We start from the raw sequence: 72,089 nt of genomic DNA on the forward strand, positions 1-72,089 counted from the left end.
TCCTATTTGCCTTATTTCGTCAACAGATCACTGTAAGCAGCGATTTTCCATTTTTCTTATATTCTTAGTCAAAACATTGATCTAAAATAGGTTAAGCAAGAAGAAGTTCTGTATAAGTATTTATTTTTATGATATCTATACAATGAACACGTGATATTGATACATTGAATCTGTGATATATTCAAGGTGTCATAAAAGTAAGTTAAAGGCGATGCTGCTTCTATGGTGGTGACAGTGTCGACGTTCATTACCATCAGGGGCTTAGTCACCTCCACCACCTTCACCTCAATCATTACCAGCTGCAGGGCTGGTGCCGTCACCGTCTGGACTGTGACGGAGGTCACGGGAACATCACTGACTTGGAACACGGTGTTGAGGAGGATCTGGTTGATGGGAAACACCACGATCTCTGTGACATTCTGCCACTCGTCCTGATACTGCACAGTCTGGAAGACGGGACAGAGCAGCGGCCGTGGCTTGCAGTAAAGGATAGCGGATAGAGGCACAAGCACCGCAAGGTAGATCATAACCTCAGACTTGGAGTATGAGGCTAATATTTGCCTGGATCTTTCACGTTTTCTTTACCTTTGTACTGTGAAACAAAGTTTAGTATGAACTTTGTCATACACTGAATTTTCCACAGCCTTTTCGGCAAGCTTGTAATGACGGTACTCGGGCTTGAGTTCCCACATATTCTTGTGAGGATTCTTAACATTATAGTTACATAGGTCTTTCAGGATCTCCTTTAGATTTATTCCTCCAAGGAGTGCCGGACCAACCGGGCTGTGGTGGGTATGTGGGCCTGCGGGCCGCTCCAAGCAACAGCCTGGTGGACCAAACTCTCACAAGTCGAGCCTGGCCTCGGGCCGGGCTTGGGGAGTAGAAGAACTCCCAGAACCCCATCAACCAGGTATCAACCAGATATGTGATTGGTTGTCGGGTAATCTTGTGGAGATCCTTAATATTGTAATACTGATGCTTTTCAAATGCAGCAAACAACAACTCCATGACCTTATCTTTATCATCACGAATCGTCTTGCCTTCTGCCTTCTTCTTCTGCTCTAAATAAACATTATGTTTATGGTGTGAAATAGGCATATAGCCGTTGAGGGGTCTGTCAATAAGCTTTACCGTATGAAGAGACTGGGCAGCTTTCTTCACAGCTTCCCTTTTCTGATTGATATAGTAGTCGTCCACTACAGGCTGACATTCTAGTTTGTGGATGACTTGTCCCTCAAAGGACAATTGCTGTGTCTCGGAAACTGCAGCATCCGAGCTGCTGCTGCCGAGATCTGGTTCAGAAAGAACTCCGAGTGTCATTTCTTTTAAACTATGAGAAATTACCTTGTGCTCCCGAGGAATTTTCCCGTCCTTCAAGGTGTGTTCACTAGATTTAAAGGTTATTGTCGGAGGTTTACCAGGCACCTTGGTAATCTTAAGCTTTCCAACGTCATGGCCAGCACAGTCTGCCCATTTGTCCCCCAAATATTTAGGTACCTTGACCAGCCACAGCCCACGGCTGCAATTCGTAATATCCAAGTCCATCTTAGACTGTTGGCTCATGATATATGGATATCATAGCAATATGGAAGTTGTAGTGAAGGACCTGGTGACTCTAGTGGGAGCCCTGAGGACAGAGTTGGACTCTCTGCGGGAGGAGGTGCGTCAGCTTAAAAAACAACGAGAAGTAACGAAGGAGGAGACCAGCAGTAAAGGGACCTCGTCTTGGAGAGTTGCGAAAGACAGGGGCCTTAAGAAGACTTTGATAAAGCCGCCTTCAAACGCCATAGCAACTTCAAATTCATTTGACGTTTTGGAGGACGAGTGCTGTGGAGAGACTGTGGATCGCGCAAAAGGGAAAGCAACGAAGAGAAAGGAAGCGCAGGCCCCTCAGAAAGTAAAGGAAGTACCTAAGCAAACATTAGTTGTGGGAGATTCCCAGATAAGGTATTTGGATAGAACGTTTTGTGCTAGAGATAGGGGGAACAGGTTAAGGGTTTGCTATCCCGGAGCTGGCATTGGTGATATTATAAACAACATGAATGATATTATGGCTGGTAATGGGAACAATCCCATTATTTGCATTAGCGTGGGAGGAAATGATGTTGGTCGAGTCAGGAGTGAGGAACTGATTCAGAGGTATAAAACAGCCATAGAGTTAGTTAGGAGCAAGGGAGGAATCCCGATCATATGTGGCATTCTTCCAAGAAAGGGAGTGGGAAATGAATGGATATCGAGGGCACTTGGTGTCAATTGCCGGCTGGAAAGATATTGCAAATCAAATGCAATATCTTTCATAGACAACTGGGAACACTTCTATGGAAGAAATGAAATGTATGCTCGAGATGGGGTGCATCTATCGAGAGCTGGGGTTGTTGCTGTTGCGAACTCGCTAGAAGAAGTGGTTAGAGGTGTTTGTTTGGGTTTAAACTGTTAGTAGATAGAGGTATGGGAATTGATTTGGAGGAAGGAGGTAATAAAAGTATGTGTTTGTGGGAGAAAGGAATTGGCAAAACGATCAGGGAAAGAGAAGGTCCGCAAAATAACAATTCACTTAGGGTATATTACACTAACAGTAGAAGTCTAAGAAATAAAATTAACGAATTAAATGCTCTTGTCTGCACAGAAAAAATAGATATTATTGCACTTACCGAAACGTGGATGAATGTAGAAAATAGAGAACTATTAGCTGAATATCAAATATATGGATTTAAACTATTTCACACAGATAGATATATTAGACGAGGAGGTGGAGTAGCCATATATGTTAGGGACAATTTGAAATGTAGTCTCAAAGAGGGAATCAAAACTGAGCCACACACAGAAACTATTTGGATTGAATTAAACGAAAAAGCTAATAATATTATAATAGGAGTAATATATAGGCCACCAAATTTAGACAGAATGGAAGCAAAGCATCTATGGGATGAAATATCTAGAGCATCTAGATCTAACAGTATTTATGTCATGGGTGACTTTAATTTTAGCGGAATAAACTGGTTGAACAAAACAGGGAATAGTGAAGCAGAAGATTTTCTAGAATTAATTGACGATTGCTTTCTTACGCAACACATTAAGGAACCAACACGGGAAAATAATATTTTAGATTTAGTGTTAACTAACAGGGAAACGCAAATTAATGACACCGAAATAGGGAGTGAGCTAGGGAGCAGTGATCACAAAGAAATCAGATTTAGCATAGAATGGAATAGACCAGTAGGAGAAAATTCTGTTAAAGTGCCAGATTTTCGAAAAGCTGATTTTAATAGCCTAAGAAATTTTTTGGGTCAAATTGATTGGAAAGGCTTGGGTATGGGGTGTGGGCCGGTCTTGGAGCGAGACATGAACCCAGCGATAGGTGACTTAAATGGGGATTTCGATGTGGATTCAATATATAACTTATTTAAGAATATTCTAAACAAAGCACAGGAACGTAGTATACCATACAAATTGAATAGATCGTATACTAATGACCCAAAGTGGATAACAAAGAATTTGAAGAACCTTATAGGTAAAAAGAGAGCTTGGTACAAAAAGATTAAAAATGGGGAGGTCACTTTAGAACAGGAATTCGTACAACTGGTTAGAAATGTTAAAAAAGAGATAAGGAAAGCAAAAAGAAACTATGAAGTTCGCATAGCAGGGCAAGCAAAGACAAATCCTAAAGGGTTTTTTCAGTTATATCGTACTAAGACTAGGGAAAGGATAGGTCCATTAAAAACTGAGACAGGTCAAATAACAGATAGTGATGAAGAGATGAGTAGTATTTTTAATAAATATTTTGTATCTGTATTTACTAAAGAGGAACTTAACAATATGCCTTCAGCCGAACAAGTCTATGTGGGTGGGGACGAGGACAGGTTGACGAGTTTAGCAGTTACCAGGGAGGATGTTCTTAAACAAATAGTAAAACTCAAACCAAACAAATCCCCAGGGCCGGATGAAGTGTTTGCTAGGGTGCTTAAAGAATGCAAAGAGGAGCTTTGTGACCCACTGTCAACCATATTTTATAAATCAATAGAGTCAGGCAGAGTGCCAGAGTTTTGGAAAGTTGCTAATGTGATACCAGTTTTTAAGAAAGGAGATAGATCACTTGCGTCTAACTATCGACCAATTAGCCTAACGTCTATTGTGGGAAAGTTACTCGAATCTATAATAGCAAATAAAATTCGTCTTCATCTTGAAAAACATAAATTAATAATTGAGTCGCAACATGGTTTTATAAATGGCCGTTCATGTTTAACAAATTTGTTATCTTTTTATTCTAGCATTGTTGAGGCAGTTGATAGTGGTAAGGATTGCGATGTTGTATACCTTGACTTTAGCAAAGCTTTTGATACAGTGCCACATGAAAGACTGATTAAAAAAATAGAGTCTCATGGTATTGGGGGTGCTATATTAAGCTGGATTAGGGCATGGCTATACCAAAGGAAACAGAGAGTTAGTATAAATGGAATCAAGTCAGAGTGGGAAAATGTTGTAAGTGGAGTGCCTCAAGGCTCTGTCCTGGGACCTCTGTTGTTTATAATATATATAAATGATTTAGATTCAGGTTTGAGTAGCAACATTTGCAAATTTGCCGATGATACGAAAATCGGTAGGGAAATTAATTCGGAGGAGGACTCACTATCACTTCAAGTTGATCTAGATAGGGTTTTGAAATGGTCAAAGGATTGGCAGATGCAGTTTAATGCTGATAAATGTAAAGTTCTGAGGTTAGGTAATGATGATAGAGTTACAAGATACGAGCTAGATGGTGTTGTGATTGCGAAGTCGGATTGCGAAAGGGATCTGGGAGTTATGATTAGTAAGAATTTAGAACAAAAGGATCAATGCATAAATGTTCGTAATAAGGCAAATCGGACACTTGGATTTATTAATCGCAGCGTTAGTAACAAGACACCTGGTGTGGTTCTCAAGCTATATCTTGCTCTAGTTAGGCCCCATTTAGATTATGCAGTTCAGTTTTGGTCGCCATATTATAGAATGGATATAAATTCACTTGAACGTGTCCAGCGTAGGATGACTAAGTTAATTCCCCAAATTAGAAATCTTTCATATGAAGAAAGATTAACAAAGCTTAAGTTGCATTCACTGGAAAGGCGAAGAGTTAGGGGTGACATGATAGAGGTTTACAAGTGGATGAATGGACATAACCGGGGGGATATTAATAGGGTATTAAAAGTATCAACACAGGACAGAACACGAAACAATGGATATAAATTGGATAAGTTTAGATTTAGGAAAGACTTGGGTAAATACTGGTTCAGTAACAGGGTTGTTGATTTGTGGAACCAATTGCCGCGTAACATTGTGGAGGTGGGGTCCCTCGATTGTTTCAAGCACGGGTTGGACAAGTATATGAGTGGGATTGGGTGGTTATAGAATAGGAGCTGCCTCGTATGGGCCAATAGGCCTTCTGCAGTTACCTTTGTTCTTATGTTCTTATGATGGAAAACACGAGAATATATAGTTACTTGACCTCTTTATTAAACGTCTTTCCGACACGTGCTAGTGTTTCAGAAAATATCTCTAATAGGGCTGGTGAAGTTTGTCGATGTGGTGGTTGTTGTTGAATACACCTGGTGATTGGTGGTTGGGAGTGGTGTTGGTAAGGGAACACAGGTGATGGAGAGAGTGACTGCAGTGGTGGTACTGCTTGTGACCAACCTTGTAGTCTGTGAGCTAAATGAGTAATGAGCTAACCCGTTGTGGCCACCGGGGGGTTATGTAGCAGCTATCTCAGGTGACTGATGTTGCTGGATGATGGAACTTGTTTATTTGGTCATTTCTCGATGCCGATAAATATTCAAATTGCTAAGAACATTAGAATAAAGTTAAACTGACAATACGAGGCATGTATGTTTATACATGTGCATGAGTAGACTGTTTATGAATATGAATCAAAATATTTTTAACAAGTTAAAATATACGTTTTCTGATATAAATTCACTAGAACACGCCCAGCGTAGGATAACAAAGTTAATCCTGCAAATTAGAAACTTGTCATATGAAGAAAGATTAACTAAGTAGTACAAATTTGCATTCTCTAGAACGGCCAAGAATTCGGAGTGACTTAGTAGAGGTGTGCAAGTGGATGGATGGACACATCAAACGGGATATTAATAGGGAATTAGGAACAAGAATGAAGGTAACTGCAGAAAGCCTATTGGCCCATACGAGGCAGCACCTATTTATATCTTCCCAATCCCATTAATATATAAGTCCAACGCATACTTGAAACAATCAAGGGATCCTACTTCTATCAAGATATGCGATAATTGGTTCCACAAATCAACAACCATGTTACCGAACCACTATTTTCTTAGGTATTTCCTAAATCTAAACGTAGGAAAATAAGAATAAACGTAACTGCAGATGTCCTACTGGCCCCACACAAGAAAGCTGCTATTTATAACCACCTAATCTCATTCATATATGTCTAAGAACATAAGAATAAAGGTAAGTGTTGAGATTGCGAAGTCGGATTGCGAAAGGGATCTGGGAGTTATGATTAGTAAGAATTTAAAACAAAAAGATCAATGCCTGAATGTTCGTAATAAGGCAAATAGGACACTAGGGTTTATTAATCGAAGCGTAATTAACAAGACACCTGGTGTGGTTCCTCAGCTATATCTTGCTCTGGTTAGGCCCCATTTAGATTATACAGTTGAGTTTTGGTCGCCATACTATAGAATGGATATAAATTCACTTGAACGTGTCCAGCATAGAATGACTAAGTTAATTCCCCAAATTAGAAATCTTTCATATGAAGAAAGATTAACAAAGCTTAACTTGCATCACTGGAAAGGCGAAGAGTTAGGTGTGACATGATAGAGGTTTAAAAGTGGGTGAATAGACAAAACAAAGGGGATATTAATAGGGTATTAAAAGTATCAACACAAGACAGAACACGAAACAATGGTTATAAATTGGATAAGATTAGATTTAGGAAAGACTTGGGTAAATACTGGTTCAGTAACAGGGTTGTTGATTTGTGAAACCAATTGCCGCGTAACGTTGTGGAGGTGGGGTCCCTCGATTGTTTCAAGCGTGGGTTGGACATGTATATGAGTGGGATTGGGTGGTTATAAATAGGAGCTGCCTCGTATGGGCCAACAGGCCTTCTGCAGTTGCCTTTGTTCTTATGTTCTTATGTTCCTATCCTTAGTGGCTTAGCACAAATCAATAGATTAGGCTAGATTGAGCAACATTTAGTTGGGCTCCTGCCGAACTACAGTTAAGGTTTGGCAATAAATTTATATACCATAATAATGAGGAGTAATGGAATAGTGCTATGTATTTTGTTTGGTTTTATATAAAAGACTCTTATTTTGAGTGATGTATATATAATTAGTATGGGGTAATCTCTTCAACTCTTGTATTTGATGAGTATTTATTAATATGTTATTGACCCTAACACGAAAATAATCCACACAATTAATGGATAAATTTACATGAGTGCTTAGTCTTATGGTTGGATATTAATGTGCGCGTCAACTCCGCGGATTTAAAACCACTATTTTCCATGGATTTAAACACAAAATGACGCACTTAATTAATTTAGAGGTGCATAGCTATACTATGCATTATATTTATTGATAATTTTTATTTATTTCCTTACCTGTATTCAGGTTTGAAACCATTTTTGCTTTTTATTCCCCTTCCCTCGCCGTTTGAAACTCATAATCACAACTGTTAAATAATTTGTTAAAAAAAAGCAGTCATCGCACGTGGTAACTGACGCAATTGCGCGGTTATGGATTTCTAGAAAACTTCTGACATTCACCTACTTGAAATTAATGGTTAGTAAAATTAGTTTCTGGTCACAACCAATTTATGTTGTGGTGACGGGTTAATAATTTGGGTGTCAGGATTCCCAACATATAACACGGCAATCGAAACTAAACTGCATGATGTAAATGGGGCCTAACCAGAGCAGGATATAACTGAAGAATAACACAAGGTGTTTTATTACTAATGCTTTGATAAATAAATCCCAGTGTCCTATTTGCCTTATTTCGTCAACAGATCACTGTAAGCAGCGATTTTCCATTTTTCTTATATTCTTAGTCAAAACATTGATCTAAAATAGGTTAAGCAAGAAGAAGTTCTGTATAAGTATTTATTTTTATGATATCTATACAATGAACACGTGATATTGATACATTGAATCTGTGATATATTCAAGGTGTCATAAAAGTAAGTTAAAGGCGATGCTGCTTCTATGGTGGTGACAGTGTCGACGTTCATCACCATCAGGGGCTTAGTCACCTCCACCACCTTCACCTCAATCATTACCAGCTGCAGGGCTGGTGCCGTCACCGTCTGGACTGTGACGGAGGTCACGGGAACATCACTGACTTGGAACACGGTGTTGAGGAGGATCTGGTTGATGGGAAACACCACGATCTCTGTGACATTCTGCCACTCGTCCTGATACTGCACAGTCTGGAAGACGGGACAGAGCAGCGGCCGTGGCTTGCAGTAAAGGGTAGCGGATAGAGGCACAAGCACCGCAAGGTAGATCATAACCTCAGACTTGGAGTATGAGGCTAATATTTGCCTGGATCTTTCACGTTTTCTTTACCTTTGTACTGTGAAACAAAGTTTAGTATGAACCTAATCATACATTGAATTTTCCACAGCCTTTTCGGCAAGCTTGTAATGACGGTACTCGGGCTTGAGTTCCCACATATTCTTGTGAGGATTCTTAACATTATAGTTACATAGGTCTTTTAGGATCTCCTTTAGATATGTGATTGGTTGTCGGGTAATCTTGTGGAGATCCTTAATATTGTAATACTGATGCTTTTCAAATGCAGCAAACAACAACTCCATGACCTTATCTTTATCATCACGAATCGTCTTGCCTTCTGCCTTCTTCTTCTGCTCTAAATCAACATTATGTTTATGGTGTGAAATAGGCTTATAGCCGTTGAGGGGTCTGTCAATAAGCTTTACCGTATGAAGAGACTGGGCAGCTTTCTTCACAGCTTCCCTTTTCTGATTGATATAGTAGTCGTCCACTACAGGCTGACATTCTAGTTTGTGGATGACTTGTCCCTCAAAGGACAATTGCTGTGTCTCGGAAACTGCAGCATCCGAGCTGCTGCTGCCGAGATCTGGTTCAGAAAGAACTCCGAGTGTCATTTCTTTTAAACTATGAGAAATTACCTTGTGCTCCCGAGGAATTTTCCCGTCCTTCAAGGTGAGTTCACTAGATTTAAAGGTTATTGTCGGAGGTTTACCAGGCACCTTGGTAATCTTAAGCTTTCCAAAGTCATGGCCAGCACAGTCTGCCCATTTGTCCCCCAAATATTTAGGTACCTTGACCAGCCACAGCCCACGGCTGCAATTCGTAATATCCAAGTCCATCTGAGACTGTTGGCTCATGATGGAAAACACGAGAATATATAGTTACTTGACCTCTTTATTAAACGTCTTTCCGACACGTGCTAGTGTTTCAGAAAATATCTCTAATAGGGCTGGTGAAGTTTGTCGATGTGGTGGTTGTTGTTGAATACACCTGGTGATTGGTGGTTGGGAGTGGTGTTGGCAAGGGAACACAGGTGATGGAGAGAGTGACTGCAGTGGTGGTACTGCTTGTGACCAACCTTGTAGTCTGTGAGCTAAATGAGTAATGAGCTAACCCGTTGTGGCCACCGGGGGGTTATGTAGCAGCTATCTCAGGTGACTGATGTTGCTGGATGATGGAACTTGTTTATTTGGTCATTTCTCGATGCCGATAAATATTCAAATTGCTAAGAACATTAGAATAAAGTTAAACTGACAATACGAGGCATGTATGTTTATACATGTGCATGAGTAGACTGTTTATGAATATGAATCAAAATATTTTTAACAAGTTAAAATATACGTTTTCTGATATAAATTCACTAGAACACGCCCAGCGTAGGATAACAAAGTTAATCCTGCAAATTAGAAACTTGTCATATGAAGAAAGATTAACTAAGTAGTACAAATTTGCATTCTCTAGAACGGCCAAGAATTCGGAGTGACTTAGTAGAGGTGTGCAAGTGGATGGATGGACACATCAAACGGGATATTAATAGGGAATTAGGAACAAGAATGAAGGTAACTGCAGAAAGCCTATTGGCCCATACGAGGCAGCACCTATTTATATCTTCCCAATCCCATTAATATATAAGTCCAACGCATACTTGAAACAATCAAGGGATCCTACTTCTATCAAGATATGCGATAATTGGTTCCACAAATCAACAACCATGTTACCGAACCACTATTTTCTTAGGTATTTCCTAAATCTAAACGTAGGAAAATAAGAATAAACGTAACTGCAGATGTCCTACTGGCCCCACACAAGAAAGCTGCTATTTATAACCACCTAATCTCATTCATATATGTCTAAGAACATAAGAATAAAGGTAAGTGTTGAGATTGCGAAGTCGGATTGCGAAAGGGATCTGGGAGTTATGATTAGTAAGAATTTAAAACAAAAAGATCAATGCCTGAATGTTCGTAATAAGGCAAATAGGACACTAGGGTTTATTAATCGAAGCGTAATTAACAAGACACCTGGTGTGGTTCCTCAGCTATATCTTGCTCTGGTTAGGCCCCATTTAGATTATACAGTTGAGTTTTGGTCGCCATACTATAGAATGGATATAAATTCACTTGAACGTGTCCAGCATAGAATGACTAAGTTAATTCCCCAAATTAGAAATCTTTCATATGAAGAAAGATTAACAAAGCTTAACTTGCATCACTGGAAAGGCGAAGAGTTAGGTGTGACATGATAGAGGTTTACAAGTGGGTGAATGGACAAAACAAAGGGGATATTAATAGGGTATTAAAAGTATCAACACAAGACAGAACACGAAACAATGGTTATAAATTGGATAAGATTAGATTTAGGAAAGACTTGGGTAAATACTGGTTCAGTAACAGGGTTGTTGATTTGTGAAACCAATTGCCGCGTAACATTGTGGAGGTGGGGTCCCTCGATTGTTTCAGGCGTGGGTTGGACATGTATATGAGTGGGATTGGGTGGTTATAAATAGGAGCTGCCTCGTATGGGCCAACAGGCCTTCTGCAGTTGCCTTTGTTCTTATGTTCTTATGTTCCTATCCTTAGTGGCTTAGCACAAATCAATAGATTAGGCTAGATTGAGCAACATTTAGTTGGGCTCCTGCCGAACTACAGTTAAGGTTTGGCAATAAATTTATATACCATAATAATGAGGAGTAATGGAATAGTGCTATGTATTTTGTTTGGTTTTATATAAAAGACTCTTATTTTGAGTGATGTATATATAATTAGTATGGGGTAATCTCTTCAACTCTGGTATTTGATGAGTATTTATTAATATGTTATTGACCCTAACACGAAAATAATCCACACAATTAATGGATAAATTTACGTGAGTGCTTAGTCTTATGGTTGGATATTAATGTGCGCGTCAACTCCGCGGATTTAAAACCACTATTTTCCATGGATTTAAACACAAAATGACGCACTTAATTAATTTAGAGGTGCATAGCTATACTATGCATTATATTTATTGATAATTTTTATTTATTTCCTTACCTGTATTCAGGTTTGAAACCATTTTTGCTTTTTATTCCCCTTCCCTCGCCGTTTGAAACTCATAATCACAACTGTTAAATAATTTGTTAAAAAAAAGCAGTCATCGCACGTGGTAACTGACGCAATTGCGCGGTTATGGATTTCTAGAAAACTTCTGACATTCACCTACTTGAAATTAATGGTTAGTAAAATTAGTTTCTGGTCACAACCAATTTATGTTGTGGTGACGGGTTAATAATTTGGGTGTCAGGATTCCCAACATATAACACGGCAATCGAAACTAAACTGCATGATGTAAATGGGGCCTAACCAGAGCAGGATATAACTGAAGAATAACACAAGGTGTTTTATTACTAATGCTTTGATAAATAAATCCCAGTGTCCTATTTGCCTTATTTCGTCAACAGATCACTGTAAGCAGCGATTTTCCATTTTTCTTATATTCTTAGTCAAAACATAAGAACATAAGAACATAAGAACATAAGAACAAAGGCAACTGCAGAAGGCCTATTGGCCCATACGAGGCAGCTCCTATTCTATAACCACCCAATCCCACTCATATACTTGTCCAACCCGTGCTTGAAACAATCGAGGGACCCCACCTCCACAATGTTACGCGGCAATTGGTTCCACAAATCAACAACCCTGTTACTGAACCAGTATTTACCCAAGTCTTTCCTAAATCTAAACTTATCCAATTTATACCCATTGTTTCGTGTTCTGTCCTGTGTTGATATTTTTAATACCCTATTAATATTCCCCCTGTTATGTCCATTCATCCACTTGTAAACCTCTATCATGTCACCCCTAACTCTTCGCCTTTCCAGTGAATGCAACTTAAGCTTTGTTAATCTTTCTTCATATGAAAGATTTCTAATTTGGGGAATTAACTTAGTCATCCTACGCTGGACACGTTCAAGTGAATTTATATCCATTCTATAATATGGCGACCAAAACTGGACTGCATAATCTAAATGGGGCCTAACTAGAGCAAGATATAGCTTGAGAACCACACCAGGTGTCTTGTTACTAACGCTGCGATTAATAAATCCAAGTGTCCGATTTGCCTTGTTACGAACATTTATGCATTGATCCTTTTGTTTTAAATTCTTACTAATCATAACTCCCAGATCCCTTTCGCAATCCGACTTCGCAATCACAACACCATCTAGCTCGTATCTTGTAACTCTATCATCATTACCTAACCTCAGAACTTTACATTTATCAGCATTAAACTGCATCTGCCAATCCTTTGACCATTTCAAAACCCTATCTAGATCAACTTGAAGTGATAGTGAGTCCTCCTCCGAATTAATTTCCCTACCGATTTTCGTATCATCGGCAAATTTGCAAATGTTGCTACTCAAACCTGAATCTAAATCATTTATATATATTATAAACAACAGAGGTCCCAGGACAGAGCCTTGAGGCACTCCACTTACAACATTTTCCCACTCTGACTTGATTCCATTTATACTAACTCTCTGTTTCCTTTGGTATAGCCATGCCCTAATCCAGCTTAATATAGCACCCCCAATACCATGAGACTCTATTTTTTTAATCAGTCTTTCATGTGGCACTGTATCAAAAGCTTTGCTAAAGTCAAGGTATACAACATCGCAATCCTTACCACTATCAACTGCCTCAACAATGCTAGAATAAAAAGATAACAAATTTGTTAAACATGAACGGCCATTTATAAAACCATGTTGCGACTCAATTATTAATTTATGTTTTTCAAGATGAAGACGAATTTTATTTGCTATTATAGATTCGAGTAACTTTCCCACAATAGACGTTAGGCTAATTGGTCGATAGTTAGACGCAAGTGATCTATCTCCTTTCTTAAAAACTGGTATCACATTAGCAACTTTCCAAAACTCTGGCACTCTGCCTGACTCTATTGATTTATTAAATATGGTTGACAGTGGGTCACAAAGCTCCTCTTTGCATTCTTTAAGCACCCTAGCAAACACTTCATCCGGCCCTGGGGATTTGTTTGGTTTGAGTTTTACTATTTGTTTAAGAACATCCTCCCTGGTAACTGCTAAACTCGTCAACCTGTCCTCGTCCCCACCCACATAGACTTGTTCGGCTGAAGGCATATTGTTAAGTTCCTCTTTAGTAAATACAGATACAAAATATTTATTAAAAATACTACTCATCTCTTCATCACTATCTGTTATTTGACCTGTCTCAGTTTTTAATGGACCTATCCTTTCCCTAGTCTTAGTACGATATAACTGAAAAAACCCTTTAGGATTTGTCTTTGCTTGCCCTGCTATGCGAACTTCATAGTTTCTTTTTGCTTTCCTTATCTCTTTTTTAACATTTCTAACCAGTTGTACGAATTCCTGTTCTAAAGTGACCTCCCCATTTTTAATCCTTTTGTACCAAGCTCTCTTTTTACCTATAAGGTTCTTCAAATTCTTTGTTATCCACTTTGGGTCATTAGTATACGATCTATTCAATTTGTATGGTATACTACGTTCCTGTGCTTTGTTTAGAATTCCATTTTACTACATTTCTGTGCAATGTTTAGAAAAACATTGATCTAAAATAGGTTAAGCAAGAAGAAGTTCTGTATAAGTATTTATTTTTATGATATCTATACAATGAACACGTGATATTGATACATTGAATCTGTGATATATTCAAGGTGTCATAAAAGTAAGTTAAAGGCGATGCTGCTTCTATGGTGGTGACAGTGTCGACGTTCATCACCATCAGGGGCTTAGTCACCTCCACCACCTTCACCTCAATCATTACCAGCTGCAGGGCTGGTGCCGTCACCGTCTGCACTGTGACGGAGGTCACGGGAACATCACTGACTTGGAACACGGTGTTGAGGAGGTTGGTTGATCTGGTTGATGGGAAACACCACGATCTCTGTGACATTCTGCCACTCGTCCTGATACTGCACAGTCTGGAAGACGGGACAGAGCAGCGGCCGTGGCTTGCAGTAAAGGGTAGCGGATAGAGGCACAAGCACCGCAAGGTAGATCATAACCTCAGACTTGGAGTATGAGGCTAATATTTGCCTGGATCTTTCACGTTTTCTTTACCTTTGTACTGTGAAACAAAGTTTAGTATGAACTTTGTCATACACTGAATTTTCCACAGCCTTTTCGGCAAGCTTGTAATGACGGTACTCGGGCTTGAGTTCCCACATATTCTTGTGAGGATTCTTAACATTATAGTTACATAGGTCTTTCAGGATCTCCTTTAGATATGTGATTGGTTGTCGGGTAATCTTGTGGAGATCCTTAATATTGTAATACTGATGCTTTTCAAATGCAGCAAACAACAACTCCATGACCTTATCTTTATCATCACGAATCGTCTTGCCTTCTGCCTTCTTCTTCTGCTCTAAATAAACATTATGTTTATGGTGTGAAATAGGCATATAGCCGTTGAGGGGTCTGTCAATAAGCTTTACCGTATGAAGAGACTGGGCAGCTTTCTTCACAGCTTCCCTTTTCTGATTGATATAGTAGTCGTCCACTACAGGCTGACATTCTAGTTTGTGGATGACTTGTCCCTCAAAGGACAATTGCTGTGTCTCGGAAACTGCAGCATCCGAGCTGCTGCTGCCGAGATCTGGTTCAGAAAGAACTCCGAGTGTCATTTCTTTTAAACTATGAGAAATTACCTTGTGCTCCCGATGAATTTTCCCGTCCTTCAAGGTGTGTTCACTAGATTTAAAGGTTATTGTCAGAGGTTTACCAGGCACCTTGGTAATCTTAAGCTTTCCAACGTCATGGCCAGCACAGTCTGCCCATTTGTCCCCCAAATATTTAGGTACCTTGACCAGCCACAGCCCACGGCTGCAATTCGTAATATCCAAGTCCATCTGAGACTGTTGGCTCATGATGGAAAACACGAGAATATATAGTTACTTGACCTCTTTATTAAACGTCTTTCCGACACGTGCTAGTGTTTCAGAAAATATCTCTAATAGGGCTGGTGAAGTTTGTCGATGTGGTGGTTGTTGTTGAATACACCTGGTGATTGGTGGTTGGGAGTGGTGTTGGTAAGGGAACACAGGTGATGGAGAGAGTGACTGCAGTGGTGGTACTGCTTGTGACCAACCTTGTAGTCTGTGAGCTAAATGAGTAATGAGCTAACCCGTTGTGGCCACCGGGGGGTTATGTAGCAGCTATCTCAGGTGACTGATGTTGCTGGATGATGGAACTTGTTTATTTGGTCATTTCTCGATGCCGATAAATATTCAAATTGCTAAGAACATTAGAATAAAGTTAAACTGACAATACGAGGCATGTATGTTTATACATGTGCATGAGTAGACTGTTTATGAATATGAATCATAATATTTTTAACTAGTTAAAATATACGTTTTCTGATATAAATTCACTAGAACACGCCCAGCGTAGGATAACAAAGTTAATCCTGCAAATTAGAAACTTGTCATATGAAGAAAAATTAACTAAGTAGTACAAATTTGCATTCTCTAGAACGGCCAAGAATTCGGAGTGACTTAGTAGAGGTGTGCAAGTGGATGGATGGACACATCAAACGGGATATTAATAGGGAATTAGGAACAAGAATGAAGGTAACTGCAGAAAGCCTATTGGCCCATACGAGGCAGCACCTATTTATATCTTCCCAATCCCATTAATATATAAGTCCAACGCATACTTGAAACAATCAAGGGATCCTACTTCTATCAAGTTATAAGATAATTGGTTCCACAAATCAACAACCATGTTACCGAACCACTATTTTCTTAGGTATTTCCTAAATCTAAACGTAGGAAAATAAGAATAAACGTAACTGCAGATGTCCTACTGACCCCACACAAGAAAGCTGCTATTTATAACCACCTAATCTCATTCATATATGTCTAAGAACATAAGAATAAAGGTAAGTGTTGAGATTGCGAAGTCGGATTGCGAAAGGGATCTGGGAGTTATGATTAGTAAGAATTTAAAACAAAAAGATCAATGCCTGAATGTTCGTAATAAGTCAAATAGGACACTAGGGTTTATTAATCGAAGCGTAATTAACAAGACACCTGGTGTGGTTCCTCAGCTATCCCATTTAGATTATACAGTTGAGTTTTTGTCGCCATACTATAGAATGGATATAAATTCACTTGAACGTGTCCAGCATAGAATGACTAAGTTAATTCCCCAAATTAGAAATCTTTCATATGAAGAAAGATTAACAAAGCTTAACTTGCATCACTGGAAAGGCGAAGAGTTAGGTGTGACATGATAGAGGTTTACAAGTGGGTGAATGGACAAAACAAAGGGGATATTAATAGGGTATTAAAAGTATCAACACAAGACAGAACACGAAACAATGGTTATAAATTGGATAAGATTAGATTTAGGAAAGACTTGGGTAAATACTGGTTCAGTAACAGGGTTGTTGATTTGTGAAACCAATTGCCGAGTAACATTGTGGAGGTGGGGTCCCTCGATTGTTTCAAGCGTGGGTTGGACATGTATATAAGTGGGATTGGGTGGTTATAAATAGGAGCTGCCTCGTATGGGCCAACAGGCCTTCTGCAGTTGCCTTTGTTCTTATGTTCTTATGTTCCTATCCTTAGTGGCTTAGCACAAATCAATAGATTAGGCTAGATTGAGCAACATTTAGTTGGGCTCCTGCCGAACTACAGTTAAGGTTTGGCAATAAATTTATATACCATAATAATGAGGAGTAATGGAATAGTGCTATGTATTTTGTTTGGTTTTATATAAAAGACTCTTTTTTTGAGTGATGTATATATAATTAGTATGGGGTAATCTCTTCAACTCTGGTATTTGATGAGTATTTATTAATATGTTATTGACCCTAACACGAAAATAATCCACACAATTAATGGATAAATTTACGTGAGTCCTTAGTCTTATGGTTGGATATTAATGTGCGCGTCAACTCCGCGGATTTAAAACCACTATTTTCCATGGATTTAAACACAAAATGACGCACTTAATTAATTTAGAGGTGCATAGCTACACTATGCATTATATTTATTGATAATTTTTATTTATTTCCTTACCTGTATTGAGGTTTGAAACCATTTTTGTTTTTTATTCCCCTTCCCTCGCCGTTTGAAACTCATAATCACAACTGTTAAATAATTTGTTAAAAAAAAAGCAGTCATCGCACGTGGTAACTGACACAATTGCGCGGTTATGGATTTCTAGAAAACTTCTGACATTCACCTACTTGAAATTAATGGTTAGTAAAATTAGTTTCTGGTCACAACCAATTTATGTTGTGGTGACGGGTTAATAATTTGGGTGTCAGGATTCCCAACATATAACACGGCAATCGAAACTAAACTGCATGATGTAAATGGGGCCTAACCAGAGCAGGATATAACTGAAGAATAACACAAGGTGTTTTATTACTAATGCTTTGATAAATAAATCCCAGTGTCCTATTTGCCTTATTTCGTCAACAGATCACTGTAAGCAGCGATTTTCCATTTTTCTTATATTCTTAGTCAAAACATTGATCTAAAATAGGTTAAGCAAGAAGAAATTCTGTATAAGTATTTATTTTTATGATATCTATACAATGAACACGTGATATTGATACATTGAATCTGTGATATATTCAAGGTGTCATAAAAGTAAGTTAAAGGCGATGCTGCTTCTATGGTGGTGACAGTGTCGACGTTCATCACCATCAGGGGCTTAGTCACCTCCACCACCTTCACCTCAATCATTACCAGCTGCAGGGCTGGTGCCGTCACCGTCTGGACTGTGACGGAGGTCACGGGAACATCACTGACTTGGAACACGGTGTTGAGGAGGATCTGGTTGATGGGAAACACCACGATCTCTGTGACATTCTGCCACTCGTCCTGATACTGCACAGTCTGGAAGACGGGACAGAGCAGCGGCCGTGGCTTGCAGTAAAGGATAGCGGATAGAGGCACAAGCACCGCAAGGTAGATCATAACCTCAGACTTGGAGTATGAGGCTAATATTTGCCTGGATCTTTCACGTTTTCTTTACCTTTGTACTGTGAAACAAAGTTTAGTATGAACCTAATCATACATTGAATTTTCCACAGCCATTTCGGCAAGCTTGTAATGACGGTACTCGGGCTTGAGTTCCCACATATTCTTGTGAGGATTCTTAACATTATAGTTACATAGGTCTTTCAGGATCTCCTTTAGATATGTGATTGGTTGTCGGGTAATCTTGTGGAGATCCTTAATATTGTAATACTGATGCTTTTCAAATGCAGCAAACAACAACTCCATGACCTTATCTTTATCATCACGAATCGTCTTGCCTTCTGCCTTCTTCTTCTGCTCTAAATCAACATTATGTTTATGGTGTGAAATAGGCTTATAGCCGTTGAGGGGTCTGTCAATAAGCTTTACCGTATGAAGAGACTGGGCAGCTTTCTTCACAGCTTCCCTTTTCTGATTGATATAGTAGTCGTCCACTACAGGCTGACATTCTAGTTTGTGGATGACTTGTCCCTCAAAGGACAATTGCTGTGTCTCGGAAACTGCAGCATCCGAGCTGCTGCTGCCGAGATCTGGTTCAGAAAGAACTCCGAGTGTCATTTCTTTTAAACTATGAGAAATTACCTTGTGCTCCCGAGGAATTTTCCCGTCCTTCAAGGTGTGTTCACTAGATTTAAAGGTTATTGTCGGAGGTTTACCAGGCACCTTGGTAATCTTAAGCTTTCCAACGTCATGGCCAGCACAGTCTGCCCATTTGTCCCCCAAATATTTAGGTACCTTGACCAGCCACAGCCCACGGCTGCAATTCGTAATATCCAAGTCCATCTTAGACTGTTGGCTCATGATGGAAAACACGAGAATATATAGTTACTTGACCTCTTTATAAAACGTCTTTCCGACACGTGCTAGTGTTTCAGAAAATATCTCTAATAGGGCTGGTGAAGTTTGTCGATGTGGTGGTTGTTGTTGAATACACCTGGTGATTGGTGGTTGGGAGTGGTGTTGGTAAGGGAACACAGGTGATGAAGAGAGTGACTGCAGTGGTGGTACTGCTTATGACCAACCTTGTAGTCTGTGAGCTAAATGAGTAATGAGCTAACCCGTTGTGGCCACCGGGGGGTTATGTAGCAGCTATCTCAGGTGACTGATGTTGCTGGATGATGGAACTTGTTTATTTGGTCATTTCTCGATGCCGATAAATATTCAAATTGCTAAGAACATTAGAATAAAGTTAAACTGACAATACGAGGCATGTATGTTTATACATGTGCATGAGTAGACTGTTTATGAATATGAATCAAAATATTTTTAACAAGTTAAAATATACGTTTTCTGATATAAATTCACTAGAACACGCCCAGCGTAGGATAACAAAGTCAATCCTGCAAATTAGAAACTTGTCATATGAAGAAAGATTAACTAAGTAGTACAAATTTGCATTCTCTAGAACGGCCAAGAATTCGGAGTGACTTAGTAGAGGTGTGCAAGTGGATGGATGGACACATCAACCGGGATATTAATAGGGTATTAGGAACATAAGAATGAAGGTAACTGCAGAAGGCCTATTGGCCCATACGAGAATAAAAAGTTAATCCTGCATATTAGAAACTTGTCATATGAAGAAAGATTGACTAAGTAGTACTAATTTGCATTCTCTAGAAAGGCCAGGGATTCGGAGTGACTTAGTAGAGGTGTGCAAGTGGATGGATGGACACATCAAACGGGATATTAATAGGGAATTAGGAACAAGAATGAAGGTAACTGCAGAAAGCCTATTGGCCCATACGAGGCAGCACCTATTTATACCTTCCCAATCCCATTAATATATAAGTCCAACGCATACTTGAAACAATCAAGGGATCCTACTTCTATCAAGATATGCGATAATTGGTTCCACAAATCAACAACCATGTTACCGAACCACTATTTTCCCAGGTATTTCCTAAATCTAAACGTAGGAAAATAAGAATAAACGTAACTGCAGATGTCCTACTGGCCCCACACAAGAAAGCTGCTATTTATAACCACCTAATCTCATTCATATATGCCTAAGAACATAAGAATAAAGGTAAGTGTTTAGATTGCGAAGTCGGATTGCGAAAGGGATCTGGGAGTTATGATTAGTAAGAATTTAAAACAAAAAGATCAATGCCTGAATGTTCGTAATAAGGCAAATAGGACACTAGGGTTTATTAATCGAAGCGTAATTAACAACACACCTGGTGTGGTTACTCAGCTATATCTTGCTCTGGTTAGTCCCCATTTAGATTATACAGTTGAGTTTTGGTCGCCATACTATAGAATGGATATAAATTCACTTGAACGTGTCCAGCATAGAATGACTAAGTTAATTCCCCAAAATAGAAATCTTTCATATGAAGAAAGATTAACAAAGCTTAACTTGCATCACTGGAAAGGCGAAGAGTTAGGTGTGACATGATAGAGGTTTACAAGTGGGTGAATGGACAAAACAAAGGGGATATTAATTGTTGGATATTTCCAACATCGAATACAACATTGTTGTATTCTCATTACTTATTACTAATCATATTAATATTGTAGTAAGTAAAATTAACAACTCGTAGAATTCTCCTGTACTAATAATTCATCTGTGCATTAGGCTAGAATTCTCACGTCATCTGACGCTAGTATTGTGTCAGATTTCTTTACAGTAAAACACATTATATACAATTTGTGTGAGAATTAAATACGATTCTCCATAATTAAAGCATTCTGTATGGCAACTGATTGCAGACGAATGGTTCTCTAACTAAAAGCCGCATAGAGCTTTAGAATCAAAACGTTTACCTCGCGATAGAGGTAGCGTCATCAATGAATGCTATGGGGAGACATTAATTCCTCTCCCTTATATCTTTACTATTCTTAAATAGTTAAATAATAATATTCCGTTCCTCTAAATAATAAACCCGTCCAGTCTTTAGAGTTTCAAGCGCGAATGCGAGAAATATTAATGTTCATGCCAATAATTTGTGTAATGAACGTCGACTCGGCGTGGGGGAAGGGACGCGACGCCATTCGGAGTAGAGTCGGTGACGGTGTCGGGAAGCGGACACGTGCAAGGCCAGAAGGAGGCAAAGCCACGCTTACCGTACTCACAAAAGACGCCATTGTCCAGTAAATAGGACACGTGTGTCTATCCACAGATGAAAGCCGCCACTGTGAGGCGTGAACGACCTTGCAGATAATATCTTCAACCAGTGCTGGTGTTAAATAAGGGACCCCTAGACTTGGTTCCTGACGACACGTGATCAGTCAGCTTGAAACGCATCAATCCAGGATAGGTTCACCGGAGCCTGGGATGCGAAATTACGGCAATCTTAATACTTATACAGTGCCCACAGCTAAGTACCTTTTATTTGATGCATCATTTACAGGTTTAATAATAGCGGGGTGATTGCGCGTCACGCGGCACGACAACACCTAATAACAGGTGATTAGAAATTTCTCTGTAGATATCAATAATCTTGAATATGTATTGAGCAGTTAAATCAATTGCTACTGGTAGTTATTTATTTTGCAGCTCGAGAGACGAATTCCTCATGCTGTCTTCTCCATGTTAACCGTGTCAGACGTCGGTGTACCAGACTTGGAGATTAAGAGGACTGCCAGGGTTATCTAAAGGAATCTATTACCAGCTAAGGCTTATTTCTTTTTACTCATAACTTTGCAATTTGATACATTCAGAATGTTTTCAACATAATGTGTGATTTACTGTAATTCATTATTATGCTCATATTCATGTTCTTCTTTGTATGAATAATATTATATTCAACATTAATTATAGGATTAGATTATTATTAATAGAATTAGTGAACGAACCACACTGATTCCTGGACGTACTGACCTCCAGTAATAACCCCCCAATGTAGGTGTTTGAGGTTTGGTTTTTTAATAATACAGCCCATTAATTATTCTTATGATCATACTTTCTAGTCATATCCATAGTCACTGGTTTCCTCTAGAACTTTATCTAATGATCTAAATTCTCAGTTTCCCTCTTTACTTTAAAAGCGGGTGGTCCTTCGTAAATTAATTTACTACTTTAATTATTAATTAATCAGAATCAAACCCAAATATCCCACATTATGGTCCTTATCGAACCGGATAGGCATTAAATTTATAATTAAAATATTAACCATTAATAACTAATCCTTGTGTGATAGAAGCTAGACTAACTATCTAATCAATTGTGTCAACTAACATTGTAACACATCAGTTAGCCTAGATCACACTAACATATTGCTACTTTTACCTCATGTATAAAGTGGCTTTAGTGGGTCATAGCCAATTACCCACAACACTTAGACCTATACCTCACACCGAGGTGAGAATCTTTAGGTCACCAGGAGCAACAGCTCACAACTTTTACAATAACACCACCCTAACACCTGCGTTAGAGTGGCCTCACCACCTAACTATCATATACTTAGGTGGTAATGACATCCACCCCACTCGTCATCCAGCCGAGGTGATCAAACACCTCAAAAACATAATTTCTTCTTTCAAGCTCATCAGTGAATCAGTAGTATTCACATTAGTGGAGCCTCGCCAACCAAGCCAAGATAATCGTTGGGGAGTAACTCCGGAATACTACCTGAGAGCTGCTAAGTACATAAATTTCAGGCTGAAAAAACGAGTGAGATTGGATGCCACATATATCCAATTTACAGCCAGACCTTACAGACAGAACCTGACCAGAGACGGTGTACATTTGTCAGGGGAATCTAGGTTGCATGTGGTTGACAAGTTAATTAACACCATCAACCATCACAAAAGGCTGTGGCTAGCAAGCCAAACTTAACTGTACATAATTATTCACCTGTGTGTGCAAGAGCACTCTTATAAAACAAAAAACCCAAAAATACAGCACAACTATATTTACCTTACTGCACCACAATAATCTTTACCCATGTTATTAGGTAGAATTTAGGCTGAGATTGTGCTGAATTTGGTACAAGCCCAGACTAAATAATTTTATAGTTCTTAGCTAGGAATTATTATGACTAGATCTAAAACTAGTCAGTGTTGTGTATATATTACATTATTGTGCTGACCCTCTACAGGGTGGGATAAATTTTGAGATAACTCTGATTGGAGTATCTCCATAATATTTCTCTTGTATACATTATTTTGTGTATCTATTTTGTGTATTGCTGGATTATCTCCATTAACTCTGATGGTGATAAGGATGAGCTAACCGGACGAGAACTAGTGGTGGAGTTCAGACAGTACACAAAATATCTAGCTATTTGTTGTTAGGTAGGTAGGTACATTCAACCTCAAGTGAGGTAAACCATAAAGTAGTCATCTTAATTTAGGCTACAATTAATGTTACCTGTTCACTAATGAACAAGTATCCAAGCTTCATTAGTAATACATACCCTAACACTGTGAAGTTTGAACCTAAGCCCAACATGGCTACTCCTGAACAATTGAGGAGAACCTACACTGGCCTTAAAGGTCACTTGACCAGATTAATCAATAAGGCTGATGACTTAACTAAAGATAATCCCATTGACTCTTATCACTTAGAGTCAACAGTTAGATTGGCTGATCTGAAATTTGATCAAGTCAGAACTGCAGGTCAATCTTATCTTGCTCTGCTAAATACTGTAGAAATTGATCCTGATGAAGTAAGTCAAATAGTAACCGACATCTCCCAATATGAAGAGGATACTCATGATAAAATTTTCAGGCTATCTAAATTAGCCAAACAGTCTGGATCCAATGCCAGCAACACTGGGTCTCACTTCAATAATCACTTACCTGAGGTTCGTTTACCTACTCTAGACTTGCCCACCTTTTCAGGATTAGATACAGAAAATTGGGACAATTTTTGGACTTCCTTTGAAGTTCACATCCATAAGAAACAGTCTCTAGACAAGGTTTCTAAATTTTCATACCTACTCAGTCTTCTCACAGGAGAGGCTAAAAAGGTCATACATAACCTTACTCTTGATGAGAGTAATTATGAGGAAGCTATAAAACTCCTGAAGTTGAACTATTGCAACAAAGAGTTAAGTATAGCTACCCTTTATTATCAATTGCTAGATCTGAATGCACCAAACAGTAGACCAGAGTCACTTCAAAGCTTCAGACTAGAAGTAGAGTCTCTAGTAAAGGCCTTAGGTACCAAGGTTAATATACCTAGTTCTGAATGGTCTATCAAGCTATTGTTACAGAGGAAATTACCTCGAAATGTCTTGACAGAGCTCTGCTCACATTATAATACTGAGTTTCTTACTCTCGATCAGATTTTCGAGGGGTTGAGGATCACAGTTAATAGGTTAAAGACTCATGACAAAATTAAACCTGAGTCTAAACCAATTAATACTGATATTTCAGTCAAACCTAAACAGACTCCAAGTAAGTCTAATAAATATAAATCCAAACCTACTCCATCCACCAGGAAAAGAAGTGGAAATGTAGGTACATATTCAGTATCTCCTTCAGAGATAACTCATGACTTGTCTACTAAAGAGACTAAGTCTATTAATCAAAGAAAGTGTCTGTTCTGCAATCAGGAACACACCACTTATCAATGCTCTGCTTATCCTACGTATAATGCTAGAGTTAAAAGGTTACAGGAATTGCACAAATGCACTAAATGTATGGGTTCTCATGATCCCAAGAAATGTGCAGTACCACTACGTACTTGCAACCGTTGTAACCAGGGTGTACACCACTACGCCTTATGTAGGAAATCTCCTACACCAACTATGCCCACTGGAGAGAATTCTACTAATTCTACGTCAGTGCAATATTGTAAAGTACATCACGAAGTGAATGTACTCGCTACTGAGTCAGGCAACAGTACTACCTTGCCTACTGCTCAGCTTAAATTAATAAACCGAAGATCTAGAATTAACAGTAGAGGTCTCTTTGACCAAGGTTCCCAAAAAACTTTCATCACACAACAGTTGGTAGATGATTTAAATTTAAAACCTACCAAAAGTGTGAAGTTAAACATTTCTGGTTTCCTATCAAATAGTGGACCACGTGACTACAAGGTAGTCAAATTACTAGTTAGATTAGGATCCTCTGCCAGCCCAATTCATGCTGTGGTCGTAGATAAGATTCCTACGGACTTGCAAGTCACAGGATTAGCTCGTACAGCGAGACACCTTAAGCGAAACCGCATGAGGCTAGCGGATCATAAAATAAATTCCGATTGTCTCACAGATATTGGAATATTAATAGGCGCGGATCATTATTACAAGTTTATCACTGGATGCACTAGGCAACATGGTATGAATTTGTTGTCGTCCGCAGGGGGCAAATTGCTCACAGGACCCGTGCTTTTCAGACAAGGTCCAACGCCCACAAACCAACAAACCAATAATGTAATTGTGGCGTGATTAGGCTTAGAACAGTCACCCCTACGCTTCAGGGAAATAGCCGAGGACATTGAGTCTGACCCACCAATACATCGTTTGTGGGATTTAGATACGTTAGGCATCATCCCTGAGCAACCAAGTCCTGATGATACATGGACTTACCAGCAATATCTGGATACAGTTGTCTACTCAAATAAACAATACTGGGTAAGACTCCCATGGAAGTTAGATCATCCCCAACTTCCAGTGAATTATTTTATGGCAGCCTCACAATTGCGGTCTCAATTAACACGACTGCAGAAGCAGCCAGAGAAATTAACCATGTATCACCAACTTATCCAACAACAACTTAACAATAAGTTCATTGAAGTTGTTGAACACGATGACCGAAAAGCAGGTCATTATTTACCTCACCATGCTGTGGTGAAAGACTCACTGACAACACCTATTCGTATTGTCTTTAATTGCAGTGCTAAAGTAAAGCCTAATAGTGTGTCTCTAAATGAATGTCTCCAAACGGGACCTAGCCTAACACAAAGGCTACATGACGTATTGTTACGATTTCGTACAGGCATTTTTGCCTACACTGCTGACATCAGCAAAGCCTTTCTCCGAGTAGGATTGCAGGAGGAAGATCGTGACTACACAAAATTCCTCTGGTACAAGGATCCACTGGATCCTAACAGTGAAATAATCACCTATCGGTTCGCCTCTGTATTATTTGGTGCTACATCCTCACCGTTTCTTTTGCAAGCCACATTAGACACGCATTTGAGGAAATCAGACAGCCCTTATAAGGCAACCATTAGCGACAACTTGTATGTCGACAATTTCCAGGGGACAACTAATGATCAAGCTGATCTGGTAGAAATCTACCATGAGGCTAACCGTGAACTGTTAGGAGCTAATATGCCTCTACAGTCATGGGCCTCAAATAATAAACTACTTAACCAGTTAATTGAGAAGGAATTTCCCGATTATCAGGTACCCAGTAGCTTAAAGGTTCTAGGCGTGGAATGGAACACCAACACTGACGAAATGAATGTCAAGTCAGTGCAAACTGATAACTCCACCCTTACCATGAGAACACTGCTCTCATTTGTCAGTCAACCATTTGACCCTTTAGGCCTACTTAGTCCTATATTAATAAGGGGCAAACTCCTAATGCAGGAGTGCTGGCAACAACATATGGGATGGGATGATCCGTTACCAAGTGAGTTACAAGCCAAATGGCAAATACTCTCAACGGATTTTAATCAGTTAGGTGTTTTGAAATTTCCACGTAATGCCTCGGGACCAAACTTACCCACCAATTTGCACGTTTTTTGCGATGCCTCTGGCAAAGCATATGGCGCAGTAGCCTATTTAGTTAACAGTGCTCAATCAATTTTACTCACATCAAAAGCAAGAGTTGCTCCCATCAAAAAGAGATCCTTACCTCAGATGGAATTGACTGCGTTGCTAGTGGGAGTAAGGTTAGCCCATTGCCTGGCAAAGACACTCAGTAATATCCACTTTGGTGAGATTGTAGTGTGGTCAGACAACGAGGCAGTCTTACAACGGGTAAGAAACAATAACAACAAAACTCCTTACGTCAGTAATCGCGTCAGGGAGATTCATGATTTATCCGCAGGTTATAAGTTTAGACATGTCCCTACTAAGGACAATCCTGCAGATTATTTGTCGAGAGGATTGACATTAAAACAACTTGTCAAATCTTCACTGTGGTTCAACGGACCTTCATGGCTTGTTGGTGGTCAGTGGCCCAAACAAAAGCCACAAGTCATCGTGACCAATATCACCACTCCCATGAAGGACCCAGAGCCTCAGCGAACATTAGCCATTAATCCTCATCATTATTCTAATTTAAGCAAATTGTTACGAGTGACTGCACACGTGTTTGATTTCCTCTCTAAAATAGGAATACGACACAAATTCCCCAATCCTGTTCATTATTGGATTAAGCGGGCGCAGCAAGAGACTTACGGAAGCGAATTTGAGAATCTTCCGGATAAACTCACTAAATCTCTGGGCATCTGGTACGATGTCAACACTCATAACATATTACGATGTGGAGGACGTTTGCTACATGCAAAGATTGACTTAGACACTAAGAACCCAATCCTTTTACCTCGCCACCACATCATAACTAAACTTTTTGTCTTACATCACCATCAATATGGTACCCTACATGGTGGAGTTTTAGATACTCTCACCGATCTTAGACAAAAGTACTGGCTTCCTCAAGGTCGTCAGACTGTTAAGACCATTATTAAATCTTGTGTAATCTGTAAGAGATACGACGCTAGAGTCTGTCCTTACCCAGGACCTCCTCCACTCCCAGAAGAGCGAGTAGTTCATCTTCGTCCATTCGAAACCACTGGAGTAGATTATACAGGAGCCTTACTCCTCACTGGTAACCCAGATAATATACCAGTGAAGGCGTACATTTGTCTCTTTACCTGTGCTACAACCAGAGGTGTACACTTAGAGGTCACCCCAGACATGAGTGCTGAAGCGTTCATTCAAGCTTTCCGCAGATTTGCTGCCCGTCGATCATGTCCTAGATTAATGATATCAGACAACGGATCTAATTTTGTAGCGGGAGAAAGCTGTTTACGAGAAGTCTGGAACCACCCTGAAGTGCAATCAGTCTTACAAAGAAGACAATGTCACTGGAAATTCATAGCACCAAGAGCCCCTTGGCAAGGTGGATTCTATGAGCGAATGGTAGGCACAGTCAAAAGATGTCTAAGGAAAACGTTACACCGACAAAGGGTCAGTTACTCAGAACTCCAAACTATTGTTGTAGAAATCGAGGCGCGAGTCAATAACCGCCCGATCACCTACCTGTCTGATGATTACACCCAGAGAGAACCACTGAGCCCCTCTCACTTGATCCATGGAGGTCTATTGAGCCCTCTCATCCCCTTAGTCGAAGAGGACCCGGTAGACCCATCCCATGTGACCAGAGGAGACTTGGTGGAAAGCTACCAACATCTTTCTAGAGTTATCAACAGGTGGAATGAGGTGTGGACTCGAGAATACCTCACAGCTCTACGAGAATACCACTACGGAGCTTCGAGTCCTTACAATAAGGTACAATTAAAACCTGGAGACCTTGTACTAGTCGACAGTGATGGACCAAGGTCCGAGTGGCCTATAGGAAAAATCGTCACCATCCACCCAGATCGACAAGGTGTCCTAAGAGTGGTTAAAGTCTTATGCAAGGGCAACACTACTCTAAAAACTTTAGAGAAGCTGGTTCCCCTAGAACTGACTGAACAAGAATATCAGCCAAATCCAGCTTCCCCAGTAATTTCAGAGGACAATGAATTTGTTCCTCCAAGCAACCGTCCCACTAGAGCTGCAGCTCAACAATGTAGGCGGAATTTGCGAGCCTATTATAACTCTGAAGAAGAATAATTTCCTTCATTTCCCACTAAGGAAACTGTGCTGATACTACGATGTGATATCGCGTAACGAAACATTACACGTCACTATGACCCAAGATATCGCATCGCTGTAGATTCTGTTAGTTTAAATTGGGAGAGTTAAATTTATAAATATTGTGTAGGCTACAAACATGTTTCAGTTGACATGTGAATAACAAGACTTAAATTCTTGTAAGTCCTTGATAAATCCGGGACGTTCGTTATGTGTGTACTAACATACTAACATACTAATGTGTTAATCTTAATTTTACTTCGGGATAGGTCAGTACAACACAGTACACTGCGACCCTGGGAATCCCCCCCCGGAGTTATGTTGGATATTTCCAACATCGAATACAACATTGTTGTATTCTCATTACTTATTACTAATCATATTAATATTGTAGTAAGTAAAATTAACAACTCGTAGAATTCTCCTGTACTAATAATTCATCTGTGCATTAGGCTAGAATTCTCACGTCATCTGACGCTAGTATTGTGTCAGATTTCTTTACAGTAAAACACATTATATACAATTTGTGTGAGAATTAAATACGATTCTCCATAATTAAAGCATTCTGTATGGCAACTGATTGCAGACGAATGGTTCTCTAACTAAAAGCCGCATAGAGCTTTAGAATCAAAACGTTTACCTCGCGATAGAGGTAGCGTCATCAATGAATGCTATGGGGAGACATTAATTCCTCTCCCTTATATCTTTACTATTCTTAAATAGTTAAATAATAATATTCCGTTCCTCTAAATAATAAACCCGTCCAGTCTTTAGAGTTTCAAGCGCGAATGCGAGAAATATTAATGTTCATGCCAATAATTTGTGTAATGAACGTCGACTCGGCGTGGGGGAAGGGACGCGACGCCATTCGGAGTAGAGTCGGTGACGGTGTCGGGAAGCGGACACGTGCAAGGCCAGAAGGAGGCAAAGCCACGCTTACCGTACTCACAAAAGACGCCATTGTCCAGTAAATAGGACACGTGTGTCTATCCACAGATGAAAGCCGCCACTGTGAGGCGTGAACGACCTTGCAGATAATATCTTCAACCAGTGCTGGTGTTAAATAAGGGACCCCTAGACTTGGTTCCTGACGACACGTGATCAGTCAGCTTGAAACGCATCAATCCAGGATAGGTTCACCGGAGCCTGGGATGCGAAATTACGGCAATCTTAATACTTATACAGTGCCCACAGCTAAGTACCTTTTATTTGATGCATCATTTACAGGTTTAATAATAGCGGGGTGATTGCGCGTCACGCGGCACGACAACACCTAATAACAGGTGATTAGAAATTTCTCTGTAGATATCAATAATCTTGAATATGTATTGAGCAGTTAAATCAATTGCTACTGGTAGTTATTTATTTTGCAGCTCGAGAGACGAATTCCTCATGCTGTCTTCTCCATGTTAACCGTGTCAGACGTCGGTGTACCAGACTTGGAGATTAAGAGGACTGCCAGGGTTATCTAAAGGAATCTATTACCAGCTAAGGCTTATTTCTTTTTACTCATAACTTTGCAATTTGATACATTCAGAATGTTTTCAACATAATGTGTGATTTACTGTAATTCATTATTATGCTCATATTCATGTTCTTCTTTGTATGAATAATATTATATTCAACATTAATTATAGGATTAGATTATTATTAATAGAATTAGTGAACGAACCACACTGATTCCTGGACGTACTGACCTCCAGTAATAACCCCCCAATGTAGGTGTTTGAGGTTTGGTTTTTTAATAATACAGCCCATTAATTATTCTTATGATCATACTTTCTAGTCATATCCATAGTCACTGGTTTCCTCTAGAACTTTATCTAATGATCTAAATTCTCAGTTTCCCTCTTTACTTTAAAAGCGGGTGGTCCTTCGTAAATTAATTTACTACTTTAATTATTAATTAATCAGAATCAAACCCAAATATCCCACATTATGGTCCTTCGAACCGGATAGGCATTAAATTTATAATTAAAATATTAACCATTAATAACTAATCCTTGTGTGATAGAAGCTAGACTAACTATCTAATCAATTGTGTCAACTAACATTGTAACACATCAGTTAGCCTAGATCACACTAACATATTGCTACTTTTACCTCATGTATAAAGTGGCTTTAGTGGGTCATAGCCAATTACCCACAACACTTAGACCTATACCTCACACCGAGGTGAGAATCTTTAGGTCACCAGGAGCAACAGCTCACAACTTTTACAATAACACCACCCTAACACCTGCGTTAGAGTGGCCTCACCACCTAACTATCATATACTTAGGTGGTAATGACATCCACCTCACTCGTCATCCAGCCGAGGTGATCAAACACCTCAAAAACATAATTTCTTCTTTCAAGCTCATCAGTGAATCAGTAGTATTCACATTAGTGGAGCCTCGCCAACCAAGCCAAGATAATCGTTGGGGAGTAACTCCGGAATACTACCTGAGAGCTGCTAAGTACATAAATTTCAGGCTGAAAAAACGAGTGAGATTGGATGCCACATATATCCAATTTACAGCCAGACCTTACAGACAGAACCTGACCAGAGACGGTGTACATTTGTCAGGGGAATCTAGGTTGCATGTGGTTGACAAGTTAATTAACACCATCAACCATCACAAAAGGCTGTGGCTAGCAAGCCAAACTTAACTGTACATAATTATTCACCTGTGTGTGCAAGAGCACTCTTATAAAACAAAAAACCCAAAAATACAGCACAACTATATTTACCTTACTGCACCACAATAATCTTTACCCATGTTATTAGGTAGAATTTAGGCTGAGATTGTGCTGAATTTGGTACAAGCCCAGACTAAATAATTTTATAGTTCTTAGCTAGGAATTATTATGACTAGATCTAAAACTAGTCAGTGTTGTGTATATATTACATTATTGTGCTGACCCTCTACAGGGTGGGATAAATTTTGAGATAACTCTGATTGGAGTATCTCCATAATATTTCTCTTGTATACATTATTTTGTGTATCTATTTTGTGTATTGCTGGATTATCTCCATTAACTCTGATGGTGATAAGGATGAGCTAACCGGACGAGAACTAGTGGTGGAGTTCAGACAGTACACAAAATATCTAGCTATTTGTTGTTAGGTAGGTAGGTACATTCAACCTCAAGTGAGGTAAACCATAAAGTAGTCATCTTAATTTAGGCTACAATTAATGTTACCTGTTCACTAATGAACAAGTATCCAAGCTTCATTAGTAATACATACCCTAACACTGTGAAGTTTGAACCTAAGCCCAACATGGCTACTCCTGAACAATTGAGGAGAACCTACACTGGCCTTAAAGGTCACTTGACCAGATTAATCAATAAGGCTGATGACTTAACTAAAGATAATCCCATTGACTCTTATCACTTAGAGTCAACAGTTAGATTGGCTGATCTGAAATTTGATCAAGTCAGAACTGCAGGTCAATCTTATCTTGCTCTGCTAAATACTGTAGAAATTGATCCTGATGAAGTAAGTCAAATAGTAACCGACATCTCCCAATATGAAGAGGATACTCATGATAAAATTTTCAGGCTATCTAAATTAGCCAAACAGTCTGGATCCAATGCCAGCAACACTGGGTCTCACTTCAATAATCACTTACCTGAGGTTCGTTTACCTACTCTAGACTTGCCCACCTTTTCAGGATTAGATACAGAAAATTGGGACAATTTTTGGACTTCCTTTGAAGTTCACATCCATAAGAAACAGTCTCTAGACAAGGTTTCTAAATTTTCATACCTACTCAGTCTTCTCACAGGAGAGGCTAAAAAGGTCATACATAACCTTACTCTTGATGAGAGTAATTATGAGGAAGCTATAAAACTCCTGAAGTTGAACTATTGCAACAAAGAGTTAAGTATAGCTACCCTTTATTATCAATTGCTAGATCTGAATGCACCAAACAGTAGACCAGAGTCACTTCAAAGCTTCAGACTAGAAGTAGAGTCTCTAGTAAAGGCCTTAGGTACCAAGGTTAATATACCTAGTTCTGAATGGTCTATCAAGCTATTGTTACAGAGGAAATTACCTCGAAATGTCTTGACAGAGCTCTGCTCACATTATAATACTGAGTTTCTTACTCTCGATCAGATTTTCGAGGGGTTGAGGATCACAGTTAATAGGTTAAAGACTCATGACAAAATTAAACCTGAGTCTAAACCAATTAATACTGATATTTCAGTCAAACCTAAACAGACTCCAAGTAAGTCTAATAAATATAAATCCAAACCTACTCCATCCACCAGGAAAAGAAGTGGAAATGTAGGTACATATTCAGTATCTCCTTCAGAGATAACTCATGACTTGTCTACTAAAGAGACTAAGTCTATTAATCAAAGAAAGTGTCTGTTCTGCAATCAGGAACACACCACTTATCAATGCTCTGCTTATCCTACGTATAATGCTAGAGTTAAAAGGTTACAGGAATTGCACAAATGCACTAAATGTATGGGTTCTCATGATCCCAAGAAATGTGCAGTACCACTACGTACTTGCAACCGTTGTAACCAGGGTGTACACCACTACGCCTTATGTAGGAAATCTCCTACACCAACTATGCCCACTGGAGAGAATTCTACTAATTCTACGTCAGTGCAATATTGTAAAGTACATCACGAAGTGAATGTACTCGCTACTGAGTCAGGCAACAGTACTACCTTGCCTACTGCTCAGCTTAAATTAATAAACCGACGATCTAGAATTAACAGTAGAGGTCTCTTTGACCAAGGTTCCCAAAAAACTTTCATCACACAACAGTTGGTAGATGATTTAAATTTAAAACCTACCAAAAGTGTGAAGTTAAACATTTCTGGTTTCCTATCAAATAGTGGACCACGTGACTACAAGGTAGTCAAATTACTAGTTAGATTAGGATCCTCTGCCAGCCCAATTCATGCTGTGGTCGTAGATAAGATTCCTACGGACTTGCAAGTCACAGGATTAGCTCGTACAGCGAGACACCTTAAGCGAAACCGCATGAGGCTAGCGGATCATAAAATAAATTCCGATTGTCTCACAGATATTGGAATATTAATAGGCGCGGATCATTATTACAAGTTTATCACTGGATGCACTAGGCAACATGGTATGAATTTGTTGTCGTCCGCAGGGGGCAAATTGCTCACAGGACCCGTGCTTTTCAGACAAGGTCCAACGCCCACAAACCAACAAACCAATAATGTAATTGTGGCGTGACTAGGCTTAGAACAGTCACCCCTACGCTTCAGGGAAATAGCCGAGGACATTGAGTCTGACCCACCAATACATCGTTTGTGGGATTTAGACACGTTAGGCATCATCCCTGAGCAACCAAGTCCTGATGATACATGGACTTACCAGCAATATCTGGATACAGTTGTCTACTCAAATAAACAATACTGGGTAAGACTCCCATGGAAGTTAGATCATCCCCAACTTCCAGTGAATTATTTTATGGCAGCCTCACAATTGCGGTCTCAATTAACACGACTGCAGAAGCAGCCAGAGAAATTAACCATGTATCACCAACTTATCCAACAACAACTTAACAATAAGTTCATTGAAGTTGTTGAACACGATGACCGAAAAGCAGGTCATTATTTACCTCACCATGCTGTGGTGAAAGACTCACTGACAACACCTATTCGTATTGTCTTTAATTGCAGTGCTAAAGTAAAGCCTAATAGTGTGTCTCTAAATGAATGTCTCCAAACGGGACCTAGCCTAACACAAAGGCTACATGACGTATTGTTACGATTTCGTACAGGCATTTTTGCCTACACTGCTGACATCAGCAAAGCCTTTCTCCGAGTAGGATTGCAGGAGGAAGATCGTGACTACACAAAATTCCTCTGGTACAAGGATCCACTGGATCCTAACAGTGAAATAATCACCTATCGGTTCGCCTCTGTATTATTTGGTGCTACATCCTCACCGTTTCTTTTGCAAGCCACATTAGACACGCATTTGAGGAAATCAGACAGCCCTTATAAGGCAACCATTAGCGACAACTTGTATGTCGACAATTTCCAGGGGACAACTAATGATCAAGCTGATCTGGTAGAAATCTACCATGAGGCTAACCGTGAACTGTTAGGAGCTAATATGCCTCTACAGTCATGGGCCTCAAATAATAAACTACTTAACCAGTTAATTGAGAAGGAATTTCCCGATTATCAGGTACCCAGTAGCTTAAAGGTTCTAGGCGTGGAATGGAACACCAACACTGACGAAATGAATGTCAAGTCAGTGCAAACTGATAACTCCACCCTTACCATGAGAACACTGCTCTCATTTGTCAGTCAACCATTTGACCCTTTAGGCCTACTTAGTCCTATATTAATAAGGGGCAAACTCCTAATGCAGGAGTGCTGGCAACAACATATGGGATGGGATGATCCGTTACCAAGTGAGTTACAAGCCAAATGGCAAATACTCTCAACGGATTTTAATCAGTTAGGTGTTTTGAAATTTCCACGTAATGCCTCGGGACCAAACTTACCCACCAATTTGCACGTTTTTTGCGATGCCTCTGGCAAAGCGTATGGCGCAGTAGCCTATTTAGTTAACAGTGCTCAATCAATTTTACTCACATCAAAAGCAAGAGTTGCTCCCATCAAAAAGAGATCCTTACCTCAGATGGAATTGACTGCGTTGCTAGTGGGAGTAAGGTTAGCCCATTGCCTGGCAAAGACACTCAGTAATATCCACTTTGGTGAGATTGTAGTGTGGTCAGACAACGAGGCAGTCTTACAATGGGTAAGAAACAATAACAACAAAACTCCTTACGTCAGTAATCGCGTCAGGGAGATTCATGATTTATCCGCAGGTTATAAGTTTAGACATGTCCCTACTAAGGACAATCCTGCAGATTATTTGTCGAGAGGATTGACATTAAAACAACTTGTCAAATCTTCACTGTGGTTCAACGGACCTTCATGGCTTGTTGGTGGTCAGTGGCCCAAACAAAAGCCACAAGTCATCGTGACCAATATCACCACTCCCATGAAGGACCCAGAGCCTCAGCGAACATTAGCCATTAATCCTCATCATTATTCTAATTTAAGCAAATTGTTACGAGTGACTGCACACGTGTTTGATTTCCTCTCTAAAATAGGAATACGACACAAATTCCCCAATCCTGTTCATTATTGGATTAAGCGGGCGCAGCAAGAGACTTACGGAAGCGAATTTGAGAATCTTCCGGATAAACTCACTAAATCTCTGGGCATCTGGTACGATGTCAACACTCATAACATATTACGATGTGGAGGACGTTTGCTACATGCAAAGATTGACTTAGACACTAAGAACCCAATCCTTTTACCTCGCCACCACATCATAACTAAACTTTTTGTCTTACATCACCATCAATATGGTACCCTACATGGTGGAGTTTTAGATACTCTCACCGATCTTAGACAAAAGTACTGGCTTCCTCAAGGTCGTCAGACTGTTAAGACCATTATTAAATCTTGTGTAATCTGTAAGAGATACGACGCTAGAGTCTGTCCTTACCCAGGACCTCCTCCACTCCCAGAAGAGCGAGTAGTTCATCTTCGTCCATTCGAAACCACTGGAGTAGATTATACAGGAGCCTTACTCCTCACTGGTAACCCAGATAATATACCAGTGAAGGCGTACATTTGTCTCTTTACCTGTGCTACAACCAGAGGTGTACACTTAGAGGTCACCCCAGACATGAGTGCTGAAGCGTTCATTCAAGCTTTCCGCAGATTTGCTGCCCGTCGATCATGTCCTAGATTAATGATATCAGACAACGGATCTAATTTTGTAGCGGGAGAAAGCTGTTTACGAGAAGTCTGGAACCACCCTGAAGTGCAATCAGTCTTACAAAGAAGACAATGTCACTGGAAATTCATAGCACCAAGAGCCCCTTGGCAAGGTGGATTCTATGAGCGAATGGTAGGCACAGTCAAAAGATGTCTAAGGAAAACGTTACACCGACAAAGGGTCAGTTACTCAGAACTCCAAACTATTGTTGTAGAAATCGAGGCGCGAGTCAATAACCGCCCGATCACCTACCTGTCTGATGATTACACCCAGAGAGAACCACTGAGCCCCTCTCACTTGATCCATGGAGGTCTATTGAGCCCTCTCATCCCCTTAGTCGAAGAGGACCCGGTAGACCCATCCCATGTGACCAGAGGAGACTTGGTGGAAAGCTACCAACATCTTTCTAGAGTTATCAACAGGTGGAATGAGGTGTGGACTCGAGAATACCTCACAGCTCTACGAGAATACCACTACGGAGCTTCGAGTCCTTACAATAAGGTACAATTAAAACCTGGAGACCTTGTACTAGTCGACAGTGATGGACCAAGGTCCGAGTGGCCTATAGGAAAAATCGTCACCATCCACCCAGATCGACAAGGTGTCCTAAGAGTGGTTAAAGTCTTATGCAAGGGCAACACTACTCTAAAAACTTTAGAGAAGCTGGTTCCCCTAGAACTGACTGAACAAGAATATCAGCCAAATCCAGCTTCCCCAGTAATTTCAGAGGACAATGAATTTGTTCCTCCAAGCAACCGTCCCACTAGAGCTGCAGCTCAACAATGTAGGCGGAATTTGCGAGCCTATTATAACTCTGAAGAAGAATAATTTCCTTCATTTCCCACTAAGGAAACTGTGCTGATACTACGATGTGATATCGCGTAACGAAACATTACACGTCACTATGACCCAAGATATCGCATCGCTGTAGATTCTGTTAGTTTAAATTGGGAGAGTTAAATTTATAAATATTGTGTAGGCTACAAACATGTTTCAGTTGACATGTGAATAACAAGACTTAAATTCTTGTAAGTCCTTGATAAATCCGGGACGTTCGTTATGTGTGTACTAACATACTAACATACTAATGTGTTAATCTTAATTTTACTTCGGGATAGGTCAGTACAACACAGTACACTGCGACCCTGGGAATCCCCCCCCGGAGTTATGTTGGATATTTCCAACATCGAATACAACATTGTTGTATTCTCATTACTTATTACTAATCATATTAATATTGTAGTAAGTAAAATTAACAACTCGTAGAATTCTCCTGTACTAATAATTCATCTGTGCATTAGGCTAGAATTCTCACGTCATCTGACGCTAGTATTGTGTCAGATTTCTTTACAGTAAAACACATTATATACAATTTGTGTGAGAATTAAATACGATTCTCCATAATTAAAGCATTCTGTATGGCAACTGATTGCAGACGAATGGTTCTCTAACTAAAAGCCGCATAGAGCTTTAGAATCAAAACGTTTACCTCGCGATAGAGGTAGCGTCATCAATGAATGCTATGGGGAGACATTAATTCCTCTCCCTTATATCTTTACTATTCTTAAATAGTTAAATAATAATATTCCGTTCCTCTAAATAATAAACCCGTCCAGTCTTTAGAGTTTCAAGCGCGAATGCGAGAAATATTAATGTTCATGCCAATAATTTGTGTAATGAACGTCGACTCGGCGTGGGGGAAGGGACGCGACGCCATTCGGAGTAGAGTCGGTGACGGTGTCGGGAAGCGGACACGTGCAAGGCCAGAAGGAGGCAAAGCCACGCTTACCGTACTCACAAAAGACGCCATTGTCCAGTAAATAGGACACGTGTGTCTATCCACAGATGAAAGCCGCCACTGTGAGGCGTGAACGACCTTGCAGATAATATCTTCAACCAGTGCTGGTGTTAAATAAGGGACCCCTAGACTTGGTTCCTGACGACACGTGATCAGTCAGCTTGAAACGCATCAATCCAGGATAGGTTCACCGGAGCCTGGGATGCGAAATTACGGCAATCTTAATACTTATACAGTGCCCACAGCTAAGTACCTTTTATTTGATGCATCATTTACAGGTTTAATAATAGCGGGGTGATTGCGCGTCACGCGGCACGACAACACCTAATAACAGGTGATTAGAAATTTCTCTGTAGATATCAATAATCTTGAATATGTATTGAGCAGTTAAATCAATTGCTACTGGTAGTTATTTATTTTGCAGCTCGAGAGACGAATTCCTCATGCTGTCTTCTCCATGTTAACCGTGTCAGACGTCGGTGTACCAGACTTGGAGATTAAGAGGACTGCCAGGGTTATCTAAAGGAATCTATTACCAGCTAAGGCTTATTTCTTTTTACTCATAACTTTGCAATTTGATACATTCAGAATGTTTTCAACATAATGTGTGATTTACTGTAATTCATTATTATGCTCATATTCATGTTCTTCTTTGTATGAATAATATTATATTCAACATTAATTATAGGATTAGATTATTATTAATAGAATTAGTGAACGAACCACACTGATTCCTGGACGTACTGACCTCCAGTAATAACCCCCCAATGTAGGTGTTTGAGGTTTGGTTTTTTAATAATACAGCCCATTAATTATTCTTATGATCATACTTTCTAGTCATATCCATAGTCACTGGTTTCCTCTAGAACTTTATCTAATGATCTAAATTCTCAGTTTCCCTCTTTACTTTAAAAGCGGGTGGTCCTTCGTAAATTAATTTACTACTTTAATTATTAATTAATCAGAATCAAACCCAAATATCCCACATTAATAGGGTATTAAAAGTATCAACACAAGACAGAACACGAAACAATGGTTATAAATTGGATAAGTTTAGATTTAGGAAAGACTTGAGTAAATACTGGTTCAGTAAGAGGTTGTTGATTTGTGAAACCAATTGCCGCGTAACATTGTGGAGGTGGGGTCCCTCGATCCCCTTGTATTTGGATAGAACGTTTTGTGCTAGAGATAGGGGGAACAGGTTAAGGGTTTGCTATCCCGGAGCTGGCATTGGTGATATTATAAACAACATGAATGATATTATGGCTGGTAATGGGAACAATCCCATTATTTGCATTAGCGTGGGAGGAAATGATGTTGGTCGAGTCAGGAGTGAGGAACTGATTCAGAGGTATAAAACAGCCATAGAGTTAGTTAGGAGCAAGGGAGGAATCCCGATCATATGTGGCATTCTTCCAAGAAAGGGAGTGGGAAATGAATGGATATCGAGGGTACTTGGTGTCAATTGCCGGCTGGAAAGATATTGCAAATCAAATGCAATATCTTTCATAGACAACTGGGAACACTTCTATGGAAGAAATGAAATGTATGCTCGTGATGGGGTGCATCTATCGAGAGCTGGGGTTGTTGCTGTTGCGAACTCGCTAGAAGAAGTGGTTAGAGGTGTTTGTTTGGGTTTAAACTGTTAGTAGATAGAGGTATGGGAATTGATTTGGAGGAAGGAGGTAATAAAAGTATGTGTTTGTGGGAGAAAGGAATTGGCAAAACGATCAGGGAAAGAGAAGGTCCGCAAAATAACAATTCACTTAGGGTATATTACACTAACAGTAGAAGTCTAAGAAATAAAATTAACGAATTAAATGCTCTTGTCTGCACAGAAAAAATAGATATTATTGCACTTACCGAAACGTGGATGAATGTAGAAAATAGAGAACTATTAGCTGAATATCAAATATATGGATTTAAACTATTTCACACAGATAGATATATTAGACGAGGAGGTGGAGTAGCCATATATGTTAGGGACAATTTGAAATGTAGTCTCAAAGAGGGAATCAAAACAGAGCCACACACAGAAACTATTTGGATTGAATTAAACGAAAAAGCTAATAATATTATAATAGGAGTAATATATAGGCCACCAAATTTAGACAGAATGGAAGCAAAGCATCTATGGGATGAAATATCTAGAGCATCTAGATCTAACAGTATTTATGTCATGGGTGACTTTAATTTTAGCGGAATAAACTGGTTGAACAAAACAGGGAATAGTGAAGCAGAAGATTTTCTAGAATTAATTGACGATTGCTTTCTTACGCAACACATTAAGGAACCAACACGGGAAAATAATATTTTAGATTTAGTGTTAACTAACAGGGAAACGCAAATTAATGACATCGAAATAGGGAGTGAGCTAGGGAGCAGTGATCACAAAGAAATCAGATTTAGCATAGAATGGAATAGACCAGTAGGAGAAAATTCTGTTAAAGTGCCAGATTTTCGAAAAGCTGATTTTAATAGCCTAAGAAATTTTTTGGGTCAAATTGATTGGAAAGGCTTGGGTATGGGGTGTGGGCCGGTCTTGGAGCGAGACATGAACCCAGCGATAGGTGACTTAAATGGGGATTTCGATGTGGATTCAATATATAACTTATTTAAGAATATTCTAAACAAAGCACAGGAACGTAGTATACCATACAAATTGAATAGATCGTATACTAATGACCCAAAGTGGATAACAAAGAATTTGAAGAACCTTATAGGTAAAAAGAGAGCTTGGTACAAAAGGATTAAAAATGGGGAGGTCACTTTAGAACAGGAATTCGTACAACTGGTTAGAAATGTTAAAAAAGAGATAAGGAAAGCAAAAAGAAACTATGAAGTTCGCATAGCAGGGCAAGCAAAGACAAATCCTAAAGGGTTTTTTCAGTTATATCGTACTAAGACTAGGGAAAGGATAGGTCCATTAAAAACTGAGACAGGTCAAATAGCAGATAGTGATGAAGAGATGAGTAGTATTTTTAATAAATATTTTGTATCTGTATTTACTAAAGAGGAACTTAACAATATGCCTTCAGCCGAACAAGTCTATGTGGGTGGGGACGAGGACAGGTTGACGAGTTTAGCAGTTACCAGGGAGGATGTTCTTAAACAAATAGTAAAACTCAAACCAAACAAATCCCCAGGGCCGGATGAAGTGTTTGCTAGGGTGCTTAAAGAATGCAAAGAGGAGCTTTGTGACCCACTGTCAACCATATTTAATAAATCAATAGAGTCAGGCAGAGTGCCAGAGTTTTGGAAAGTTGCTAATGTGATACCAGTTTTTAAGAAAGGAGATAGATCACTTGCGTCTAACTATCGACCAATTAGCCTAACGTCTATTGTGGGAAAGTTACTCGAATCTATAATAGCAAATAAAATTCGTCTTCATCTTGAAAAACATAAATTAATAATTGAATCGCAACATGGTTTTATAAATGGCCGTTCATGTTTAACAAATTTGTTATCTTTTTATTCTAGCATTGTTGAGGCAGTTGATAGTGGTAACGATTGCGATGTTGTATACCTTGACTTTAGCAAAGCTTTTGATACAGTGCCACATGAAAGACTGATTAAAAAAATAGAGTCTCATGGTATTGGGGGTGCTATATTAAGCTGGATTAGGGCATGGCTATACCAAAGGAAACAGAGAGTTAGTATAAATGGAATCAAGTCAGAGTGGGAAAATGTTGTAAGTGGAGTGCCTCAAGGCTCTGTCCTGGGACCTCTGTTGTTTATAATATATATAAATGATTTAGATTCAGGTTTGAGTAGCAACATTTGCAAATTTGCCGATGATACGAAAATCGGTAGGGAAATTAATTCGGAGGAGGACTCACTATCACTTCAAGTTGATCTAGATAAGGTTTTGAAATGGTCAAAGGATTGGCAGATGCAGTTTAATGCTGATAAATGTAAAGTTCTGAGGTTAGGTAATGATGATAGAGTTACAAGATACGAGCTAGATGGTGTTGTGATTGCGAAGTCGGATTGCGAAAGGGATCTGGGAGTTATGATTAGTAAGAATTTAAAACAAAAGGATCAATGCATAAATGTTCGTAATAAGGCAAATCGGACACTTGGATTTATTAATCGCAGCGTTAGTAACAAGACACCTGGTGTGGTTCTCAAGCTATATCTTGCTCTAGTTAGGCCCCATTTAGATTATGCAGTTCAGTTTTGGTCGCCATATTATAGAATGGATATAAATTCACTTGAACGTGTCCAGCGTAGGATGACTAAGGTAATTCCCCAAATTAGAAATCTTTCATATGAAGAAAGATTAACAAAGCTTAAGTTGCATTCACTGGAAAGGCGAAGAGTTAGGGGTGACATGATAGAGGTTTACAAGTGGATGAATGGACATAACCGGGGGGATATTAATAGGGTATTAAAAGTATCAACACAGGACAGAACACGAAACAATGGATATAAATTGGATAAGTTTAGATTTAGGAAAGACTTGGGTAAATACTGGTTCAGTAACAGGGTTGTTGATTTGTGGAACCAATTGCCGCGTAACATTGTGGAGGTGGGGTCCCTCGATTGTTTCAAGCACGGGTTGGACAAGTATATGAGTGGGATTGGGTGGTTATAGAATAGGAGCTGCCTCGTATGGGCCAATAGGCCTTCTGCAGTTACCTTTGTTCTTATGTTCTTATGTTCTTATGTTCGATTGTTTCAAGCGTGGGTTGGACATGTATGAGTGGGATTGGGTGGTTATAAATAGGAGCTGCCTCGTATGGGCCAACAGGCCTTCTGCAGTTGCCTTTGTTCTTATGTTCCTATCCTTAGTGGCTTAGCACAAATCAATAGATTAGGCTAGATTGAGCAACATTTAGTTGGGCTCCTGCCTAACTACAGTTAAGGTTTGGCAATAAATTTATATACCATAATAATGAGGAGTAATGGAATAGTGCTATGTATTTTGTTTGGTTTTATATAAAAGACTCTTATTTTGAGTGATGTATATATAATTAGTATGGGGTAATCTCTTCAACTCTGGTATTTGATGAGTATTTATTAATATGTTATTGACCCTAACACGAAAATAATCCACACAATTAATGGATAAATTTACGTGAGTGCTTAGTCTTATGGTTGGATATTAATGTGCGCGTCAACTCCGCGGATTTAAAACCACTATTTTCCATGGATTTAAACACAAAATGACGCACTTAATTAATTTAGAGGTGCATAGCTACACTATGCATTATATTTATTGATAATTTTTATTTATTTCCTTACCTGTATTGAGGTTTGAAACCATTTTTGCTTTTTATTCCCCTTCCCTCGCCGTTTGAAACTCATAATCACAACTGTTAAATAATTTGTTAAAAAAAAGCAGTCATCGCACGTGGTAACTGACGCAATTGCGCGGTTATGGATTTCTAGAAAACTTCTGACATTCACCTACTTGAAATTAATGGTTAGTAAAATTAGTTTCTGGTCACAACCAATTTATGTTGTGGTGACAGGGGTTAATAATTTGGGTGTCAGGATTCCCAACATAACACGGCAATCGAAACTAAACTGCATGATGTAAATGGGGCCTAACCAGAACAGGATATAACTGAAGAATAACACAAGGTGTTTTATTACTAATGCTTTGATAAATAAATCCCAGTGTCCTATTTGCCTTATTTCGTCAACAGATCACTGTAAGCAGCGATTTTCCATTTTTCTTATATTCTTAGTCAAAACATTGATCTAAAATAGGTTAAGCAAGAAGAAGTTCTGTATAAGTATTTATTTTTATGATATCTATACAATGAACACGTGATATTGATACATTGAATCTGTGATATATTCAAGGTGTCATTAAAGTAAGTTAAAGGCGATGCTGCTTCTATGGTGGTGACAGTGTCGACGTTCATCACCATCAGGGGCTTAGTCACCTCCACCACCTTCACGTCAATCATTACCAGCTGCAGGGCTGGTGCCGTCACCGTCTGGACTGTGACGGAGGTCACGGGAACATCACTGACTTGGAACACGGTGTTGAGGAGGATCTGGTTGATGGGAAACACCACGATCTCTGTGACATTCTGCCACTCGTCCTGATACTGCACAGTCTGGAAGACGGGACAGAGCAGCGGCCGTGGCTTGCAGTAAAGCGTAGCGGATAGAGGCACAAGCACCGCAAGGTAGATCATAACCTCAGACTTGGAGTATGAGGCTAATATTTGCCTGGATCTTTCACGTTTTCTTTACCTTTGTACTGTGAAACAAAGTTTAGTATGAACCTAATCATACATTGAATTTTCCACAGCCTTTTCGGCAAGCTTGTAATGACGGTACTCGGGCTTGAGTTCCCACATATTCTTGTGAGGATTCTTAACATTATAGTTACATAGGTCTTTCAGGATCTCCTTTAGATATGTGATTGGTTGTCGGGTAATCTTGTGGAGATCCTTAATATTGTAATACTGATGCTTTTCAAATGCAGCAAACAACAACTCCATGACCTTATCTTTATCATCACGAATCGTCTTGCCTTCTGCCTTCTTCTTCTGCTCTAAATAAACATTATGTTTATGGTGTGAAATAGGCTTATAGCCGTTGAGGGGTCTGTCAATAAGCTTTACCGTATGAAGAGACTGGGCAGCTTTCTTCACAGCTTCCCTTTTCTGATTGATATAGTAGTCGTCCACTACAGGCTGACATTCTAGTTTGTGGATGACTTGTCCCTCAAAGGACAATTGCTGTGTCTCGGAAACTGCAGCATCCGAGCTGCTGCTGCCGAGATCTGGTTCAGAAAGAACTCCGAGTGTCATTTCTTTTAAACTATGAGAAATTACCTTGTGCTCCCGAGGAATTTTCCCGTCCTTCAAGGTGTGTTCACTAGATTTAAAGGTTATTGTCGGAGGTTTACCAGGCACCTTGGTAATCTTAAGCTTTCCAACGTCATGGCCAGCACAGTCTGCCCATTTGTCCCCCAAATATTTAGGTACCTTGACCAGCCACAGCCCACGGCTGCAATTCGTAATATCCAAGTCCATCTTAGACTGTTGGCTCATGATGGAAAACACGAGAATATATAGTTACTTGACCTCTTTATAAAACGTCTTTCCGACACGTGCTAGTGTTTCAGAAAATATCTCTAATAGGGCTGGTGAAGTTTGTCGATGTGGTGGTTGTTGTTGAATAAGAACATAAGAACATAAGAACAAAGGTAACTGCAGAAGGCCTATTGGCCCATACGAGGCAGCTCCTATTCTATAACCACCCAATCCCACTCATATACTTGTCCAACCCGTGCTTGAAACAATCGAGGGACCCCACCTCCACAATGTTACGCGGCAATTGGTTCCACAAATCAACAACCCTGTTACTGAACCAGTATTTACCCAAGTCTTTCCTAAATCTAAACTTATCCAATTTATATCCATTGTTTCGTGTTCTGTCCTGTGTTGATACTTTTAATACCCTATTAATATCCCCCCGGTTATGTCCATTCATCCACTTGTAAACCTCTATCATGTCACCCCTAACTCTTCGCCTTTCCAGTGAATGCAACTTAAGCTTTGTTAATCTTTCTTCATATGAAAGATTTCTAATTTGGGGAATTAACTTAGTCATCCTACGCTGGACACGTTCAAGTGAATTTATATCCATTCTATAATATGGCGACCAAAACTGAACTGCATAATCTAAATGGGGCCTAACTAGAGCAAGATATAGCTTGAGAACCACACCAGGTGTCTTGTTACTAACGCTGCGATTAATAAATCCAAGTGTCCGATTTGCCTTATTACGAACATTTATGCATTGATCCTTTTGTTTTAAATTCTTACTAATCATAACTCCCAGATCCCTTTCGCAATCCGACTTCGCAATCACAACACCATCTAGCTCGTATCTTGTAACTCTATCATCATTACCTAACCTCAGAACTTTACATTTATCAGCATTAAACTGCATCTGCCAATCCTTTGACCATTTCAAAACCCTATCTAGATCAACTTGAAGTGATAGTGAGTCCTCCTCCGAATTAATTTCCCTACCGATTTTCGTATCATCGGCAAATTTGCAAATGTTGCTACTCAAACCTGAATCTAAATCATTTATATATATTATAAACAACAGAGGTCCCAGGACAGAGCCTTGAGGCACTCCACTTACAACATTTTCCCACTCTGACTTGATTCCATTTATACTAACTCTCTGTTTCCTTTGGTATAGCCATGCCCTAATCCAGCTTAATATAGCACCCCCAATACCATGAGACTCTATTTTTTTAATCAGTCTTTCATGTGGCACTGTATCAAAAGCTTTGCTAAAGTCAAGGTATACAACATCGCAATCCTTACCACTATCAACTGCCTCAACAATGCTAGAATAAAAAGATAACAAATTTGTTAAACATGAACGGCCATTTATAAAACCATGTTGCGACTCAATTATTAATTTATGTTTTTCAAGATGAAGACGAATTTTATTTGCTATTATAGATTCGAGTAACTTTCCCACAATAGACGTTAGGCTAATTGGTCGATAGTTAGACGCAAGTGATCTATCTCCTTTCTTAAAAACTGGTATCACATTAGCAACTTTCCAAAACTCTGGCACTCTGCCTGACTCTATTGATTTATTAAATATGGTTGACAGTGGGTCACAAAGCTCCTCTTTGCATTCTTTAAGCACCCTAGCAAACACTTCATCCGGCCCTGGGGATTTGTTTGGTTTGAGTTTTACTATTTGTTTAAGAACATCCTCCCTGGTAACTGCTAAACTCGTCAACCTGTCCTCGTCCCCACCCACATAGACTTGTTCGGCTGAAGGCATATTGTTAAGTTCCTCTTTAGTAAATACAGATACAAAATATTTATTAAAAATACTACTCATCTCTTCATCACTATCTGTTATTTGACCTGTCTCAGTTTTTAATGGACCTATCCTTTCCCTAGTCTTAGTACGATATAACTGAAAAAACCCTTTAGGATTTGTCTTTGCTTGCCCTGCTATGCGAACTTCATAGTTTCTTTTTGCTTTCCTTATCTCTTTTTTAACATTTCTAACCAGTTGTACGAATTCCTGTTCTAAAGTGACCTCCCCATTTTTAATCCTTTTGTACCAAGCTCTCTTTTTACCTATAAGGTTCTTCAAATTCTTTGTTATCCACTTTGGGTCATTAGTATACGATCTATTCAATTTGTATGGTATACTACGTTCCTGTGCTTTGTTTAGAATATTCTTAAATAAGTTATATATTGAATCCACATCGAAATCCCCATTTAAGTCACCTATCGCTGGGTTCATGTCTCGCTCCAAGACCGGCCCACACCCCATACCCAAGCCATTCCAATCAATTTGACCCAAAAAAATTTCTTAGGCTATTAAAATCAGCTTTTCGAAAATCTGGCACTTTAACAGAATTTTCTCCTACTGGTCTATTCCATTCTATGCTAAATCTGATTTCTTTGTGATCACTGCTCCCTAGCTCACTCCCTATTTCGATGTCATTAATTTGCGTTTCCCTGTTAGTTAACACTAAATCTAAAATATTATTTTCCCGTGTTGGTTCCTTAATGTGTTGCGTAAGAAAGCAATCGTCAATTAATTCTAGAAAATCTTCTGCTTCACTATTCCCTGTTTTGTTCAACCAGTTTATTCCGCTAAAATTAAAGTCACCCATGACATAAATACTGTTAGATCTAGATGCTCTAGATATTTCATCCCATAGATGCTTTGCTTCCATTCTGTCTAAATTTGGTGGCCTATATATTACTCCTATTATAATATTATTAGCTTTTTCGTTTAATTCAATCCAAATAGTTTCTGTGTGTGGCTCTGTTTTGATTCCCTCTTTGAGACTACATTTCAAATTGTCCCTAACATATATGGCTACTCCACCTCCTCGTCTAATATATCTATCTGTGTGAAATAGTTTAAATCCATATATTTGATATTCAGCTAATAGTTCTCTATTTTCTACATTCATCCACGTTTCGGTAAGTGCAATAATATCTATTTTTTCTGTGCAGACAAGAGCATTTAATTCGTTAATTTTATTTCTTAGACTTCTACTGTTAGTGTAATATACCCTAAGTGAATTGTTATTTTGCGGACCTTCTCTTTCCCTGATCGTTTTGCCAATTCCTTTCTCCCACAAACACATACTTTCATTACCTCCTTCCTCCAAATCAATTCCCATACCTCTAACTACTAACAGTTTAAACCCAAACAAACACCTCTAACCACTTCTTCTAGCGAGTTCGCAACAGCAACAACCCCAGCTCTCGATAGATGCACCCCATCACGAGCATACATTTCATTTCTTCCATAGAAGTGTTCCCAGTTGTCTATGAAAGATATTGCATTTGATTTGCAATATCTTTCCAGCCGGCAATTGACACCAAGTGCCCTCGATATCCATTCATTTCCCACTCCCTTTCTTGGAAGAATGCCACATATGATCGGGATTCCTCCCTTGCTCCTAACTAACTCTATGGCTGTTTTATACCTCTGAATCAGTTCCTCACTCCTGACTCGACCAACATCATTTCCTCCCACGCTAATGCAAATAATGGGATTGTTCCCATTACCAGCCATAATATCATTCATGTTGTTTATAATATCACCAATGCCAGCTCCGGGATAGCAAACCCTTAACCTGTTCCCCCTATCTCTAGCACAAAACGTTCTATCCAAATACCTTATCTGGGAATCTCCCACAACTAATGTTTGCTTAGGTACTTCCTTTACTTTCTGAGGGGCCTGCGCTTCCTTTCTCTAAATACACCTGGTGATTGGTGGTTGGGAGTGGTGTTGGTAAGGGAACACAGGTGATGAAGAGAGTGACTGCAGTGGTGGTACTGCTTATGACCAACCTTGTAGTCTGTGAGCTAAATGAGTAATGAGCTAACCCGTTGTGGCCACCGGGGGGTTATGTAGCAGCTATCTCAGGTGACTGATGTTGCTGGATGATGGAACTTGTTTATTTGGTCATTTCTCGATGCCGATAAATATTCAAATTGCTAAGAACATTAGAATAAAGTTAAACTGACAATACGAGGCATGTATGTTTATACATGTGCATGAGTAGACTGTTTATGAATATGAATCAAAATATTTTTAACAAGTTAAAATATACGTTTTCTGATATAAATTCACTAGAACACGCCCAGCGTAGGATAACAAAGTCAATCCTGCAAATTAGAAACTTGTCATATGAAGAAAGATTAACTAAGTAGTACAAATTTGCATTCTCTAGAACGGCCAAGAATTCGGAGTGACTTAGTAGAGGTGTGCAAGTGGATGGATGGACACATCAACCGGGATATTAATAGGGTATTAGGAACATAAGAATGAAGGTAACTGCAGAAGGCCTATTGGCCCATACGAGAATAAAAAGTTAATCCTGCATATTAGAAACTTGTCATATGAAGAAAGATTGACTAAGTAGTACTAATTTGCATTCTCTAGAAAGGCCAAGAATTCGGAGTGACTTAGTAGAGGTGTGCAAGTGGATGGATGGACACATCAAACGGGATATTAATAGGGAATTAGGAACAAGAATGAAGGTAACTGCAGAAAGCCTATTGGCCCATACGAGGCAGCACCTATTTATATCTTCCCAATCCCATTAATATATAAGTCCAACGCATACTTGAAACAATCAAGGGATCCTACTTCTATCAAGATATGCGATAATTGGTTCCACAAATCAACAACCATGTTACCGAACCACTATTTTCCCAGGTATTTCCTAAATCTAAACGTAGGAAAATAAGAATAAACGTAACTGCAGATGTCCTACTGACCCCACACAAGAAAGCTGCTATTTATAACCACCTAATCTCATTCATATATGTCTAAGAACATAAGAATAAAGGTAAGTGTTTAGATTGCGAAGTCGGATTGCGAAAGGGATCTGGGAGTTATGATTAGTAAGAATTTAAAACAAAAAGATCAATGCCTGAATGTTCGTAATAAGGCAAATAGGACACTAGGGTTTATTAATCGAAGCGTAATTAACAACACACCTGGTGTGGTTACTCAGCTATATCTTGCTCTGGTTAGTCCCCATTTAGATTATACAGTTGAGTTTTGGTCGCCATACTATAGAATGGATATAAATTCACTTGAACGTGTCCAGCATAGAATGACTAAGTTAATTCCCCAAATTAGAAATCTTTCATATGAAGAAAGATTAACAAAGCTTAACTTGCATCACTGGAAAGGCGAAGAGTTAGGTGTGACATGATAGAGGTTTACAAGTGGGTGAATGGACAAAACAAAGGGGATATTAATAGGGTATTAAAAGTATCAACACAAGACAGAACACGAAACAATGGTTATAAATTGGATAAGTTTAGATTTAGGAAAGACTTGGGTAAATACTGGTTCAGTAACAGGGTTGTTGATTTGTGAAACCAATTGCCGCCTAACATTGTGGAGGTGGGGTCCCTCGATTGTTTCAAGCGTGGGTTGGACATGTATGAGTGGGATTGGGTGGTTATAAATAGGAGCTGCCTCGTATGGGCCAACAGGCCTTCTGCAGTTGCCTTTGTTCTTATGTTCCTATCCTTAGTGGCTTAGCACAAATCAATAGATTAGGCTAGATTGAGCAACATTTAGTTGGGCTCCTGCCTAACTACAGTTAAGGTTTGGTAATAAATTTATATACCATAATAATGAGGAGTAATGGAATAGTGCTATGTATTTTGTTTGGTTTTATATAAAAGACTCTTATTTTGAGTGATGTATATATAATTAGTATGGGGTAATCTCTTCAACTCTGGTATTTGATGAGTATTTATTAATATGTTATTGACCCTAACACGAAAATAATCCACACAATTAATGGATAAATTTACGTGAGTGCTTAGTCTTATGGTTGGATATTAATGTGCGCGTCAACTCCGCGGATTTAAAACCACTATTTTCCATGGATTTAAACACAAAATGACGCACTTAATTAATTTAGAGGTGCATAGCTACACTATGCATTATATTTATTGATAATTTTTATTTATTTCCTTACCTGTATTGAGGTTTGAAACCATTTTTGCTTTTTATTCCCCTTCCCTCGCCGTTTGAAACTCATAATCACAACTGTTAAATAATTTGTTAAAAAAAAGCAGTCATCGCACGTGGTAACTGACGCAATTGCGCGGTTATGGATTTCTAGAAAACTTCTGACATTCACCTACTTGAAATTAATGGTTAGTAAAATTAGTTTGAGGTCACAACCAATTTATGTTGTGGTGACAGGGGTTAATAATTTGGGTGTCAGGATTCCCAACATAACACGGCAATCGAAACTAAACTGCATGATGTAAATGGGGCCTAACCAGAACAGGATATAACTGAAGAATAACACAAGGTGTTTTATTACTAATGCTTTGATAAATAAATCCCAGTGTCCTATTTGCCTTATTTCGTCAACAGATCACTGTAAGCAGCGATTTTCCATTTTTCTTATATTCTTAGTCAAAACATTGATCTAAAATAGGTTAAGCAAGAAGAAGTTCTGTATAAGTATTTATTTTTATGATATCTATACAATGAACACGTGATATTGATACATTGAATCTGTGATATATTCAAGGTGTCATAAAAGTAAGTTAAAGGCGATGCTGCTTCTATGGTGGTGACAGTGTCGACGTTCATCACCATCAGGGGCTTAGTCACCTCCACCACCTTCACGTCAATCATTACCAGCTGCAGGGCTGGTGCCGTCACCGTCTGGACTGTGACGGAGGTCACGGGAACATCACTGACTTGGAACACGGTGTTGAGGAGGATCTGGTTGATGGGAAACACCACGATCTCTGTGACATTCTGCCACTCGTCCTGATACTGCACAGTCTGGAAGACGGGGACAGAGCAGCGGCCGTGGCTTGCAGTAAAGCGTAGCGGATAGAGGCACAAGCACCGCAAGGTAGATCATAACCTCAGACTTGGAGTATGAGGCTAATATTTGCCTGGATCTTTCACGTTTTCTTTACCTTTGTACTGTGAAACAAAGTTTAGTATGAACCTAATCATACATTGAATTTTCCACAGCCTTTTCGGCAAGCTTGTAATGACGGTACTCGGGCTTGAGTTCCCACATATTCTTGTGAGGATTCTTAACATTATAGTTACATAGGTCTTTCAGGATCTCCTTTAGATATGTGATTGGTTGTCGGGTAATCTTGTGGAGATCCTTAATATTGTAATACTGATGCTTTTCAAATGCAGCAAACAACAACTCCATGACCTTATCTTTATCATCACGAATCGTCTTGCCTTCTGCCTTCTTCTTCTGCTCTAAATAAACATTATGTTTATGGTGTGAAATAGGCTTATAGCCGTTGAGGGGTCTGTCAATAAGCTTTACCGTATGAAGAGACTGGGCAGCTTTCTTCACAGCTTCCCTTTTCTGATTGATATAGTAGTCGTCCACTACAGGCTGACATTCTAGTTTGTGGATGACTTGTCCCTCAAAGGACAATTGCTGTGTCTCGGAAACTGCAGCATCCGAGCTGCTGCTGCCGAGATCTGGTTCAGAAAGAACTCCGAGTGTCATTTCTTTTAAACTATGAGAAATTACCTTGTGCTCCCGAGGAATTTTCCCGTCCTTCAAGGTGTGTTCACTAGATTTAAAGGTTATTGTCGGAGGTTTACCAGGCACCTTGGTAATCTTAAGCTTTCCAACGTCATGGCCAGCACAGTCTGCCCATTTGTCCCCCAAATATTTAGGTACCTTGACCAGCCACAGCCCACGGCTGCAATTCGTAATATCCAAGTCCATCTTAGACTGTTGGCTCATGATGGAAAACACGAGAATATATAGTTACTTGACCTCTTTATAAAACGTCTTTCCGACACGTGCTAGTGTTTCAGAAAATATCTCTAATAGGGCTGGTGAAGTTTGTCGATGTGGTGGTTGTTGTTGAATACACCTGGTGATTGGTGGTTGGGAGTGGTGTTGGTAAGGGAACACAGGTGATGAAGAGAGTGACTGCAGTGGTGGTACTGCTTATGACCAACCTTGTAGTCTGTGAGCTAAATGAGTAATGAGCTAACCCGTTGTGGCCACCGGGGGGTTATGTAGCAGCTATCTCAGGTGACTGATGTTGCTGGATGATGGAACTTGTTTATTTGGTCATTTCTCGATGCCGAAAAATATTCAAATTGCTAAGAACATTAGAATAAAGTTAAACTGACAATACGAGGCATGTATGTTTATACATGTGCATGAGTAGACTGTTTATGAATATGAATCAAAATAGTTTTAACAAGTTAAAATATACGTTTTCTGATATAAATTCACTAGAACACGCCCAGCGTAGGATAACAAAGTCAATCCTGCAAATTAGAAACTTGTCATATGAAGAAAGATTAACTAAGTAGTACAAATTTGCATTCTCTAGAACGGCCAAGAATTCGGAGTGACTTAGTAGAGGTGTGCAAGTGGATGGATGGACACATCAACCGGGATATTAATAGGGTATTAGGAACATAAGAATGAAGGTAACTGCAGAAGGCCTATTGGCCCATACGAGAATAAAAAGTTAATCCTGCATATTAGAAACTTGTCATATGAAGAAAGATTGACTAAGTAGTACTAATTTGCATTCTCTAGAAAGGCCAAGAATTCGGAGTGACTTAGTAGAGGTGTGCAAGTGGATGGATGGACACATCAAACGGGATATTAATAGGGAATTAGGAACAAGAATGAAGGTAACTGCAGAAAGCCTATTGGCCCATACGAGGCAGCACCTATTTATATCTTCCCAATCCCATTAATATATAAGTCCAACGCATACTTGAAACAATCAAGGGATCCTACTTCTATCAAGATATGCGATAATTGGTTCCACAAATCAACAACCATGTTACCGAACCACTATTTTCCCAGGTATTTCCTAAATCTAAACGTAGGAAAATAAGAATAAACGTAACTGCAGATGTCCTACTGGCACCACACAAGAAAGCTGCTATTTATAACCACCTAATCTCATTCATATATGTCTAAGAACCTAAGAATAAAGGTAAGTGTTTAGATTGCGAAGTCGGATTGCGAAAGGGATCTGGGAGTTATGATTAGTAAGAATTTAAAACAAAAAGATCAATGCCTGAATGTTCGTAATAAGGCAAATAGGACACTAGGGTTTATTAATCGAAGCGTAATTAACAACACACCTGGTGTGGTTACTCAGCTATATCTTGCTCTGGTTAGTCCCCATTTAGATTATACAGTTGAGTTTTGGTCGCCATACTATAGAATGGATATAAATTCACTTGAACGTGTCCAGCATAGAATGACTAAGTTAATTCCCCAAATTAGAAATCTTTCATATGAAGAAAGATTAACAAAGCTTAACTTGCATCACTGGAAAGGCGAAGAGTTAGGTGTGACATGATAGAGGTTTACAAGTGGGTGAATGGACAAAACAAAGAGCATATTAATAGGGTATTAAAAGTATCAACACAAGACAGAACACGAAACAATGGTTATAAATTGGATAAGTTTAGATTTAGGAAAGACTTGGGTAAATACTGGTTCAGTAACAGGGTTGTTGATTTGTGAAACCAATTGCCACCTAACATTGTGGAGGTGGGGTCCCTCGATTGTTTCAAGCGTGGGTTGGACATGTATGAGTGGGATTGGGTGGTTATAAATAGGAGCTGCCTCGTATGGGCCAACAGGCCTTCTGCAGTTGCCTTTGTTCTTATGTTCCTATCCTTAGTGGCTTAGCACAAATCAATAGATTAGGCTAGATTGAGCAACATTTAGTTGGGCTCCTGCCTAACTACAGTTAAGGTTTGGCAATAAATTTATATACCATAATAATGAGGAGTAATGGAATAGTGCTATGTATTTTGTTTGGTTTTATATAAAAGACTCTTATTTTGAGTGATGTATATATAATTAGTATGGGGTAATCTCTTCAACTCTGGTATTTGATGAGTATTTATTAATATGTTATTGACCCTAACACGAAAATAATCCACACAATTAATGGATAAATTTACGTGAGTGCTTAGTCTTATGGTTGGATATTAATGTGCGCGTCAACTCCGCGGATTTAAAACCACTATTTTCCATGGATTTAAACACAAAATGACGCACTTAATTAATTTAGAGGTGCATAGCTACACTATGCATTATATTTATTGATAATTTTTATTTATTTCCTTACCTGTATTGAGGTTTGAAACCATTTTTGCTTTTTATTCCCCTTCCCTCGCCGTTTGAAACTCATAATCACAACTGTTAAATAATTTGTTAAAAAAAAGCAGTCATCGCACGTGGTAACTGACGCAATTGCGCGGTTATGGATTTCTAGAAAACTTCTGACATTCACCTACTTGAAATTAATGGTTAGTAAAATTAGTTTGAGGTCACAACCAATTTATGTTGTGGTGACAGGGGTTAATAATTTGGGTGTCAGGATTCCCAACATAACACGGCAATCGAAACTAAACTGCATGATGTAAATGGGGCCTAACCAGAACAGGATATAACTGAAGAATAACACAAGGTGTTTTATTACTAATGCTTTGATAAATAAATCCCAGTGTCCTATTTGCCTTATTTCGTCAACAGATCACTGTAAGCAGCGATTTTCCATTTTTCTTATATTCTTAGTCAAAACATTGATCTAAAATAGGTTAAGCAAGAAGAAGTTCTGTATAAGTATTTATTTTTATGATATCTATACAATGAACACGTGATATTGATACATTGAATCTGTGATATATTCAAGGTGTCATAAAAATAAGTTAAAGGCGATGCTGCTTCTATGGTGGTGACAGTGTCGACGTTCATCACCATCAGGGGCTTAGTCACCTCCACCACCTTCACGTCAATCATTACCAGCTGCAGGGCTGGTGCCGTCACCGTCTGGACTGTGACGGAGGTCACGGGAACATCACTGACTTGGAACACGGTGTTGAGGAGGATCTGGTTGATGGGAAACACCACGATCTCTGTGACATTCTGCCACTCGTCCTGATACTGCACAGTCTGGAAGACGGGACAGAGCAGCGGCCGTGGCTTGCAGTAAAGCGTAGCGGATAGAGGCACAAGCACCGCAAGGTAGATCATAAGAACATAAGAACATAAGAACAAAGGTAACTGCAGAAGGCCTATTGGCCCATACGAGGCAGCTCCTATTCTATAACCACCCAATCCCACTCATATACTTGTCCAACACGTGCTTGAAACAATCGAGGGACCCCACCTCCACAATGTTACGCGGCAATTGGTTCCACAAATCAACAACCCTGTTACTGAACCAGTATTTACCCAAGTCTTTCCTAAATCTAAACTTATCCAATTTATATCCATTGTTTCGTGTTCTGTCCTGTGTTGATACTTTTAATACCCTATTAATATCCCCCCGGTTATGTCCATTCATCCACTTGTAAACCTCTATCATGTCACCCCTAACTCTTCGCCTTTCCAGTGAATGCAACTTAAGCTTTGTTAATCTTTCTTCATATGAAAGATTTCTAATTTGGGGAATCAACTTAGTCATCCTACGCTGGACACGTTCAAGTGAATTTATATCCATTCTATAATATGGCGACCAAAACTGAACTGCATAATCTAAATGGGGCCTAACTAGAGCAAGATATAGCTTGAGAACCACACCAGGTGTCTTGTTACTAACGCTGCGATTAATAAATCCAAGTGTCCGATTTGCCTTATTACGAACATTTATGCATTGATCCTTTTGTTTTAAATTCTTACTAATCATAACTCCCAGATCCCTTTCGCAATCCGACTTCGCAATCACAACACCATCTAGCTCGTATCTTGTAACTCTATCATCATTACCTAACCTCAGAACTTTACATTTATCAGCATTAAACTGCATCTGCCAATCCTTTGACCATTTCAAAACCCTATCTAGATCAACTTGAAGTGATAGTGAGTCCTCCTCCGAATTAATTTCCCTACCGATTTTCGTATCATCGGCAAATTTGCAAATGTTGCTACTCAAACCTGAATCTAAATCATTTATATATATTATAAACAACAGAGGTCCCAGGACAGAGCCTTGAGGCACTCCACTTACAACATTTTCCCACTCTGACTTGATTCCATTTATACTAACTCTCTGTTTCCTTTGGTATAGCCATGCCCTAATCCAGCTTAATATAGCACCCCCAATACCATGAGACTCTAATTTTTTAATCAGTCTTTCATGTGGCACTGTATCAAAAGCTTTGCTAAAGTCAAGGTATACAACATCGCAATCCTTACCACTATCAACTGCCTCAACAATGCTAGAATAAAAAGATAACAAATTTGTTAAACATGAATGACCATTTATAAAACCATGTTGCGACTCAATTATTAATTTATGTTTTTCAAGATGAAGACGAATTTTATTTGCTATTATAGATTCGAGTAACTTTCCCACAATAGACGTTAGGCTAATTGGTCGATAGTTAGACGCAAGTGATCTATCTCCTTTCTTAAAAACTGGTATCACATTAGCAACTTTCCAAAACTCTGGCACTCTGCCTGACTCTATTGATTTATTAAATATGGTTGACAGTGGGTCACAAAGCTCCTCTTTGCATTCTTTAAGCACCCTAGCAAACACTTCATCCGGCCCTGGGGATTTGTTTGGTTTGAGTTTTACTATTTGTTTAAGAACATCCTCCCTGGTAACTGCTAAACTCGTCAACCTGTCCTCGTCCCCACCCACATAGACTTGTTCGGCTGAAGGCATATTGTTAAGTTCCTCTTTAGTAAATACAGATACAAAATATTTATTAAAAATACTACTCATCTCTTCATCACTATCTGTTATTTGACCTGTCTCAGTTTTTAATGGACCTATCCTTTCCCTAGTCTTAGTACGATATAACTGAAAAAACCCTTTAGGATTTGTCTTTGCTTGCCCTGCTATGCGAACTTCATAGTTTCTTTTTGCTTTCCTTATCTCTTTTTTAACATTTCTAACCAATTGTACGAATTCCTGTTCTAAAGTGACCTCCCCATTTTTAATCCTTTTGTACCAAGCTCTCTTTTTACCTATAAGGTTCTTCAAATTCTTTGTTATCCACTTTGGGTCATTAGTATACGATCTATTCAATTTGTATGGTATACTACGTTCCTGTGCTTTGTTTAGAATATTCTTAAATAAGTTATATATTGAATCCACATCGAAATCCCCATTTAAGTCACCTATCGCTGGGTTCATGTCTCGCTCCAAGACCGGCCCACACCCCATACCCAAGCCTTTCCAATCAATTTGACCCAAAAAAATTCTTAGGCTATTAAAATCAGCTTTTCGAAAATCTGGCACTTTAACAGAATTTTCTCCTACTGGTCTATTCCATTCTATGCTAAATCTGATTTCTTTGTGATCACTGCTCCCTAGCTCACTCCCTATTTCGATGTCATTAATTTGCGTTTCCCTGTTAGTTAACACTAAATCTAAAATATTATTTTCCCGTGTTGGTTCCTTAATGTGTTGCGTAAGAAAGCAATCGTCAATTAATTCTAGAAAATCTTCTGCTTCACTATTCCCTGTTTTGTTCAACCAGTTTATTCCGCTAAAATTAAAGTCACCCATGACATAAATACTGTTAGATCTAGATGCTCTAGATATTTCATCCCATAGATGCTTTGCTTCCATTCTGTCTAAATTTGGTGGCCTATATATTACTCCTATTATAATATTATTAGCTTTTTCGTTTAATTCAATCCAAATAGTTTCTGTGTGTGGCTCTGTTTTGATTCCCTCTTTGAGACTACATTTCAAATTGTCCCTAACATATATGGCTACTCCACCTCCTCGTCTAATATATCTATCTGTGTGAAATAGTTTAAATCCATATATTTGATATTCAGCTAATAGTTCTCTATTTTCTACATTCATCCACGTTTCGGTAAGTGCAATAATATATATTTTTTCTGTGCAGACAAGAGCATTTAATTCGTTAATTTTATTTCTTAGACTTCTACTGTTAGTGTAATATACCCTAAGTGAATTGTTATTTTGCGGACCTTCTCTTTCCCTGATCGTTTTGCCAATTCCTTTCTCCCACAAACACATACTTTTATTACCTCCTTCCTCCAAATCAATTCCCATACCTCTATCTACTAACAGTTTAAACCCAAACAAACACCTCTAACCACTTCTTCTAGCGAGTTCGCAACAGCAACAACCCCAGCTCTCGATAGATGCACCCCATCACGAGCATACATTTCATTTCTTCCATAGAAGTGTTCCCAGTTGTCTATGAAAGATATTGCATTTGATTTGCAATATCTTTCCAGCCGGCAATTGACACCAAGTGCCCTCGATATCCATTCATTTCCCACTCCCTTTCTTGGAAGAATGCCACATATGATCGGGATTCCTCCCTTGCTCCTAACTAACTCTATGGCTGTTTTATACCTCTGAATCAGTTCCTCACTCCTGACTCGACCAACATCATTTCCTCCCACGCTAATGCAAATAATGGGATTGTTCCCATTACCAGCCATAATATCATTCATGTTGTTTATAGTATCACCAATGCCAGCTCCGGGATAGCAAACCCTTAACCTGTTCCCCCTATCTCTAGCACAAAACGTTCTATCCAAATACCTTATCTGGGAATCTCCCACAACTAATGTTTGCTTAGGTACTTCCTTTACTTTCTGAGGGGCCTGCGCTTCCTTTCTCTTCGTTGCTTTCCCTTTTGCGCGATCCACAGTCTCTCCACAGCACTCGTCCTCCAAAACGTCAAATGAATTTGAAGTTGCTATGGCGTTTGAAGGCGGCTTTATCAAAGTCTTCTTAAGGCCCCTGTCTCTCGCAACTCTCCAAGACGAGGTCCCTTTACTGCTGGTCTCCTCCTTCGTTACTTCTCGTTGATTTTTAAGCTGACGCACCTCCTCCCGCAGAGAGTCCAACTCTGTCCTCAGGGCTCCCACTAGAGTCACCAGGTCCTTCACTACAACTTCCATATTGCTATGATATATCATAGCTGAGATCATAACCTCAGACTTGGAGTATGAGGCTAATATTTCCCTGGATCTTTCACGTTTTCTTTACCTTTGTACTGTGAAACAAAGTTTAGTATGAACCTAATCATACATTGAATTTTCCACAGCCTTTTCGGCAAGCTTGTAATAACGGTACTCGGGCTTGAGTTCCCACATATTCTTGTGAGGATTCTTAACATTATAGTTACATAGGTCTTTCAGGATCTCCTTTAGATATGTGATTGGTTGTCGGGTAATCTTGTGGAGATCCTTAATATTGTAATACTGATGCTTTTCAAATGCAGCAAACAACAACTCCATGACCTTATCTTTATCATCAAGAATCGTCTTGCCTTCTGCCTTCTTCTTCTGCTCTAAATAAACATTATGTTTATGGTGTGAAATAGGCTTATAGCCGTTGAGGGGTCTGTCAATAAGCTTTACCGTATGAAGAGACTGGGCAGCTTTCTTCACAGCTTCCCTTTTCTGATTGATATAGTAGTCGTCCACTACAGGCTGACATTCTAGTTTGTGGATGACTTGTCCCTCAAAGGACAATTGCTGTGTCTCGGAAACTGCAGCATCCGAGCTGCTGCTGCCGAGATCTGGTTCAGAAAGAACTCCGAGTGTCATTTCTTTTAAACTATGAGAAATTACCTTGTGCTCCCGAGGAATTTTCCCGTCCTTCAAGGTGTGTTCACTAGATTTAAAGGTTATTGTCGGAGGTTTACCAGGCACCTTGGTAATCTTAAGCTTTCCAACGTCATGGCCAGCACAGTCTGCCCATTTGTCCCCCAAATATTTAGGTACCTTGACCAGCCACAGCCCACGGCTGCAATTCGTAATATCCAAGTCCATCTTAGACTGTTGGCTCATGATGATGATGATGATGAAGATTAAGCCACCCAAAAGGTGGCACGGGCATGAATAGCCCGTAAGTGGTGGCCATTTTAAGCCATTACCAGTATCAAGAGCTGATACTGGAGATCTGTGGAGGTGCGAATGCACCCTGCATGATGGGAGATGTCTCCCTTGTGAATGTGTTAAGATGAAGATGAAGCCACCCAATAGGTGGCACGGGCATGAATTGGTAAGTAGTGGCCCTTTTGAGCCATCACCAGTATCAATAGATGATACTGGAGATCTGTGGAGGTGCGACTGCACCCAGCGTGACGGGAGATGTCTCCCGTGTTTTAAACAGATGAAGAAGATGAAGCTACCCAAAAGATGGCACGGGCATGAATAGCTCGTAAGTGGTGGCTCTTTCGAGCCATCACCAGTATCAAGAGCTGATACTGGAGATCTGTGGAGGTGCAAGTGCACTCTGCGTGACGGGAGATGTCTCCCATGAATGTGTCCAAGATGACGATTAAACCATCGAAAATGTGGCACGGGCATGAATAGCCCGTAAGTGGTGGCCCTTTTGAGCCATTACCAGTATCAAGAGCTGATACTGGAGATCTGTGGAGGTGCAACTGCACCCTGCGTGACGGGAGATGTCTCCCGGACCAAGTGTGTGGTGGTGTGGCTCATGATGGAAAACACGAGAATATATAGTTACTTGACCTCTTTATAAAACGTCTTTCCGACACGTGCTAGTGTTTCAGAAAATATCTCTAATAGGGCTGGTGAAGTTTGTCGATGTGGTGGTTGTTGTTGAATACACCTGGTGATTGGTGGTTGGGAGTGGTGTTGGTAAGGGAACACAGGTGATGAAGAGAGTGACTGCAGTGGTGGTACTGCTTATGACCAACCTTGTAGTCTGTGAGCTAAATGAGTAATGAGCTAACCCGTTGTGGCCACCGGGGGGTTATGTAGCAGCTATCTCAGGTGACTGATGTTGCTGGATGATGGAACTTGTTTATTTGGTCATTTCTCGATGCCGATAAATATTCAAATTGCTAAGAACATTAGAATAAAGTTAAACTGACAATACGAGGCATGTATGTTTATACATGTGCATGAGTAGACTGTTTATGAATATGAATCAAAATATTTTTAACAAGTTAAAATATACGTTTTCTGATATAAATTCACTAGAACACGCCCAGCGTAGGATAACAAAGTCAATCCTGCAAATTAGAAACTTGTCATATGAAGAAAGATTAACTAAGTAGTACAAATTTGCATTCTCTAGAACGGCCAAGAATTCGGAGTGACTTAGTAGAGGTGTGCAAGTGGATGGATGGACACATCAACCGGGATATTAATAGGGTATTAGGAACATAAGAATGAAGGTAACTGCAAAAGGCCTATTGGCCCATACGAGAATTAAAAGTTAATCCTGCATATTAGAAACTTGTCATATGAACAAAGATTGACTAAGTAGTACTAATTTGCATTCTCTAGAAAGGCCAAGAATTCGGAGTGACTTAGTAGAGGTGTGCAAGTGGATGGATGGACACATCAAACGGGATATTAATAGGGAATTAGGAACAAGAATGAAGGTAACTGCAGAAAGCCTATTGGCCCATACGAGGCAGCACCTATTTATATCTTCCCAATCCCATTAATATATAAGTCCAACGCATACTTGAAACAATCAAGGGATCCTACTTCTATCAAGATATGCGATAATTGGTTCCACAAATCAACAACCATGTTACCGAACCACTATTTTCCCAGGTATTTCCTAAATCTAAACGTAGGAAAATAAGAATAAACGTAACTGCAGATGTCCTACTGGCCCCACACAAGAAAGCTGCTATTTATAACCACCTAATCTCATTCATATATGTCTAAGAACATAAGAATAAAGGTAAGTGTTGAGATTGCGAAGTCGGATTGCGAAAGGGATCTGGGAGTTATGATTAGTAAGAATTTAAAACAAAAAGATCAATGCCTGAATGTTCGTAATAAGGCAAATAGGACACTAGGGTTTATTAATCGAAGCGTAATTAACAAGACACCTGGTGTGGTTCCTCAGCTATATCTTGCTCTGGTTAGGCCCCATTTAGATTATACAGTTGAGTTTTGGTCGCCATACTATAGAATGGATATAAATTCACTTGAACGTGTCCAGCATAGAATGACTAAGTTAATTCCCCAAATTAGAAATCTTTCATATGAAGAAAGATTAACAAAGCTTAACTTGCATCACTGGAAAGGCGAAGAGTTAGGTGTGACATGATAGAGGTTTACAAGTGGGTGAATGGACAAAACAAAGGGGATATTAATAGGGTATTAAAAGTATCAACACAAGACAGAACACGAAACAATGGTTATAAATTGGATAAGTTTAGATTTAGGAAAGACTTGGGTAAATACTGGTTCAGTAACAGGGTTGTTGATTTGTGAAACCAATTGCCGCGTAACATTGTGAAGGTGGGGTCCCTCGATTGTTTCAAGCGTGGGTTGGACATGTATATGAGTGGGATTGGGTGGTTATAAATAGGAGCTGCCTCGTATGGGCCAACAGGCCTTCTGCAGTTGCCTTTGTTCTTATGTTCCTATCCTTAGTGGCTTAGCACAAATCAATAGATTAGGCTAGATTGAGCAACATTTAGTTGGGCTCCTGCCTAACTACAGTTAAGGTTTGGCAATAAATTTATATACCATAATAATGAGGAGTAATGGAATAGTGCTATGTATTTTGTTTGGTTTTATATAAAAGACTCTTATTTTGAGTGATGTATATATAATTAGTATGGGGTAATCTCTTCAACTCTGGTATTTGATGAGTATTTATTAATATGTTATTGACCCTAACACGAAAATAATCCACACAATTAATGGATAAATTTACGTGAGTGCTTAGTCTTATGGTTGGATATTAATGTGCGCGTCAACTCCGCGGATTTAAAACCACTATTTTCCATGGATTTAAACACAAAATGACGCACTTAATTAATTTAGAGGTGCATAGCTACACTATGCATTATATTTATTGATAATTTTTATTTATTTCCTTACCTGTATTGAGGTTTGAAACCATTTTTGCTTTTTATTCCCCTTCCCTCGCCGTTTGAAACTCATAATCACAACTGTTAAATAATTTGTTAAAAAAAAGCAGTCATCGCACGTGGTAACTGACGCAATTGCACGGTTATGGATTTTTAGAAAACTTCTGACATTCACCTACTTGAAATTAATGGTTAGTAAAATTAGTTTCTGGTCACAACCAATTTATGTTGTGGTGACAGGGGTTAATAATTTGGGTGTCAGGATTCCCAACATATAACACGGCAATCGAAACGAAACTGCATGATGTAAATGGGGCCTAACCAGAGCAGGATATAACTGAAGAATAACACAAGGTGTTTTATTACTAATGCTTTGATAAATAAATCCCAGTGTCCTATTTGCCTTATTTCGTCAACAGATCACTGTAAGCAGCGATTTTCCATTTTTCTTATATTCTTAGTCAAAACATTGATCTAAAATAGGTTAAGCAAGAAGAAGTTCTGTATATAAGTTCTGTATAAGTATTTATTTTTATGATATCTATACAATGAACACGTGATTTTGATACATTGAATCTGTGATATATTCAAGGTGTCATAAAAGTAAGTTAAAGGCGATGCTGCTTCTATGGTGGTGACAGTGTCGACGTTCATCACCATCAGGGGCTTAGTCACCTCCACCACCTTCACCTCAATCATTACCAGCTGCAGGGCTGGTGCCGTCACCGTCTGGACTGTGACGGAGGTCACGGGAACATCACTGACTTGGAACACGGTGTTGAGGAGGATCTGGTTGATGGGAAACACCACGATCTCTGTGACATTCTGCCACTCGTCCTGATACTGCACAGTCTGGAAGACGGGACAGAGCAGCGGCCGTGGCTTGCAGTAAAGGGTAGCGGATAGAGGCACAAGCACCGCAAGGTAGATCATAACCTCAGACTTGGAGTATGAGGCTAATATTTGCCTGGATCTTTCACGTTTTCTTTACCTTTGTACTGTGAAACAAAGTTTAGTATGAACCTAATCATACATTGAATTTTCCACAGCCTTTTCGGCAAGCTTGTAATGACGGTACTCGGGCTTGAGTTCCCACATATTCTTGTGAGGATTCTTAACATTATAGTTACATAGGTCTTTCAGGATCTCCTTTAGATATGTGATTGGTTGTCGGGTAATCTTGTGGAGATCCTTAATATTGTAATACTGATGCTTTTCAAATGCAGCAAACAACAACTCCATGACCTTATTTTTATCATCACGAATCGTCTTGCCTTCTGCCTTCTTCTTCTGCTCTAAATAAACATTATGTTTATGGTGTGAAATAGGCTTATAGCCGTTGAGGGGTCTGTCAATAAGCTTTACCGTATGAAGAGACTGGGCAGCTTTCTTCACAGCTTCCCTTTTCTGATTGATATAGTAGTCGTCCACCGAGGAATTTTCCCGTCCACTACAGGCTGACATTCTAGTTTGTGGATGACTTGTCCCTCAAAGGACAATTGCTGTGTCTCGGAAACTGCAGCATCCGAGCTGCTGCTGCCGAGATCTGGTTCAGAAAGAACTCCGAGTGTCATTTCTTTTAAACTATGAGAAATTACCTTGTGCTCCCGAGGAATTTTCCCGTCCTTCAAGGTGTGTTCACTAGATTTAAAGGTTATTGTCGGAGGTTTACCAGGCACCTTGGTAATCTTAAGCTTTCCAACGTCATGGCCAGCACAGTCTGCCCATTTGTCCCCCAAATATTTAGGTACCTTGACCAGCCACAGCCCACGGCTGCAATTCGTAATATCCAAGTCCATCTTAGACTGTTGGTTCATGATGGAAAACACGAGAATATATAGTTACTTGACCTCTTTATAAAACGTCTTTCCGACACGTGCTAGTGTTTCAGAAAATATCTCTAATAGGGCTGGTGAAGTTTGTCGATGTGGTGGTTGTTGTTGAATACACCTGGTGATTGGTGGTTGGGAGTGGTGTTGGTAAGGGAACACAGGTGATGGAGAGAGTGACTGCAGTGGTGGTACTGCTTGTGACCAACCTTGTAGTCTGTGAGCTAAATGAGTAATGAGCTAACCCGTTGTGGCCACCGGGGGGTTATGTAGCAGCTATCTCAGGTGACTGATGTTGCTGGATGATGGAACTTGTTTATTTGGTCATTTCTCGATGCCGATAAATATTCAAATTGCTTAGAACATTAGAATAAAGTTGACAATACGAGGCATGTATGTTTATACATGTGCATGAGTAGACTGTTTATGAATATGAATCAAAATATTTTTAACAAGTTAAAATATACGTTTTCTGATATAAATTCACTAGAACACGCCCAGCGTAGGATAACAAAGTTAATCCTGCAAATTAGAAACTTGTCATATGAAGAAAGATTAACTAAGTAGTACAAATTTGCATTCTCTAGAACGGCCAAGAATTCGGAGTGACTTAGTAGAGGTGTGCAAGTGGATGGATGGACACATCAAACGGGATATTAATAGGGTATTAGGAACATAAGAATGAAGGTAACTGCAGAAGGCCTATTGGCCCATACGAGAATAACAAAGTTAATCCTGCATATTAGAAACTTGTCATATGAAGAAAGATTGACTAAGTAGTACTAATTTGCATTCTCTAGAAAGGCCAAGAATTCGGAGTGACTTAGTAGAGGTGTGCAAGTGGATGGATGGACACATCAAACGGGATATTAATAGGGAATTAGGAACAAGAATGAAGGTAACTGCAGAAAGCCTATTGGCCCATACGAGGCAGCACCTATTTATATCTTCCCAATCCCATCAATATATAAGTCCAACGCATACTTGAAACAATCAAGGGATCCTACTTCTATCAAGATATGCGATAATTGGTTCCACAAATCAACAACCATGTTACCGAACCACTATTTTCCCAGGTATTTCCTAAATCTAAACGTAGGAAAATAAGAATAAACGTAACTGCAGATTTCCTACTGGCCCCACACAAGAAAGCTGCTATTTATAACCACCTAATCTCATTCATATATGTCTAAGAACATAAGAATAAAGGTAAGTGTTGAGATTGCGAAGTCGGATTGCGAAAGGGATCTGGGAGTTATGATTAGTAAGAATTTAAAACAAAAAGATCAATGCCTGAATGTTCGTAATAAGGCAAATAGGACACTAGGGTTTATTAATCGAAGCGTAATTAACAAGACACCTGGTGTGGTTCCTCAGCTATATCTTGCTCTGGTTAGGCCCCATTTAGATTATACAGTTGAGTTTTGGTCGCCATACTATAGAATGGATATAAATTCACTTGAACGTGTCCAGCATAGAATGACTAAGTTAATTCCCCAAATTAGAAATCTTTCATATGAAGAAAGATTAACAAAGCTTAACTTGCATCACTGGAAAGGCGAAGAGTTAGGTGATACATGATAGAGGTTTACAAGTGGGTGAATGGACAAAACAAAGGGGATATTAATAGGGTATTAAAAGTATCAACACAAGACAGAACACGAAACAATGGTTATAAATTGGATAAGTTTAGATTTAGAAAAGACTTGGGTAAATACTGGTTCAGTAACAGGGTTGTTGATTTGTGAAACCAATTGCCGCGTAACATTGTGGAGGTGGGGTCCCTCGATTGTTTCAAGCGTGGGTTGGACATGTATATGAGTGGGATTGGGTGGTTATAAGTAGGAGCTGCCTCGTATGGGCCAACAGGCCTTCTGCAGTTGCCTTTGTTCTTATGTTCCTATCCTTAGTGGCTTAGCACAAATCAATAGATTAGGCTAGATTGAGCAACATTTAGTTGGGCTCCTGCCTAACTACAGTTAAGGTTTGGCAATAAATTTATATACCATAATAATGAGGAGTAATGGAATAGTGCTATGTATTTTGTTTGGTTTTATATAAAAGACTCTTATTTTGAGTGATGTATATATAATTAGTATGGGGTAATCTCTTCAACTCTGGTATTTGATGAGTATTTATTAATATGTTATTGACCCTAACACGAAAATAATCCACACAATTAATTGATAAATTTACGTGAGTGCTTAGTCTTATGGTTGGATATTAATGTGCGCGTCAACTCCGCGGATTTAAAACCACTATTTTCCATGGATTTAAACACAAAATGACGCACTTAATTAATTTAGAGGTGCATAGCTACACTATGCATTATATTTATTGATAATTTTTATTTATTTCCTTACCTGTATTGAGGTTTGAAACTATTTTTGCTTTTTATTCCCCTTCCCTCGCCGTTTGAAACTCATAATCACAACTGTTAAATAATTTGTTAAAAAAAAGCAGTCATCGCACGTGGTAACTGACGCAATTGCACGGTTATGGATTTCTAGAAAACCTCTGACATTCACCTACTTGAAATTAATGGTTAGTAAAATTAGTTTCTGGTCACAACCAATTTATGTTGTGGTGACAGGGGTTAATAATTTGGGTGTCAGGATTCCCAACATATAACACGGCAATCGAAACTAAACTGCATGATGTTAATGGGGCCTAACCAGAGCAGGATATAACTGAAGAATAACACAAGGTGTTTTATTACTAATGCTTTGATAAATAAAGCCCAGTGTCCTATTTGCCTTATTTCGTCAACAGATCACTGTAAGCAGCGATTTTCCATTTTTCTTATATTCTTAGTCAAAACATTGATCTAAAATAGGTTAAGCAAGAAGAAGTTCTGTATAAGTATTTATTTTTATGATATCTATACAATGAACACGTGATTATGATACATTGAATCTGTGATATATTCAAGGTGTCATAAAAGTAAGTTAAAGGCGATGCTGCTTCTATGGTGGTGACAGTGTCGACGTTCATCACCATCAGGGGCTTAGTCACCTCCACCACCTTCACCTCAATCATTACCAGCTGCAGGGCTGGTGCCGTCACCGTCTGGACTGTGACGGAGGTCACGGGAACATCACTGACTTGGAACACGGTGTTGAGGAGGATCTGGTTGATGGGAAACACCACGATCTCTGTGACATTCTGCCACTCGTCCTGATACTGCACAGTCTGGAAGACGGGACAGAGCAGCGGCCGTGGCTTGCAGTAAAGGGTAGCAGATAGAGGCACAAGCACCGCAAGGTAGATCATAACCTCAGACTTGGAGTATGAGGCTAATATTTGCCTGGATCTTTCACGTTTTCTTTACCTTTGTACTGTGAAACAAAGTTTAGTATGAACCTAATCATACATTGAATTTTCCACAGCCTTTTCGGCAAGCTTGTAATGACGGTACTCGGGCTTGAGTTCCCACATATTCTTGTGAGGATTCTTAACATTATAGTTACATAGGTCTTTCAGGATCTCCTTTAGATATGTGATTGGTTGTCGGGTAATCTTGTGGAGATCCTTAATATTGTAATACTGATGCTTTTCAAATGCAGCAAACAACAACTCCATGACCTTATCTTTATCATCACGAATCGTCTTGCCTTCTGCCTTCTTCTTCTGCTCTAAATAAACATTATGTTTATGGTGTGAAATAGGCTTATAGCCGTTGAGGGGTCTGTCAATAAGCTTTACCGTATGAAGAGACTGGGCAGCTTTCTTCACAGCTTCCCTTTTCTGATTGATATAGTAGTCGTCCACTACAGGCTGACATTCTAGTTTGTGGATGACTTGTCCCTCAAAGGACAATTGCTGTGTCTCGGAAACTGCAGCATCCGAGCTGCTGCTGCCGAGATCTGGTTCAGAAAGAACTCCGAGTGTCATTTCTTTTAAACTATGAGAAATTACCTTGTGCTCCCGAGGAATTTTCCCGTCCTTCAAGGTGTGTTCACTAGATTTAAAGGTTATTGTCGGAGGTTTACCAGGCACCTTGGTAATCTTAAGCTTTCCAACGTCATGGCCAGCACAGTCTGCCCATTTGTCCCCCAAATATTTAGGTACCTTGACCAGCCACAGCCCACGGCTGCAATTCGTAATATCCAAGTCCATCTTAGACTGTTGGCTCATGATGGAAAACACGAGAATATATAGTTACTTGACCTCTTTATAAAACGTCTTTCCGACACGTGCTAGTGTTTCAGAAAATATCTCTAATAGGGCTGGTGAAGTTTGTCGATGTGGTGGTTGTTGTTGAATACACCTGGTGATTGGTGGTTGGGAGTGGTGTTGGTAAGGGAACACAGGTGATGGAGAGAGTGACTGCAGTGGTGGTACTGCTTGTGACCAACCTTGTAGTCTGTGAGCTAAATGAGTAATGAGCTAACCCGTTGTGGCCACCGGGGGGTTATGTAGCAGCTATCTCAGGTGACTGATGTTGCTGGATGATGGAACTTGTTTATTTGGTCATTTCTCGATGCCGATAAATATTCAAATTGCTAAGAACATTAGAATAAAGTTGACAATACGAGGCATGTATGTTTATACATGTGCATGAGTAGACTGTTTATGAATATGAATCAAAATATTTTTAACAAGTTAAAATATACGTTTTCTGATATAAATTCACTAGAACACGCCCAGCGTAGGATAACAAAGTTAATCCTGCAAATTAGAAACTTGTCATATGAAGAAAGATTAACTAAGTAGTACAAATTTGCATTCTCTAGAACGGCCAAGAATTCGGAGTGACTTAGTAGAGGTGTGCAAGTGGATGGATGGACACATCAAACGGGATATTAATAGGGTATTAGGAACATAAGAATGAAGGTAACTGCAGAAGGCCTATTGGCCCATACGAGAATAACAAAGTTAATCCTGCATATTAGAAACTTGTCATATGAAGAAAGATTGACTAAGTAGTACTAATTTGCATTCTCTAGAAAGGCCAAGAATTCGGAGTGACTTAGTAGAGGTGTGCAAGTGGATGGATGGACACATCAAACGGGATATTAATAGGGAATTAGGAACAAGAATGAAGGTAACTGCAGAAAGCCTATTGGCCCATACGAGGCAGCACCTATTTATATCTTCCCAATCCCATCAATATATAAGTCCAACGCATACTTGAAACAATCAAGGGATCCTACTTCTATCAAGATATGCGATAATTGGTTCCACAAATCAACAACCATGTTACCGAACCACTATTTTCCCAGGTATTTCCTAAATCTAAACGTAGGAAAATAAGAATAAACGTAACTGCAGATTTCCTACTGGCCCCACACAAGAAAGCTGCTATTTATAACCACCTAATCTCATTCATATATGTCTAAGAACATAAGAATAAAGGTAAGTGTTGAGATTGCGAAGTCGGATTGCGAAAGGGATCTGGGAGTTATGATTAGTAAGAATTTAAAACAAAAAGATCAATGCCTGAATGTTCGTAATAAGGCAAATAGGACACTAGGGTTTATTAATCGAAGCGTAATTAACAAGA

General features: G+C 39.3%; 4 protein-coding genes across 4 annotated transcripts; all 4 read right to left on the reverse strand.

The window, feature by feature from the left end:
* Window positions 1-18,598: 18,598 nt before the first annotated feature.
* LOC123773601 (general transcription factor IIF subunit 2-like) lies at window positions 18,599-19,372 on the reverse strand. The gene has a single exon (XM_045767393.1). It carries the CDS (start codon window positions 19,370-19,372, stop codon window positions 18,599-18,601), a length of 774 nt encoding a protein of 257 aa, XP_045623349.1.
* Window positions 19,373-45,163: 25,791 nt separating this feature from the next.
* On the reverse strand, window positions 45,164-45,937 carry LOC123751153 (general transcription factor IIF subunit 2-like). Its single transcript, XM_045733254.1, has one exon. The coding sequence runs from the start codon at window positions 45,935-45,937 to the stop codon at window positions 45,164-45,166; it is 774 nt and encodes a 257-aa protein (XP_045589210.1).
* Window positions 45,938-52,905: 6,968 nt separating this feature from the next.
* LOC138356439 (general transcription factor IIF subunit 2-like) lies at window positions 52,906-53,679 on the reverse strand. The gene has a single exon (XM_069312590.1). It carries the CDS (start codon window positions 53,677-53,679, stop codon window positions 52,906-52,908), a length of 774 nt encoding a protein of 257 aa, XP_069168691.1.
* Window positions 53,680-69,946: 16,267 nt separating this feature from the next.
* LOC138356440 (general transcription factor IIF subunit 2-like) lies at window positions 69,947-70,720 on the reverse strand. The gene has a single exon (XM_069312591.1). It carries the CDS (start codon window positions 70,718-70,720, stop codon window positions 69,947-69,949), a length of 774 nt encoding a protein of 257 aa, XP_069168692.1.
* Between the last annotated feature and the right edge of the window lie 1,369 nt (window positions 70,721-72,089).

The sequence above is a fragment of the Procambarus clarkii genome, chromosome 72 (genome assembly GCF_040958095.1).
Source record: "Procambarus clarkii isolate CNS0578487 chromosome 72, FALCON_Pclarkii_2.0, whole genome shotgun sequence".
Lineage (NCBI taxonomy): Eukaryota > Metazoa > Arthropoda > Malacostraca > Decapoda > Cambaridae > Procambarus > Procambarus clarkii.

Excerpts from the sequence above, each read along its gene's own strand:
- LOC138356440 (XM_069312591.1), bottom strand. The coding sequence starts at position 70,720 with ATGAGCCAACAGTCTAAGATGGACTTGGATATTACGAATTGCAGCCGT.
- LOC138356439 (XM_069312590.1), bottom strand. The coding sequence starts at position 53,679 with ATGAGCCAACAGTCTAAGATGGACTTGGATATTACGAATTGCAGCCGT.
- LOC123751153 (XM_045733254.1), bottom strand. The coding sequence starts at position 45,937 with ATGAGCCAACAGTCTAAGATGGACTTGGATATTACGAATTGCAGCCGT.
- LOC123773601 (XM_045767393.1), bottom strand. The coding sequence starts at position 19,372 with ATGAGCCAACAGTCTAAGATGGACTTGGATATTACGAATTGCAGCCGT.